The sequence below is a fragment of the Rhamphochromis longiceps genome, linkage group LG14 (genome assembly GCF_057381845.1).
Source record: "Rhamphochromis longiceps isolate RC_006_pf linkage group LG14, R_longiceps_female_GT1.1, whole genome shotgun sequence".
In the NCBI taxonomy this organism is placed as follows: Eukaryota; Metazoa; Chordata; class Actinopteri; order Cichliformes; family Cichlidae; genus Rhamphochromis; species Rhamphochromis longiceps.
In genome coordinates, this window is record NC_140570.1 from 27,414,108 (window position 1) to 27,486,196 (window position 72,089).

The 72,089-nt window shown below is 42.2% G+C and overlaps 3 protein-coding genes across 3 annotated transcripts in view; all 3 read right to left on the minus strand.

The window, feature by feature from the left end:
* Positions 1–20,539: 20,539 nt before the first annotated feature.
* On the minus strand, positions 20,540–41,040 carry LOC146654252 (extracellular calcium-sensing receptor-like). The gene is made up of 7 exons (XM_085380151.1): positions 31,925–41,040; positions 31,526–31,815; positions 31,108–31,406; positions 22,279–22,484; positions 21,912–22,133; positions 21,703–21,826; positions 20,540–21,611 (listed from the first exon to the last, which is right to left on the minus strand). Exons 1-7 carry the CDS (start codon positions 32,183–32,185, stop codon positions 20,707–20,709), a joined length of 2,307 nt encoding a protein of 768 aa, XP_085236277.1. The 5' UTR covers positions 32,186–41,040; the 3' UTR covers positions 20,540–20,706.
* A 4,886-nt stretch (positions 41,041–45,926) lies between these two features.
* Positions 45,927–57,615, minus strand: LOC146654253 (extracellular calcium-sensing receptor-like). Its single transcript, XM_085380552.1, has 9 exons — positions 57,435–57,615; positions 56,752–57,046; positions 56,364–56,653; positions 55,956–56,251; positions 50,637–50,842; positions 48,754–48,975; positions 48,545–48,668; positions 48,253–48,453; positions 45,927–46,630 (listed from the first exon to the last, which is right to left on the minus strand). Exons 1-9 carry the CDS (start codon positions 57,491–57,493, stop codon positions 45,927–45,929), a joined length of 2,397 nt encoding a protein of 798 aa, XP_085236678.1. The 5' UTR covers positions 57,494–57,615.
* A 14,166-nt stretch (positions 57,616–71,781) lies between these two features.
* LOC146654254 (extracellular calcium-sensing receptor-like) overlaps positions 71,782–72,089 on the minus strand; it is a 3,261-nt gene continuing 2,953 nt past the window's right edge. The window contains exon 7 of the mRNA XM_085380553.1: positions 71,782–72,089. This exon is cut by the window's right edge and continues 597 nt beyond it. Within this exon, the coding sequence (XP_085236679.1) occupies positions 71,782–72,089 (308 nt within the window).

A 72,089-nucleotide genomic window follows, 5' to 3' on the forward strand; every position in this document is an offset into this window, starting at 1 on the left:
GCTTCTCACTGATTCTCTACAAAAGACCGTAAACTTCTCGGGCCACCATTAGCTTAAGCTTTACCATTCCTAAGTTATTAAAGACACAAATCAAGTTATAAAAATGTTCAAACAATCCTTGTTTGATGTTGAAACCCAACTCCCCCCCCCCCCCCCCCCCCCTTTTTTGACACATTCCAATGTGTCAAATCAACAGAACTAGAACATTAAAAGAAAAGGTGAGGCAGGCACCACGTTACCCAGAATATTAAGTTGATCTGCGTGCAATGTTCTGACTCAAGTATTTTTAATATTTTAATGAATATCGTCTAATTAACTGCCACTACTTATACCTAGCAAAAGACATAATTGAATAAAAATCACAAAGAATAACATGATCTTAGTGTTATGTAAGCGCGTGCAGCCCTCCATGCTCGAAGTCACTCCACACCATAGATCAGTCAGACCTCGCGCTGACTGTAGCTTTTGACCCTTATTAACTTGAGTGCAACTCTATAATGAGCAACAAACTGCCATATGTATATAAATTATCATGATTACCCCTGCAAAGAAAAATTAAATCAATATCCTAACACCTGTAAATAAAAGACTAATCAGAGGTTATAACAATCACAGGGACACAAATGTTAGAATACGGTCAAAAGCTTCTATAAATGCTCGTTGCATAAGTCTCATACAACAATAAAATGCTGATATTAAAACAACAGTAAAACACCCCCTTTTGTCCCATTCAACCTGACACATAAACGTTTATAGATGGCTCTCTTAAATTTGACATTCTCCTGATTTTTCTTCACTGACCACAGCAGGGGAAACTCTGCCATGATACAGCCATAAATGCAGCTCACCTGATTCATCACTGAGCTCCATCGTCACTGGGGTCTGACAGGGTGGCGCTGCATACTCTTCTCATCTAATGTGTCTATTTTCAACCTGTTTAGTCAGAGTGCTCAAACATGAGGCAGACTACGTCCACAACAAGTCAACACAGCCGTAAATGTGGCCAATTATCAATCTATTACCAATCAATAACAACAGATAGCTTTTATTTTATGAATGTTTTCAATCAACCACTCACCCAGAGGATCTTCAATCCCAGGAACTTCCTTCTTCTCATTTAATGAGTCTGTCCTCTTTCCAAGACCTGGTAACTGGTCTATCCAGAGCCACCTGATCTCAAAATATACTTACAACAAGCCAAACCACCCGTTGGTCACACCAACCCTTTTCCGCCCTAAAGATGTTCAACGGCTAAAGATGTTCAATGCCATCGTAGACTGGAGTGCCGAAAGAGACTATAACGCCAACTGTTCCAACAATCCATTTTATATTGCTTCCTGGTCAGAGTTGCAAAACTCCACACCAGGGTTCAAATCGTTTTACTATTTTCATTAGTTCTTATTTTTTATTTTAGTTTCGACTCCAGATTTACAATAGTCATCAGTCCTGATGTTTGTACCAGGTGTAATCAATGTTTACCTTAGTTTAGTCTAATTTATATTGTCCGAAAATCCTCAGTTTCAGGTTAATGTTGATTAGTGCCAGTTATAATTTTAGTTGTATTTTGCCAAAACTAAGTGTCACAAAATTCCAGTTTCAACACATCAGCCATGCTCCCCTGCTTATCCCTGGGTATTAAGACTATTAACTCCTGCTGCACTGCGTGTTCATAATTTTGGTCAATCGACAAACCTTTTGAAGGTGCTCGCACAATTATTTAGATGTTCCAATCCTGTTGTCTCGGGCTGCACCACGCTGCCTTATCCGGTGTTAGCTGTTTTCCGGTGATGTGGGTTGAATGGGGGAGCTCTTCAAGGAGGGGGAGTATGCTCCCCCTGATGAGCTCTTCAAGGTCAGCTAAGCTAACCTTCGTGTGTGAGCTTTTCAAGTGCATTTCAAGATTTGTGGGATTTTTGCTTTATAAATGTCCCTCATAACCCCCTGACGGCCCTCTAATTTATTTTAACACACCATAGTGTACATTTAGTGTTCACTTGTAGCTCTCATACTCTACTTACCACTCTTCTAAGTCCTGATGTTTCTTAAAGAGGACAACCGTACCTTTAAATAATATCACATGTGTGGGGTGGTGGTCTTACCAATTGTTTTTTCCCACCCTTTTTACATTTTATGAAAGCCAGAGAGATAGACCTGATATTTTCATTTGAAACATTTTGTTAAACTCAGAGTTTTATTTTATTATTTTTATTTATTTATTTTAAGCTTATTTAATTTCACGGAGAACATGCCTAACCTATTAATTTATACTGTAGTGCACGTCGGGACTTTATACTTATATTCATTTCACTTTTTCCTAGTAGACAACTCTTTAACAAGGGCATAGAGAATTCTTGACCGAATAGCGAGATTCAAACATAATTTTTCAAAAGGTAAGAGTCATGTGAGCCAGATAGGGGAGAGTGACACCCCAGGAGGAACAACACAAAGATTATCGAGATGCAGTGGCAGGTGTAATGGAGGAAAACACAGGGCCACAATCTGTCGTCCTATCTGGTTCAAAACTGATATGCAGGAGAATGTGGAATTTTGATTTTTGTTAAAAACAAATATGGATAAAATGCAAAAATATTTTCCAATAAAGTAAAACTGAGAGTCGCACTTATAACTGACTCCATGTCACCTGATTGTTTCTACAAGATCACATTTTTGCTAAGAGTTATTAGTGATCTCAATGTGCGAAAAGACTTCACCATATTTGGAGTTCAAACTCCTCTTGACTGAGAGACCTGGAACAAACATGTGAACAAAACCTGACTAGTACTAGTAATGAAGAGCTCTCTCCAAACGTCAAGAATAAAAGCCCCAATCAGATGGGATTATAACAGAATATGGTTCGCTCCGTTTGCCTGAAATAATTAGGAGTCACAGGCATTTCAGTTGTGGAATGGTTGGGTGCAACAGTAAACATATGTGAGATGTGGGAAGTGCCAAATGTTCCTTTGTGTCTCCAAATTAAATCACAATACTTCCTCAGATATCATAAATGAGTTGACTTTTGTGTAATAGAAAGCCCAGTGCAATCACTTATTCCTAAACCAATGGTTTACAGCTAGTCAAGTGTCAGTGACTTCTAAGTTGGTCCCTGATCTACATTTTTGATATTGTTATATAAATAAGTTTTAATATCCTGCTTATAAAAATTTCAGTGGAACCTGTAAGTTTCTTACATAGCTCCTAAATCTTATTAGTTTCACAGTAGTGATCAATGAACTCCCCTTGTGCACTATGTAAAGTTTAAATGACTTGACTATCGTAGGGCATACACACAACAATGGTGCTACACACATTTTGCTATAAATCCAATTGATTTTAATTAGTTTTGTAAACACTTTTCTTATTTTGATTTTATTTCCGTTAGCACAAATGTTTTTCCACTTCTAGTTTTTGCTATTTCATTTGTATTCTTTAGTAATAATAATCCTGCTCTGCTCACTAGAATAAACATAATCAACGTGATCGACAGCTTACTGCGTATCGATTCACCATCTTATCAATTCATTTGCTTCATCCTTTTGTGGTTTATAACCTTATATTTTATTTCAACCTACTTTGTCTCTAAATATTTGAAGAATTTTTCAAGTTCGGGGTCAAATTTTAAGAATTTGACCATAAGTGAAAGTTATGGTGTTATCACCCCCTTTGGGGCTTACCTTTCCCAGTTTTGGTGATTTTCCTCCCCATTCTCTATTCTCTACAAGTACTCCTTTTCGGTGGCGAAAAACTGTTGGTGTGGTCAAGCGGGTGCTGTAAAAACAAAAGCTCAGGACAGAACAGTCACCAGTCATGTACTTCACTCAAAATTAGCATATATCAAACTTCATATTGATCCTCTGAGTGTAATGGTACATTTTAATTTAAACTTCTCAAAGCTAAACACAATATTTTACTTTATCTTACTCTCGTTCTTGTGCAGCACCACCCCTGTCGGTTCTATCTTACTTTTAAATTGCTGACTATTTCAAGATGTCACCCAAAAGGCGGGGACCAGTATTTATCATTACATTATCTCTATTTTGCGTGTGGCAAGTCTATCATTCCCTGTTATTTATAGGCCTCGGTAGAGGGTTTTTTCTTTTTTTTTCTTTCTTTCCTCTATAAAAGTTACTTGACTCTTTACAGTGACCCACTATGATTAATACTAATAACATGTTCAGTCATAAGTGAATTCAAACCTTTTCTTCATTTTAGCATTTAACATTCCCAACCATTTTATAATGGTACCCTAATCGAAACACAGCTACTAAAACACAATTTTTTATGTAAGCATCAGTAACTCCAACTTGGCAACCCAAGGGTTAAATCCGCAGTTCACACTCCTGTGAAGCTACAGCCTCCCCCCTCAGTCTCTGTCAACCTTCTGCTCTTGCAAAAACAAAACAAAGCAAGACAAAACATCCACCCTTCTTTTACAGGCTGGGTGAACTGTCTGTGGACATTTACTAATCCTAAAGTCGGTACCGTCTTTGTCTCAGTACCAAGTCAGTTAAAGCTTTTAGTCGTCAGTCCATAACAGTCCAGTCACATGCATACATCCACACACATTCATACCAGATATTGCTGATAATGGAGTCTCACGCGCAACCTATTCGAGGCTCCTTCACCAGCAAGATGACGTCATCATTTTAAAGGAAACAATTCCTTATTTATTGCTTTTTCTTGGACTGGATTGACTCGCTGCAATCCTTTTAGGATCAGGACTTTTCATTCGACCAGTGTCCCATACAAGTGAATTTCTCCTCAGCCCATTATAATCATGGAGAAAAATACTTCGCGACTGTTTTCAGTAAGAATATTTTATAGCACTTTAAAATTCACTCTCTCAGGCCTGGATTAAGGAGCCGATTTGTTAAATCAGGAGCTCACAAAATACCAAAATATCACCACCGGTGGATCACACCTCTCAGATGTTCTTATCTCAGTGCACTGTAACGAAAGCAAACACAGACGTAACCAATTAAACACTCATATAATAACAGATACTGGGGCCCATTACAAACATGCCCAAGCATAAAACCATCCTTTTCTCTCTCAGAGAAAGAAAACAATCCAAACCTCACTGATAGAATCAACCTAGTATCAAACAAAACCCAAAGATCAACCAAAACTCCTTTTTGCACCAACAAAACATGTTGGATTTACTTGACTCAATAGTGGACACTAGTTACACACCAACTCTTTACTTTGGCAAAAACGTAAACAACTAAGTTGAATCAACACAACCTTTTCATAATCTCTTCGAAATAAAACTCACACCATTCATTCATCATTTTCGCTCTGTACCACTGCTCCTTGTTAGACTGTGTGAAGCACAGTAAACAATTCAGTGGAGGCTTTGAGCCATAAACAGACATCACGCACAGACATTGTTTTCATTATCAAAGTGCTTCAGACCATGTCCTCTAAATCTACACAAATGCCCTCTGCGTGGCATGAAATACATTTAAGCAATAAATAATCAATCAGTTCTTGCTGTTGTAACCAACTCCGTATTTGGATGTTTGTGTGCAGCATTTGTTAGTAAAGCATTCTTCATTGCATCAGCGTGTGTGTGTGTGGATCACTTCTCAGTTCATTGAATCAACATTTTAATTTGTGTGTGTGTGTGTGTCATTTCTCCCTCAATCAACGAGTGCATATGTTCATATGTATGTTTCTTTTCACTCTGAGTCGGTGCATGTAGATGTGTGTGTTTGTGTGGGTGTTTGTGTTCATCACTTTCCTGTTGTAGTGTTCTGGGTAAACCACGGCCTGAAGCGTGCCCTGGGTCCTGCCCTCCTCCTTTTCAGTCTGTTTGCATCCATTGGTGCTGCTGCTCAGAGTTCTGTCCATACTGGTTCTGGCCCCAATTGAGGCAGTCCTTTTCTCCAGTGTCCAGCATCTTCTCCTTATTTCGCTCCTCCTTAACTTGACCCTTTTGCTTCGGTCTTCCTTCAGGGTTTTGATACGCAGCTCAATTGTCTGGATGTCCGTTTGTTGCTTGCAGAAGTGCGACTGCTGTCCGTTTGTTTGCAGGTGGAACGGCTGACATCCAGAAGGTGTATAGGAGAGTCTGCAGCTTCCACCTCCCCAGTGGAAGACCTCAATCTTTGTTCTGTTAGTTTAACACAGGCCTCAAGGCTCTCTGGGATCCCTGCTTGCACTTTCAAGCCCACGGCTCAGGTCGTAGTCGTGGTCCCATTCCAGGGGAATGGAGTCCATGGTTGTTTGGGTGTCTCGGCCCGAGCGTTCAGTCCGGAGCTGGGCAGCCCAGGACGCTGAGCGATCGGAGGACGGCAGAGGCGACAGGAAGCCATCCCCCTAACGTTTGCTCCATAGCAGACCGGACAAATCACACTGCTCATCTAGCTCCAGGATGCTCCGGCCTGATTTCAAGTCCGGTGTCTTGGACTCCAAGCCTGATGGGTTCGATTTTCAGCTAGCTCCTCCTGGGCCATGCTCAGTTTCTGCTCTGATGCCTCGAGGTCTTATTGAGGGCAGAAACCTCAGAGTCTTTTCCGTAGCAATCAGATTAAAGTCCATTGATGTTTCCCTTGGACCTTCTGTGGTTCTGCTGTTCGGCTCTTCCCAGAGGTCAGCTCCTGTCTGAGCCCCGACCCCTGTGCCTTCAGCTTATTTTCTCCTGGTGTTTTTCTCCATTCTGAGGTGCCTCCTGTCCTCAGTTTTCCTTTGTCTGTGGCACGCCCTGTTTTGCTGCCCGATCATCAGTGTTGGTCCGTCACTGTCCTGCACAGTTTTAATGCAGAGTTGTTAAGGTCAGCATTGTTTTGCTCGGCCTCACTTTTCCTCCGGGCTTAATGGGCGTGTCGTCACAGCTCTGTCCGCTGAAGCTGTCTTTTTCCATATGGCAAGAATGTGAAGAGTGTGTGAGAGGGGTGTGTCCGATCAGGCACTGCCTGCTGTGGATTGAGTGCAGGTCAAGGTGTTCGGAGCGGATGGTGCGCTCAGCTGCTCGCATAACCCTCTGTAGAGCTCGTCTGTCCGGCATGTTGCTGTTCCCGAACCAGACAGTGATACAGCTGCTCAGTATGCTCTCGATAGTTCCTCTATAGCAGGTGGTCAAAGTCATTGGTGGGAGCCGGACCTTTCTCAATCTTCTCATTTAAGAAGAGAGACTGACGGAAATCTCCCCGTGTAGTGAAACGGGCCTTGGATTTAACACTCTCCATCTCCGCAGCCTGATATCGTTTTCCTGCAGCACTGTTGACATTTTCAAGCTGTTGTTATAGGTCCAGCTGCTGTAGCATTTGGTCAGGGTCACTTCAAAGATGGTGGAGGAGTGAGCAACGATGGTGGAGGGGAGAGCAGGCGTCCAGGTCAGCCTCGGCTTCCCTACCTGTAATCAAACATAAAGAGAAAAAAAACAAAAAAAAACAAAACAAAAACAAAACAAAACAAAACTAATGATGTTGTATTGGCTATATCAGTCAGAGAGGGGAGAAACACCGGGGCCAGGCCCTGTGTCAGCCTTCACTCCCCCTTTTTTTTTTTTTTTTTCTCTCCATATAATCCTCTCATAACCCACCAAGCTGACAGGACGACACAGATACATTTTAAAATTCTTAAGATTGTATTTAAAGTTCAAAATGGAATTTTCTTTCATTCAGTAATCACCTATATTTATCAATCGGCAGAAAACTTGTCACAATTTGACTTTTCTAACCACTAAATTTGTCATATCTTCACTGGTTTGTCAGACCAGTGTTTTTTGTTTTTTTTTGAAGTTAAGATGTTGTCCTGCAACCCAGAGAGTTTATTCGTTAGTAGTGGATAAACTTTATTGTGTAACGGCGGGTGTATGTTAAGCTTCACTGCTTTAAACTTGCTGGAAAATCTTCACATGTTCATGGGTGTAAGCTGTTTCTTCATTGCGTGTATGTGCGTTTGTAGGTGGGTTAACTTAACTTTTTGTTTGCTCATGGGGCCGGGTGGTCCAGGCCCGTAGCCACCTGTATCAACACACTAAGAGATTTATTTAATATCATTTTCATCACAATCACACTCTGCCGACTGAAGTGCCGGTCTTACTCAAACACAATTTATCTCTTCTATATTAAAATCCAGCCGAACATCAAACATTCAGCGTAGTCATTCAAATCCTTATTTATAATATTATAATCAACAAAATCAGCGTTTTTATTACAAGCTTGTATCATTATTTGCAAATCCCACAAAACACACTAAACAGGAAGCAAAAGTCCTCTGTGTAGTTCACAGCTCATTTGCATGTTCACACACAGTCTAAAAATAGCCCTCAGCGCCGCAGCTGCACGTCACACACAGTCTCACACCAAGCTCAGGCAAAACTCTATTATTTTATATGACAAAAGACGTCTTGTATTTACAATCACTGACAGGCCTAACAGATTGAGCACCTAAGAAATTTCGACAAATTTAAAATAACGAGTAATCAATTAACCAGTATCTGTTTCCTCCAGAACAGCCTATGGCCTGATTTCTAAAGAACCTAAACAATTTCGACAAATTTAACCATAACGGGTCCAACCAAAGAAAGTTAACTTTTTTGTAATCAATTAAACAGTATCTGTTACTTCTGGAACAGTTTCTGACCTAATTTGTAAAACTATTAACCAGTCTCTGTTACTTCTGGAACAGTTTCTGTCCTAATTTCCCTACTAAACTACCTGAGCCTTCAGCTCACTATCCAGGGACTCAAACCCAACATTCTCTGTTACTTCTGGAACAGTTTCATATTTCTTCAACTTCATTAAATACTCTTAAGCAACTTTAACTGCATAACACACGGTGATTCTCATCAAAATCAAAACAGACACTCTACCAGTAATTTCAGTGAGTAGACTTTAATTTAGTCATATCCAATTTGGCACATTTTGGAAATAATTCAACAGGTAGTGCCTTACCTTTAGATAAGCCGGCTTTTGTCCACTCAAATCAGACCACTGGCTCGTGCCTGTCCGTTCGACAACCTCGGACCGTCCAAACTTTTAAATTCCACCCCAATACCACAGGACGAGCCCCCAAAATGTTAAGGTTCAAAATATTGGGGATGGAGACAAGAGAAAAACCACAATAACAACACTGGTCCGGTCGGGTTGAGTCAAACGATGATTTAATGATCACACACGTGGGAGATGGACACTGATGCAGACAGCCTCAAATCTCAAAGTGGTGGAGCATTGCTCAAACTCTTATAGCCTCTGGTTCTCCCATCTTATCATAAAAGCCTAAACATTCACATTCTTTCTCTCACACGGCGCCTAAGCTACGACCTTGGCTCCCTGTTTATCTGCTCGTGCTGAGATGGGGCAGAAAACTCCAGCATGTTCTATTCTCTTCTAATCAGACAAATAAGGCGATGACTTTCTGCGAACAGTATTCCTTATAACTCAACAGTATAATGCATCATAAACAATATCATTCATTCACAATAAATCAGCAGTCTAATGCAATGCAAATCAGTTTAAATACTGCAATAATTATCACCTTCTTCTAATTCAGGAGAATAATGCCAACTTAAACTACATAATAATTCACAATCTTTATTTCGGGGTCTAACATGGCATAAAATAATATCATAATTTTACAATATGCAGCCACTCCTGTTAGACTCTAAGGCACCTGATGAACTCCTGTTAGAGAGGTTAAATATGGCTTGTGCCAACGAGGCAGAAAGGAAAAACAAGAAGAGATGTTTAGCATCACAGACTGCTACAAGTGTGAGTGCAGTGCAGTCAGATGATGTGTCACCGGCTAAGAACCCTGTGAAAGAAGTTAAAGCTAAGATACCACCCGAGCTTTTAACTGAGTTAGCGGAGCTTAAGACAGGTGTAGCCTCCCTGAAAGGTCTCAGTGCAGAGATAGCTCAGATTAAAGAAACTCTACAGCAGCCGGTGGCTGGTCCTCAGTCATATGCCCCACCACCAGTTATGCAGTATGATAGGGACCAGCAGTATTATAGCTTCCAGGGCCCCCGTCAAAGGCCACCACCCCCTCAGTATCCTGTACAGCACTACACAGGTAGTCCAGCCCGCCGTTAGAGGAGGTGCCACATCTGCCAGCAGAATGGAGTCAACGAGCGCTGCACCCACTGCTACCTCTGTGGGAGTAGAGAACACTTTCAGGCTGGATGTAGAAGCAGAGGTATGAGACCATATAAAGAGAAACATTTAAACCAGCAATGGTTACCACCGAGGGACGAGTGTTAACCATGCCCATCATCCACAAGTCCCAACATTGCTCCAACTGTAAACAAGAAAAGTCAGGCATGAGACAGTGTTCAGCATGTAAAAACGCACTTTATTGTTCAAGAACATGCCAGAAACAACACTGGAGACAACATAAGAGACAATGCACTGGCTTAAAGACTAAGAAAGAAAATGAGACTGTCCAGGTACCACTGTCGCCAGCTCATGTAAATTCCCCTCACAAAGTCACATCTCTGGTGGGCAGGCAATGTCTGGTTGAGTGTTTCCTGGACGGCCACAGGCTTCAAGCTCTATGGGACTCAGGCTCACAGGTATCAATCATCGATGAGAAGTGGAAAAAGGACTATCTGCCACACACAGAGCTGAGAGATGTAGCAGATATTATGGACACATCTGAACTCACCCTGACCGCAGCAAATGGGACCAACATGCCATATCTTGGGTGGGTTGAGACAACCTTCCAACTTGTTTCCGGAACGGAACAAACTGAGAAATTGACCATCCCCATGTTGATAATGAAAGGTTTTCAGCTCACATGCCCAATTATAGGCTACAATGTAATTGAATACATTGTGAATAAGACTGACCAAGCTAAACTGTACAGCACAGTGAGAAAAGCATTTCCCAGCCTCAAAAGACACAAGGTGAAAGCTTTTATACAGGCTGTTAGTGCAGATGCAGTTGACGAGTACAAAGTGATGACAAAGAAAAACTGTATTACTGTACCTAAAAAAAGCCACATGCATGTTGAGGGTCGTATAGCAGCAGGGCCATTTAAACAAGACATGGTCATGATATTTGAGCCAGACTTAAACCCCCAGTGGCCAGACGATCTTGAGTTTTTTGACACTTTGGTTAAAGTTAAGAAGGGTACTTTACCCGTCATAACACTAGGTGTCTCTAACCCAACTGACCATGAAATTGTCATTCCAGGCCGTACATTAGTTGGCTCGGTTCAGACTATTACAGCTGTTTTACCTGCCCAGGTGTTTGAAAAAGCCACATCTGTAGCTACTGTTAACCAGACAAATACACAAGCCCAGTGTAGCGCTAGTGAAGAGTGGGACCCACCTGTAGATCTTAGCCACCTGGGTGAAGAGCAGAGAGTATTAGCGAAACAGATGCTCAGAGAGGAATGCCAGTCTTTCTCTAAAACAGACAATGATATAGGCTGTATTGAAAAACTGAAAATGACCATATCACTCAAAGACTACGAACCAGTCAAACGCACATACCTGTCTGTGCCACGGCCGCTCTACCAAGAGATGAAAAGTTACCTGCATGATTTAATAGCACAAGGCTGGGTCAGGAAGTCAGACTCGTCATACTCCTCACCAGTTGTTTGTGTTAGAAAAAAAGATGGTACTTTAAGACTGTGCATAGACTACAGAGACCTGAATCGGAAAACCCATCCTGATCGCCAGCCCATCCCACGCGTCCAGGACATTATGGACAGTTTGGGTGGAAACTCCTCGTTTTCGCTTTTAGATCAGGGGAAAGCGTACCACCAGGGGTTCATGTCAGAAGGAAGTCGTCCACTCACTGCTTTTGTGACCCCCTGGGGATTATATGAGTGGATTCGCATCCCCTTTGGACTTATGAATGCCCCTGCAGCATTTCAGCGCTGTATGGAAGAGTGTCTGGATGGACTGCGCGACAACATCTGCATCCCCTATCTGGATGACACATTAGTTTACAGCAAAACGTTCAAAGATCACTTGGAGGACGTGAGAAAAGTGCTCCAGAGATTGAGAGGCTTTGGTATAAAGCTTAAGCCAAGTAAGTGTGACATGTTTAAGTCTGAGGTGCGCTATTTGGGCAGAATAGTGTCTGCAGAAGGCAGTAAAGTGGATCCTGCAGATTTTGAAGCAGTCAAAGCACTCAAAGGTATAAAACCACAAAATGTTGGTCAGCTCAGAAAAATGTTAGGCCTTCTCTCCTACTACAGACAATATGTATGAACTGTTAAAAGCTGACAAAACCACAGAGAACTCAGACACCACAAAAGGGACAAGGGCAAGACCAAAGAGAGCCAGTCAAGTTGTGCCCTCCTCAAAACAAATCGTGTGGACTGACCAGCATCAACGTGCGCTTGAGGAACTAATAGACTGTTTGCTCCACCCACCAGTGCTGGGGTTCCCAGATTTCACACAGCCGTTCATCGTACACACAGACGCCTCACACAAAGGGCTAGGCGCAGTGTTGTACCAGAGACAAGATGGTAAGCTGCGAGTTATTGCTTATGGCTCCCGTACTCTAACAGCGGCTGAAAAAAACTACCACTTCCATGCAGGAAAACTAGAATTTTTAGCATTGAAGTGGGCTATCACTGACAAATTTAGAGACTATTTGTACTATGCCCCAACATTTACTGTCTATAGCGATAACAACCCGCTAACGTACATTCTGTCAACAGCCAAACTGAATGCCACCACATCAAGATGGGTCGCTGAGCTCGCTGATTTTCACTTCACCATTAAGTACAAACCAGGGAAGGAAAACAGTGATGCAGATGCTTTATCAAGAATGCCACTTGATGTCGAAACCTTGATGAGAGACTGCTCTGAGGAAGTGCCACCGGACACTATTGCAGCTGCTATCCAGGCCATTGAGGTACAGAAAGACACACCTGCCGCATGGACACTCTCAGCTGCAGCAATGTCAGTCACAGCAGAAGGTGAGCCAGCAGAAGCAACATTCACACCCATACCAAAAGAACAGCTTAATGAAGCGCAAAAGTCTGATCCTGTTATAAGCCCTGTATTACAGTGTAAACAGACAGATTCAAAACCACTGCCCAAAGAGCTAAGAACATTTGACCCTAAGACAAAATGCTTGTTCAGAGAGTGGGGCAAGTTAAGACTAGATAACAATGGCATCTTGTACAGACTCACTTCTGCCCGGAAACAGCTAGTCCTGCCAGATCAGTTCAAAAAGACTGTACTTGAAGAGCTGCACAATAATATGGGCCATCAAGGTGTTGATCGCACAGTGTCTTTGATACGTGAACGCTTCTTTTGGCCACACATGCAGTCAGACATCGAGCATTATGTGACCAACGTTTGCTCCTGTGTAAAGCAGAAAAAGCCCAGCCATGAAACAAGAGCTCCTTTAACAAACATCGTAACTACGCAGCCCTTTGAGCTGGTGTGTATAGACTTTCTCCTTCTTGAAAAATGCAAAGGCGGTTATGAATATATTCTAGTGATAACTGACCACTTCACACGTTTTGCCCAAGCCTATGCCACCACCTCAAAGTCAGGCAAAACTGCTGCAAACCTGATATTCAATGACTATGCCCTAAAGTTTGGCTTCCCCTGTCGCATTCACCATGACCAAGGAGGTGAATTTGAAAATCAGCTATTCAGTCAGCTCAAGAAACTGTGTGGCATGGCCGGTTCTAGGACAACACCCTATCACCCAATGGGGAACGGTCAAGTTGAACGTATGAACAGGACATTGTTGCAAATGCTTAGAACGCTAACTGAAACACAAAAGTCAAACTGGAAGGAATCTATCAACAAGTTAATGTATGCATATAATTGCACACGTTGTGAAGTCACTGGCTATTCCCCATTTTACCTACTGTTTGGACGGTCACCCAGGCTACCAGTAGATATGCTCTTTGGACTGTACTCAGAAACAGATTTTAGTGACCACAGAGACTATGTTGAAAAATGGAGAAAGGGCATGGAACAAGCCTACTCTATAGCAAATGAGAATGCAAAGAAAGCTGCTGACAAGGGCAAAAGACACTACGACACAAAAGTAAGGAGTTCTGTGTTACAACCTGGCGAGAGAGTTCTGGTCAAAAACCTGACACCTAGAGGAGGCCCAGGGAAACTGAGAGACTATTGGGAGGACACTGTTCACACAGTAGTCAGACAAATGGGGCCTGACCTCCCTATCTATGAGGTAAGACCGGAGAGAGGCAGAGGGCGCTCTAGAGTGCTTCACAGAAACTTGCTTATGTCATGTGACCACTTACCTTTTGAAAAAGTGCCTGAAAAAGATAATCGTACAAGACATGAACAGAAAAAGACTGATAAACCTGTCGCTGTTGTGCCAGACTCTGATGATGAGGGCAGTGTTGATGAATACCGCTGTCATTACGCACCACCTCAACCTGTGTCCCAGCCATCAGAACAAGAACTTCTCACAGCAACGTCTCAGCCCGCAGCTTCAGTCCCTGCTCTTGCACCAACACCAGAGCCTCTTGCTGGAGACCATCTGGAGGCGCCTGACCCAGTTGCCGTGGAGACAACTTGTGAGGAGGCAGAGCCCACTGCAGGTGACATACCTGCCCCTCCTCCACCTGTTGTACTCGAGAGACTTGAGGAGGAGACACCTCAGCGGCCACAGCGAGAGAGACACCCGCCAAGACGGATGACGTATGACCAACTGGGCACCCCATCTTGCTACAGTGTTCAGCCAGCACCGCAACTGCTTCCTGTGTACCCGGGCCTGGTTCCATGGTTTCCAGCTGTGCAGTCATACTGCACCCAGCCCATTGGTTTGTATGGACTCCAGCAAATGTAAGTTGACACTTTTCCACTGATGACTTGAGAACTGTACTTAAAGACTGTCATCAAGAAAAAGACATGAACTTTTCCCCATCTGTGGATTATAACCATAGACAATAGACTTTGTGAAGACTCACATATGGACTGGTTATAGACTTTGTCTTCAGTCACCAGTGATGGACTGTGGTGAAACAGGTGTTAAACCCACAGAATTAAGGACATTGGTTCACTCTACTGTTGATGTCCTGACTACAAGAGAATATAGACTGAAAAGCATCTTGTTGGTATAATGTCGGGACGACATTTTTTGAGTGGGGGAGAGTGTGACAGGTTGAATGACTATTGCATATAAAACTGTTCAGTTAATACTAATTCATATCAGTTGATATAAGGACGAAAATAATGTAAATATGGTAAGAAAATGGTTAAGAGTTTATTATTTTTCATGTTATATTAATGGCTTTCATGTTACTTAAGAGAACTGCAATCTATACATCAGTGATCGGCTAGTAAGCCTTTTCTGGGATCGATTAGTAGTGTCTCTATTCTCCACTAGGGGGCTTTCGCGCGTTCTCCTCACTGCAATAAACTACTGCATGAGAGACGCAAGTCATAATCACTCTCGTGATTCTTTTCCCCCTGTTTTCAGGTAAAAGTGTTTAAAAGTTGATATATTTCCAATGTGTACACTGTTAAGATATTTAAGAGGTAATCCTTCATTGTTTTGTAAGCGTTAAAAGCATTACATTGCAGTTTTGTGCACATATACGTGGCGGTTTTGAGCTGTGTTTTGTACTGTGTAATGGCCATTAAGATAACGGCAGGAGCTAAAAACACCGCGATTGTCAGCCTTTTCAGGAAAAGAAAAACAGCGGGGAAGAGGAACGGTGATAAAGGGCAAAAAACAAAAACCAACAAAACAAACAGACAGAAAATACATATATCAATCACCTGGATCACCTGTTGAGAAAGAAAAAACAGAAAACAAGCAAACAAAAAGAGCAATATAATAAACAACATCATTGCAATGATCTATGTGAATATAACAGTAAATACTAAATATTGAATATTATTGTGCAGCATGTAGGATTGACAGCGCACAGTGTGCTTTGAGGTAGGAGCCAAAAAGGGTGTAGTTTGTGTGTGTGAGCACCTGTGTGTACACCTGTGAGCATGAGCACGCTTGTATTTAAAAGGTTCCTTCATGTAATGATCTGCTAGAGGGTGTGGGGAGCCATAGCCCCGTCCTCCAGGGCATGGAGCAGGTATGAAGGAGATCCAGGCTCCAGACATCCAGAGGCCCTCAGAGATCAAGAGACCAAAGAAGACCAATGGAGGGGCAACCGTGCCACTCTCCCGGAAAGAGCTGAGAAGAGCCCCAGATGAGGGGTCACTCAGCAGCCGCGGAGCAGAAGCCCAGGGGGGTTGCAGTGATGTGCCCGTGAGCTCCGCTGACAGAGCCCCAGGCTCCAGGCCACGTCAGGCAGCCACCAGGAGTGAGCCGGTGCATACCTGGATGCCCATCCCTGGACACAAAGAACCACCAATGCACCGATGTCTGAGTGCGTCTGCCACTGGCAGGGGGAGTGGTGGGGGGAGATAGGCCTCCATACCTTGGAGGGCCTGAGATGTCCCTAGAGAGGTGGCGTCTGATACCCGACCTGACATATAGACACAGACATAGAGGCGCACACAGAGACAAACATCCATTCCCACCCTCATGCTCTCATATGCAATTACTCAGCACTCACCCAATTTGGAGGCAGACCTAAATAGACACTGTACACACAATCACACTCCCCAAGCGTACTCTATATTCCAGGTTTAGGTACCCTTGCCCCTGGAGGGGGAAAGTGCACCCAGACCCAGGTGGTGTTACCCTTTTCCCTGGGGTGGGGAGAAGCAGACCGCCCCGACTCCGCAGCAGCAGGGAGGCCCAACATTCCAGAGCCCAATCGGACGGCCAACTCCTCCTCCCAGCCCCCCCCCGTCCCAACAGGCAACAGAGACTCCAAACCTCCCTCCGCCTGCTCATATGTAGTGTTGATGAATGTGTTTTCTAAGGTGCATTTAAAACACAGGAGTGCATGGAGCTACCTGCCAGTGAGCAGCAGATAAACGCATAGCCCCTTCTGATAGCCCTCAATGTATACGTGTATGTAAAATTGAGAGGTGGGCAACGGCGCCAGGGGTCAGGCTATACACCCTGATGGTGTTCTGGATGCCGTGTAGCGTGCCCACCAAGGTCCTATATGTACAGTGGGGCAAAAAAGTATTTAGTCAGCCACCGATTGTGCAAGTTCCCCCACTTAAAATGATGACAGAGGTCAGTAATTTGCACCAGAGGTACACTTCAACTGTGAGAGACAGAATGTGAAAAAAAAATCCATGAATCCACATGGTAGGATTTGTAAAGAATTTATTCGTAAATTAGGGTGGAAAATAAGTATTTGGTCACCTCAAACAAGGAAAATCTCTGGCTCTCACAGACCTGTAACGTCTTCTGTAAGAAGCTTTTCTGTCCCCCACTCGTTACCTGTATGAATGGCACCTGTTTGAACTCATCATCTGTATAAAAGACACCTGTCCACAGCCTCAAACAGTCAGACTCCAAACTCCGCCATGGCCAAGACCAAAGAGCTTTCGAAGGACACCAGGAAAAGTATTGTAGACCTGCACCAGACTGGGAAGAGTGAATCTACAATAGGCAAGCAGCTTGGTGTGAAAAAATCAACTGTGGGAGCAATCATCAGAAAATGGAAGACATACAAGACCACTGATAATCTCCCTCGATCTGGGGCTCCACACAAGATCTCATCCCGTGGGGTCAAAATGATCATGAGAACGGTGAGCAAAGATCCCAGAACCACACGGGGGGACCTGGTGAATGACCAGCAGAGAGGTGGGACCAAAGTAACAAAGGTCACCATCAGTAACACACTACAACGGCAGGGAATCAAATCCCGCAGTGCCAGACGTGTTCCGCTGCTGAAGCCAGTGCATGTCCAGGCCCGTCTGAAGTTTGCCAGAGAGCACATGGATGATACAGCAGAGGATTGGGAGAATGTCATGTGGTCAGATGAAACCAAAGTAGAACTTTTTGGTATAAACTCAACTCGTCGTGTTTGGAGGAAGAAGAATACTGAGTTGCATCCCAAGAACACCATACACCATACCTTGCTGCCTACTTCCATCTACGTAACATTAACAGATTGCTTCCTTCTCTTTCCACCCAGTCTACGTCCATTCTTGTACACAGTCTTGTTACCTCCCGTATTGACTACTGCAATTCTCTTCTGCATGGTCTCCCCCAAAAATCCCTCCATAAGCTTCAACTGGTTCAGAACTCTGCTGCTCGCATTATCACCAGAACCCCCTCCTACCAGCACATCACCCCTGTTCTTCAGGAACTTCACTGGCTCCCTGTGAAATTCCGGATAATTTTCAAACTTCTTCTGCTCACCTTCAAGGCCATTCATAACCTCGCTCCTTCTTACCTTTCTGACCTGTTAACCACCACTTGTTCTGCCCGTTCACTTCATTCTTCTTCTTCTATCCAGCTTACTGTACCTTCCTTCCGCCTCACCACCATGGGAAGCAGAGCTTTCAGCTGTTCTGCTCCCAGGCTGTGGAGCTCTCTGTCCCCTGAAATAAGAAATACTGGTTCTCTCCCCCAGTTTAAATCCCAACTCAAAACTCATCTGTTCAAATCTGCATATTCACTGTGAGTCCACTGTTTGTTCATTTTATCTTGTGCTTGTATTTTATTGTTCTTATTCTCCCATTGTTTTACTAAGTGTTTTATTCTATTGTAAAGTGTCCTTGGGTGACTTGAAAGGCGCTCATGAATAAAATTTATTATTATTATTACCTACTGTGAAGCATGGGGGTGGAAACATCATGCTATGGGGCTGTTTTTCTGCCAAGGGGACAGGACGACTGATCCGTGTTAAGGACAGAATGAATGGGGCCATGTATCGTGAGATTTTGAGCCAAAACCTCCTTCCATCAGTGAGAACTTTGAAGATGAAACGAGGCTGGGTCTTCCAACATGACAATGATCCAAAACACACCGCCCGGGCAACAAAGGAGTGGCTCCGTAAGAAGCATTTGAAAGTCCTCGAGTGGCCTAGCCAGTCTCCAGACCTCAACCCCATAGAAAATCTGTGGCGGGAATTGAAAGTCTGTGTTGCTCGGCGACAGCCCCAAAACATCACTGCTCTCAAGAAGATCTGCATGGAGGAATGGGCCAAAATACCAGCTACTGTGTGTGCAAACCTGGTAAAGACTTATAGTAAACGTTTGACCTTTGTTATTGCTAACAAAGGTTATGTTACAAAGTATTGAGTTGTATTTTTGTTATTGACCAAATACTTATTTTCCACCCTGATTTACGAATAAATTCTTTACAAATCCTACCATGTGAATTCATGGATTTTTTTTTCACATTCTGTCTCTCACAGTTGAAGTGTACCTCTGGTGCAAATTACTGACCTCTGTCATCATTTTAGGTGGGGGAACTTGCACAATCGGTGGCTGACTAAATACTTTTTTGCCCCACTGTATGTGTTATGAGAGTGTGAGTAATGTGAATGTCTAAGTTGTGGGATAAAATTGAGGCACAGGCAGCCAGAAGGGGAGAGGGGGGGTGCCTCCCCTGCACCCTTGTGACACACCTTTACCCCAAGGCCCTGCATGTGTGGGTGATTGTTGTGGAGCGGGAAGAAGGAAGCAGCTGGAGATGGGGAGGGAAGGAAGGGAGGGGCAAGTGCCCCCTCAGCAGCGCCGCCTGGCCCCACAGAGCCCGGGAAAGCCCACCCAACCCCACCACAGAGAAAACTGCACCCACCCCGTCATCCACTCATCTTCCAGACTACACAAGACAATAGACACTAAGCTGAGTTCTTCCTCCACCTCTCCTATATCTCCCCCACCAGCAGAGTGAGTTCCTGGAGAGAGGAGACCTCCTGCAAGATGTGACAGCCTCCCCCACCAGTTGAAGAGCCCCTCAGGTGGCTCGATGCACTGGCGGCACCCTGCGCCAGGGCTGAGCCCCCATACACCCACCCACCCAAAACCCTGGCGACACACCAACCAGGACCCAAGGCCCAGCCAGGGCAGCCTGGTGACGTAGCACCCCCAGAAAGTAGTAGTATTTTGTATTGAATTAATTGAAGACTGGGATTTCTAATTAAATGAAAGCTTTGTATGCATATCTGAGACAAGAAGTTTTGGTCTAAGTTAACTAATAAATCCGCTTCCCATTTTGCAATAGGAAGTGATATTGATTCATCTGTTTTAGAAAGCATTCTGTACAGTTTGGAGAGTAATTTTGGGGTTTTAAGAGTAAGAAATTATGCCACACTTGATGGTGTTTGTAGTTCAACCTGACCGGGTTTAAATTTCTTTTTTACTATGGACTTAATTTGTTGATATTCTAAAAATCTTTTCTTGTTGATCCCATATTGTGTAACTAGTCTGTCAAATGGAATAAATTCTGTTCCTTCTAATATATGTTCTAAGCATGTGATTCCTTTACAACTCTGGAAAGTTTATCATATTATTGTTTTGTAACACATCAGGGTTGTTTCAGATAGGTGTACGTTTCCATGGGATTAATGAAGACTCCGTCAATTTTAGAAACTCCCACTATGCTGTCAGAGAAGAGCTAATGTTGACGCTTTTAACCCTTTAAGACATACCATAGAACCAAGTCCGCCAGAGCTTATATTATATTTTTACATGCTGTAGTGCCATTTTTGGGAGCATTTCAAGTTTATATACATCATTACAACCATTATAGCCCAAATTTTAATAATATGAATAAATAACAATAACATTAATTAATAACAGAAAAAAGTTGAAAATAAAGAGATTTTTGAAATTAAAAAAAATTTGAAAACTTTTCTTTTTGCATTGAATTTGTACAATTCCAGCTTAATGTTGCAATAATTGCAAGTACTAGAAGCTCTGATATACTATGATTGATTTTTGTTCATTAAATATTTTTTGGTGTTCTTCTCAGGCTTGAACAATATGATAAAACACTTGGGAGCAAATATACACATTATTAGACCAAAGCTGGAGGCCAGAATTGCAAAAATCTCCACAACTACAGTAAATTTCCCAGGGGAGCTGACATATGCTGGGATAAATGTGATCCAGACAGTACAGAATATCAACATACTGAAGGTGATAAACTTGCCTTCATTGAAATTATCAGGTAATTTGCGGGCTAAGACTGCTAAAACAAAGCAAAAGGCAGCAAGTATGCCTAAGTATCCAAGCACAGCCCAGAAGCCAGCAGCAGAGCCTAATGCACATTCCAATATAATTTTCTCCTTGTACGTGGTTAGATTTTTTATTGGAAAGGGAGGGCTCACTACTATCCAAACAGTACATATTAAAACTTGAAGAAAGGTGAAAGACACAACAGTCATTCTTTGCTGTGGAGGACCAAACCATTTCATCACATTACTACCTGGAATTGTCACTTTAAAAGCCATTAAGACCACTATAGTTTTCCCAAGTACACAGGAGATAGAGAGTACAAAGGTGATCCCAAATGCAGTGTGACGCAGCATGCAGGACCACTCAGATGGTGCTCCAATGAAAGTTAATGAACATAAGAAACACAGAGTCAGTGAGATGAGCAGCAGGAAGCTCAGCTCAGAGTTGTTGGCCCTGACAATTGGAGTTTTCCTGTGACAAAAGAATACAGCTGCAATTACGATGGTCAGACAGGCACCCACAACTGAGAATGTAGCCAGGATAATTCCTAGGAGGTCTTGAAAGGAAAGATACTCTACAGGCTTAGGGATGCAAGTGTCTCTCTTTGCGTTAGGCCAGAATTCTTTTTGACAAGGTAAACAATCAGTCGAATCTGGATAAAAAACACATAAATACAAAATTTTCTTGATTTTCATATATACACAATGAAACATTTTAAATGCATGGCAATCATTTCTCTTTACCTGTGCTATTACTGATCTCCCCCTCAGGACATGCTGTACAGTCATAGCAGCAGATGGGTTTTCCTTTCTGCAACACTTTACGAGTTCCTGGAGGACAACTGTCCGTGCACACTGACACTGGCACCTGTCAAAGACATAAATGTTGGAGAATACATGTAAATATTTAATATGCAGCTGTAATCATTGTTTACTAAAGTTTGACTGCTTACTTTCGTGCTACCCTCCATCCAGGTAATGTTTTTGTCGATCTGGAATTCCTGGCCCACGGGCCGTGATGCATCGTACAGCCCTACAGCCACTATCTCAGTCGCACCGTTTTCACTTTTCTGCCAGTTAGCCAGTTCATAAATAGCCACAGGATCCCCATTAGCATCAAATGACACTTCATAGCCATTTCGGGAAAAATTTACTTTCTTCAGCTCAATTAAAATCTGAAAAGACGAAATTAGGTATAATGGGAGGGGAAAGGAAAAAAAATAATTATGCAATATTTCAATAACAAATATTAATATTACATATCAACTCATATTGCAGTTGATGAAAGACACTGGCATCAACATATTTATTTCTTCTGACCTGTTTGGACTCTAACTTGGTTAACTTGTCACACTTTGCAGTGCCATTTATTTCCTGGCACACTGCATTATGGATGGCATGTGCTACTGCATACACGGCCTTGTACACCATGTTAGTAACTCTTAGCTGTGATTTGTCAGTGGACTGGTTTTGCAGATTCTGTATGTCTTCATTTCCATCACATACTTTCTTCTTTGCAGTGGCATCTAAAAATTACAAAAAGGGCAAACAATCACACGAGTGCTTCTGATTGGTTGAGGAAGAATAAAGTAGTTTATCATGGCCCTTTCTCAATTCTCAAGTACACGAGTCCGTACTCATGTTCTCTGCAAGTCCGGACTTGCCAAGAACACGAGAATGCAAGCACGGACTCGCGATTTGTACAGTTGGAACACCACACTTGATGATATCACGGGTCCGGAGTTTTTACTGCCGTCCCCTCTTAATTTAACTGTGATTAACCCTCTGGGGTCGATGAACGCGCCGGTGCGTCAAAATCACATGACCAATTTAAGACGACACAGCAACAAGATGCAGCGACCCAGAGTCTCCATTTCAATGTGGGTCTAAAGTGCGGACTTCAAACTATATACCAGTTTTTAAATGGCCACGTAAAACCAGAGTTGTGATAACAAATACACACTATTGTTTTTCCTAAACAAAACAGTGGTGTTTACAGCGGGAAGAAACAGTAAAAACTGTTTTCTACAGACAGCGCCTGCAATCACTCCCCGCTTGCAAGTGAAAAAAGAAACAACACCCATTTCCTATTGGTGTTAAATTGTGCCATATCAACCAATCAAAAGATGATATGGCAACATGTGGTATTTTGTTGTGTATGAAGAGGGGGAAGTTTTAGGAGTGACACTGGTGACAGAAAGCGGGCGAGCAAAGAGAGAGCGTGTTTTCATATGTGAGACATTAGTGACGTTGAGTGTGTTTGGAGGCTATATTTAGTGTGTAGTGTAGTCACTGTTTTGTGTGTTAGTTATACTAGTCAATGTCACATTTGCTCCAGAAAAAGCCACCAAAGGCAGATTCCAGTGTAAACGCTATCCCCACATGGAAAACAGGACTGGTAGAACTACTGTTGTCAGAACTGCAGGGTTTAGGCCTGTGGTGTTCTCCTATAATAATAATAATAATAATGGATTGGATTTATATAGCGCTTTTCAAGGCACCCAAAGCGCTTTACAATGCCACTATTCATTCACTCTCGCATTCACACAGTGGTGGAGGCAAGCTACGGTTGTAGCCACAGCTGCCCTGGGGCAGACTGACAGAAGCGAGGCTGCCATATTGCGCCATCGCGCCATAGCCACTTTACCCTACCGCCTACTGGTGTTGGCCAGAGGGCCAACACCAGTAGGCGGTTGAAATTTTTTTCTGAGTTTAGATCAATTGTGCTAATATAGTATGCCAAAATGAAAAATTAACTCCATTTTCAGATATTTGAGGTTGTGCTGAAAATAATGAAAGCAAACAAGGCAAGATAAACAGTTTTTAAAGGTAAGATATAGATGTAAAATCAAAAGTAGACAAAAACGGCCAATTACACCCTGGACCCCAGAGGGTTAATATGTTATGAAGCTTAACACTAATCTCAGCTAAACCGATTTACTCAGGAACAAATAAAACACTGAAATAAACCAAACATTAACATTTCGAAGTTATCTAAGAGATTTATATATCATATTTAACCTGAGTAGCGAAACACCGCGGGGGGGTCAAAACGATGTGCCAGGAGTCCATTGTTCTTGCCAACTCTAGTGATCCTCGACCTCCCGGTCTGCTATGGAGCTGGTGGGTAACAGGCATCTCTGAAAACGTCGGAGCACGTTTGGAAATATTTGATATCTTGATAAGTCGAGCAGATATTCGAAGCTTACACAGCTACATTCTCTCTTGAAAATAAATTAAAAGTTTGTTTTGTGACCCAGAAAGAGTAATATTTAAATGTTTTTAGCCACGCTCTGCCATTGCTGCGTTTGGGTTTTCAGTGAAATGCATTCTGGGATATTTAGCTATACCAAGTACACACAAGTCACCACCAATGCATGCTCAATAAAAAAGGCGGAGCGAGAACACATCCGCAATCACAATCTTGGCTTGATGCGTACGTTGAATTGGAACAGTATTTGGTCTCCCACTGGTAACGTATCATGACTACACGAGAACGCCTCATGACTACTTTATTCAAAAAGCTCTATATCATCATGGAGGTATCTGGTGATGAATCAAACTACACATGACCAATGTAAGATGACACAGCAACAAGCTGCTATGTCAACCCTGAGCCTCCAATTTTTGTTTTAAAAGTGTGAACTTCAAAGTATGTACCAGTTTTTAAATTGTGTTGATAGGCCACGTAAAACCAGAGTTACGATAACAAATACACACAATGTTTTTTTTTTCCTGAATATTGTTGTTATGTTTACTGCAGAAAAAAAAACGGTGTTTTCTAAGGAAAGCGCTTGGAAGCAGACTCTTCTTGCGATCAAAAAAAGAAAAAAGAAAAGAAAAAAAACACCTCTTTCCTGTTGGTGGAAAAATGTGCCATGTTGACCACTCAGAAGATGATATGGCAAAATGGCTTTGGTTGTTTAGGAAGAGGGGGAAAACGGCAGCGAGAAAGCGAGAGGCAGCAAGTTTTGAGATGCAAGACATTAGCATGTTAGGAGTGTGTAGTAAGTGTGTCGTGCAGTCAAACATTTTGTTTTGTGTGTCAGAACAATGAGGCAACTGCTAAATGTTGCAGTTGCTGCCAAAATGCCACCAAAGGCAGCTTGCAATGTAAACGCTGGTCGAAGACACGAGGGGTGATACACCTCCTGCTTTCAGGCCTGCAGATATCAGGCTTGTGATGTTCTCCTTTATGTTAGAGTGGACAGAAAAATTTTTTAGGAGTAGCAAAAATAATTTGCACGTTATCTTATTTAATGCAGAACACCTGATTGTTCTGTAAGTACTTTGAATTGGTTATTTAAAAACTAGGAGTCGGAATTTGCCTCTATGTCCTTGTCTTGCCTCTATGTCCTTGTCTTGTCTTGTGTGCATTACTTTCCCTGGAATAGCCTCCCACTGTCGTTCTCTAAAACCTAAAAGAGAATTATGGATTTGATCAGCTGGTCTCTGAATGCTATTGACACCCTTTTCTCAACGAGAAATCTGGGCTCGGGAGAGCCTGAGTGCCCTGGAGCGACTTTCCCTGCCGGATACACGATGGACGGGTGGCAGAACTGGAGGATCATGTGCCTGGCGGGACTGTCGATCGAGGACGCTGAAGATATCTATCTATTCGGAACCATGATAACAGGGTTCATGCTGATCGGAGTTGGCTTAGCCCTGGTTTATCGGAGAAATAAGAGAGCGGAACCGGCTGTTCAAACCCCCCCCAAGGCTGCCCGCTGGAATCGAAATGGAACGAGGCGCAACCTCTCACAACGAACGTAATATGGTCAACACCTTGGAGACGCTTGCAGCTGCTGTGAAGGCTCAAAACAACACCATTGAGCGTATGAGGGGAAACATCAGAGAGAGGCCTGCTCAAAATGAGACCCTTGAGCGACAGTTGGAAAACATCGCGGAACGGATCACTGCAGTTGTGAGGTCTCAGAATCAAAAGAACGATAACACCATGGAACAGAAGTTTGATACCATCATGGGGAGGCTCGTGACTCTCCAACGGGAGATCGAGAGGCCAGTGTCGGAGTGTTAAAGAGCAGCCTGAAAAATTCTCCTGGGCTGCTTGCATGGAAATTAACAAAACCAACATAAACATTGCGGATCCCCATCACGGCACCAGCTGCAGGCCCAAGGCTGGAGCCAAACAATCACTCCCTGATAACGACTGTGTTACGGCTATTCTTCCCATCCCATGCAAGGACACCTGGATTGGCTGGAGGACTGTTTACTTAGCCTGATAGGCCGAAGGACACTGTCTCAGCTAAACTATGGACACGCACACACACACACTTACACTGATAAGCACTCACTCATTCCCCCTCCCTTTCCAACGCCTTCGATGCTTGTGCCCTACCGGGGAAGATAGCAGTCAACTGGACCAGCACAGATGCTGCAGGACCGGATGCGCTGTCTACACCGGCTCTCTCTTACCCTTTACCCGCCCCTGTTGCTTGTCTTGTGTTTCTATGGTGTATTGATAGTCATGTGCTTTTGTGCTGAGGTGTTTTTTCTGTTATCAAACTGTTCTCCCACTAGGAGCTCAGTCTGAGTGGAGGTTTTTTTTCTCCTCCTCTTACCTCATGTAGTGTATTTTCGTTGTTTTTTCCTATCAGCCTACCTTTCTGACATGTCTGCCAAATGTGATGTTTGTGTAAAGTTGGTCAGAAGGTTCCTTTGTAAGTGCTGTTAAGGTTCAAAATTGAGGAAGGAGAGTACAAACCACCCTTGGTCCAGAAGGTCTTGGTCAAACAATGATTTTAATGACTACACACGTGTGGGAAGAACACTCTGTACGCCGACAGCAAGTGATCTCCGACTTAATCAAAGCATAAACAGATATTTTATAGCATCAGGGTTTGATTTACTGACGCCCCTTCATGCGTCACAGATACATTTTATACATAGATCAGATCAACACCACAATGACTTTTAACCCAGAAGATCATCTTCTATTTTCATGGCTGGTACTTTCCGTTCTTGTCTTAAAGTGAATTGTTCCTCTTTCTTGCCGAGACACGACTAATCTCTCCTCTAAATAAATCTAACTCATGTGTGTGTGTGTGTTGACCCCACATGCTCTTTCTCAATTCACCTGTTGCACTTCTGACCTTTCACCAGGACAGAGGCTCACTGAGACTATGTGTATGTCTTCTACTAAATAAATGTTTTAACCAAGAACCTCTACTAAAACCTTAATATGAAATGACCTGATATATAAGTGTTTTGTAAGCATGTACTGCAATTCCTTCTATGGCTCCAAGTCACTTGCACAATAGATTGTCCGGACATCGCGCCGAACAAAGCTTCCAACCCCCAATTAATTGACCGAGCTCCAACTCTTTAATAAGCACAGATATGCATTGTGTATAAAATAGTCATAACTGCACCTGAAATACAAGGTCAACATAATAACTGTATGCATAACATCTTAAGGCCTTCTTAAAGCTATCTGTTACATTGTTAAAGCCTCGTCTTAGCCTGCTGCTCAAAATAACTTTCACTTCTGCAAAACTCTCCAAGCCTGTTTCCTGTCCTGTTACTTTTAGCCTTTCTGAAAGACACACTGTTCAACCCCTGAATGCAATATAAACTCCAGATTATATTATTAATGCAATGGTAATGATGACAATTATTTAACAATAGCAGTAAAATAATTTCCCTGCTCCACAGTGCGCATGCGCCATTAGCGTGCTGCCTGCTGTAACCCTAATTTCCCTTGGGATGAATAAAGTATTCTGATTCTGATTCTGATTAACGTGTTAATTGCGATTAATTAATTTGAAAAAAACAACAACGTACTAAAAAAATTACACATTTAATTGCAGTTTGCATTCCAGGCAAAAGCTAACTTTTGTCAATGCACAATTTCCTGGTATATCGATTACACTGATGCACACATCAGAGCTACAAAGAATCAGAAGAAAGTGCATTGCTAGGAATGATCCTAGCAATGGATGGATGAAAGGCAAATTTAATTTCAAAAGACTACCCAACTGAAGGCTTGATGACAGTGTGGTTTTGTGCAAACTGTGAAAAAGGAGTTTGAATAGATTCCTTAATATACATCAGAGTTAAAGGGAATATAGTTTCGGATTTCTTGTAATATTACATTATGGCGGTTAATGGGTATACAAAATAGGAAATAGGCCTGGAATGGGAACAAAGAATTGAGGTGCAGGGCAGGAGGACAATCAACACCCACCCCCAGGGCAGGAAGCAAAAGCTACTGAGGGTGAGGGGCAGACAAAGGGCAAATGGACACTACCTTAAAAGGAGATGGGGGTCAGGGCGTCAACACCTCTGGCAACTGTACCACTTTTTTTTCTATTGTGGGCGTGTTTACTGTAGGGGGAAGGAGACCAGAGGTTATAACTGTAACTGCTGTGTTACTCTTTAGATCACCCTTCAGAATAGGACTGCATAGGATGCAGTGTGCTGATCTCCAGATGCATCTGTAAGAATAATGGGTAATAAAAGGATTGTGTAAAACATGGAAACGTGATCACTACCAGGACCAAAAGAATCGCAGAGACTGGCGTTGTCTCAACACATAACACCGAAGCACTTCATGTTACCATCTAAATGCAAAACATGTTGCTAGCAGTCTGAGTACCAACAAAAGGTGATGGCAGCCCATACTTGATGAAATGACTAACTTAAGGACCAAAATTAGTAAGTCAACATTGGACAAACTTACAAATTCTCTCGCAAAATTGATTGCTCTGGACTGTAAACCACTATCAGTGGTAAAAGATAGGGGGTTAGAAAATGTACTACACTTAGCGTCAGGTGATCCAACTTCCAACTGCTCTGCCAAAAGACTATTTCAAGTAAAATTCAACAGCTTTATGACACTGAAAAGAAAGAAAAATTAGACACCTTAAGGACAGCCCTGCTAATATGGAGGAACTACACCAGGAGCAAACAAGACTTTGGTTACAGCCAAACAAAAGCACAAGCTAGTCGTTTTAACTCCAAAAGCTGGCGACTGTCCTTGAGCCATGCAAGTAAATCAAACTATTTTTTAACTTTTTGTTACTGTTTCTTCAAAAAGCTCTATCCGTTCTTTAAGTCTGACGTTATTAGCCTTGTCTGGGCCCAAACTCCGCTGCATGTCCATAAGCCAAATGATCACTGCAGCATCACCGAGAGCTAAAAACTGTCTAAATTCTTTCATCTGTAATAAAAAGATCAGTGTGGCTGCTCTACCAGGTGTAGCAATTAAGTTAAACATCCAGGCATCCATGAAAACGGAATTTATTAAACTTAATGGAGTTAGAAGTTAGCAAGGAGTTAGCTCGCTAGCTTCCATCTAAATATAATATAGCCTGTCCTGACTGAGAGATTTCTGAAACAAATTAAGATGTACAGCTCTGCTATCACTTCTGACATAAATGAAGACAGAAAAGTAAACTGCAGTGGCATTTGTAGGGTTACTTTAGTTTGGCTAGCTGATATATAACTGATATATAATAATGAGCTAAGTGATCGCTAGCGACACAGCTATGTTAGCATAATATAAACAGTGAAGGTGGAGGATGAATGCTAACTTCTTTCCACTCGATAAAGGTTGCCGTGAGGATTCTCAATGGTTAGAGACAAATGCAGTCGCATGGCAGGATGCTGTAAACGGACCAAACTTAAGTCAAGAGAACAACTGAGATAATTCATCCACAATCCGAGGTTAGTCATTAATATACTGCTGCATGGGCTGGGCTGTAGTTGCATTGTAAAGTTTTAAAAACTGAGCTTTAGCGTTAATAAAAACCGAGAGAGGGCGACAGTGATCACTGACTGTTTTTAGGGGCTTTTTGAGAATAAATAGAACTAGATACAAAGCATTAAAATGTTAAAAACACAAAAGCAGGGTAGTTTGGGCCTGGAAGCAGGATTCATCACGTCATCACTTAAAGACCGGATATTTGACAGTTATTGTGTAGATTAATATTTACTTTCTTGAACTGTCTACTACAGGTGTGTGACTGAGCTTCTTGGAGGTGAGACATATGTCTCATGTTCAGGGGTTTATCTGTTTTCTGCCACCTGCATCACACCATGGAGGTCTTCGATGATGACTCAAACTACATGGTGAAATTTAAAACCACCTTCACAACGTGTAGCTACCCTCAACCATCTGTGGCCCAAGATAGCTACTGTGCTTGGCCACACTTTAAGGATTTAAAGTGTCTTGCAAGGAGGAGAGCGAGAAGAGTTTTGGACCAGCCTTGAGGCCCTGCTGCAGGAACAGTGTAAAGATAAAAGCCTCAGCACAACCTCAGATGCAAAATGTACTCTCGTCAGAAAAGAGGTCTTGGGACCACTGAGCAACAGACCAGTTCTTTTTTTTCTTTAGCCCAGGTAAGACGCTTCTGACATCTGTTGTTCAGGAGCAGCTTGACAAGAGGAATACGACATTTGAAGCCCATGTCCAGGCTCTTGATGCACTAACTCTTACTAACTAACTAACACTTTTGAATGGCCTTTTTCCTAACTATCCTCTCCAGGCTGTGGTCATCCATGCTGTTTGTGCACCATTTTCTTCCATGCTTTTCCCTTACACATAACTTTCTATTAATGTGTTTTGATACAGCTCTTTGGGAACATTCAAGTTCTTTTGTAATGACTTTTTGAGGCTTTCCCCTCCTTATGAAGGGTGTGGATGATGATTTTCTGCACAACTGTAGGTCAGCAGTCTTCCCCATAAATGGGATTCCTACTGAACCAGACTGAGAGATAAAGGCTCAGGAACCATTTGCAGCTGTTTTGAATTAATTAGCTGATTAGACATTAACACTTTGAGCCTACAATATTGAACCTTTTTCACCATATCCTAATTTTCTGAGCTTTTGAATTTTGGGTTTTCATAAGGTGTAAGTCATAATAATCAAACTTAAAACAAATAAAGGTGTGAAATTTTTCACTTTGCATGCAGTAAGTCTAATCTTATATTACGTTCACCTTTTAAGTTGAATTACTGAAATAGATGAACTTTTTCATGATATTCAAATTTTTCAAGTTACACCTGTATTTTCTCCTCACACTTGGTCATGATTAATAACTTTTCAATTAAAATAGGTCAACCAATGAAGCTACATCCGACATCAGCAGTTGATCAGATAATTTAAACCAAGAAAAATGTCTTACTTTTGGTCAGTGTGCAGTTAAATGCATCCTCCCAGAACTCAGTAAGTATTTGAGAAGAAGCCACTTGTGAGGGGGACAGCTTCAGCAGGAAGTCTCTGAGGCCTGGGATTATAGACTTCGGAATCCCAAATCCAATGGCCCCAGCACAGAAACTAAACCTCGTTAATTCTGGGTTGGTTACCCATGATTCACTGCCTATCCACTGGCGGGGTGGGGAAGGCTCATGTGATGTGAGCTCCTTCAACAGGATCTTCATGTCTCCAAAAGATGCAAATGCCACAACAACTACAGCTTTAGACCTGGAGAGACAATGTAATGCATTAGAAAAATGTTTTTTAAATGTCTTCACATGATCAAACATTTATTTTACAAATAATTAAACAAGTCAATGCACAATAATTATCTCTGATGAGGAAACCTGCGGATAACATCTGCCACTCTCTGAATTCTGCTCTGTGGGTCTGTCCGATAGAAAGACACAGAGTATTCCACACAGATCCCCTCTTTATGTGCTGCTTTTAGAAATGAAGCCATGCCATTATTTCCATAATCCGAATCTGACCGAACAGCACCTATCCAAGTCCAGCCAAAGTGTTTCACTAGCTTGGCTAGTGCTTCAGCTTGAATCTGATCACCGGGGACTGTTCTGAAAAAACTTGGGTACTGCTGCTTGTCAGACAAGCATGCACATGTCGAAAAGTGGCTCACCTAAACCAAAAGAAATAAAACAGTGTAGCTCAGAAAATACCGCAAACACAAATATCACATAGCATATTTTAAATACAAAAATTGACAGAAATTGGAAATTGGCATTTACCTGGGGAATGTTAAAAGAACTGATGACTTGGGACAAACTGATGGATGTCGTAGACCCCGAGCCACCAACAACAGCCATCACCATACCAGAATGTGAGCAATTGTTATCCGTGGAAAACACAGGGTCGAAGCTATTTAGAAACTGAAATGCCATATGCACTGCTACAGGCACTGATGCACATGAGTCATAGATCTGATACCCGAGCCTGATTCCGGGCAGCAGCTCTGTGCTGTTGTTAATCTCTTCTATGGCAAAAACCATTGTACGCGATGATTGCAGTTCACTGGTGATAATACTGCAAATAGTTGTGTCACTGTTAGAATATACACTGTAGATTTAGTTTAAGTTAAATGTTAAAAAATAAAATAAAGAAAAAATCAACAACAGGATAATTTAAACAAATTAAAGTCTTTTCATTTCCTTTTAAATATAATTCCTTTCCTGTGTTTCCTTTATAAAACTGTTATTTAACATATTGTATAATTTGTTTTTTAAAATACAACATTTTTTTTATAAAGAATAAAAGACCATTGTTTACATTTTTTAACACTATACTGAATCAATGTAGTTCCGTAGATCATAACACACATGAAAACATTTCTCTCCTCATACAGTCCAACATGTTTTTACTTCTTCTTCTTCTCATTACTGAACTTCTTACTTACTAACCTTCCTTTGCATTTTACAGGCTCAGGCATGCTGGTGTAGTCACTGTAAACTGTGTTCATGTAGACGTGAAGGGAAAAATCACCACCAATAACAAAGTCCCCATCCTTTGAAAATGCTGGTAGACGAGTGCTTCCCTGCAGCTTGCAGTTCAGAGAGGATGCCGTCGTACCATCTTGAGCTCCTATATGCCTAGTCATTTGTCTCATACCATCTAGACACACTGCAAAGGCAACAGCTGAGTTGAGGTGAAACAAACAAACAGGCAATACCAAACCAATTACAAGAGCTGCAATCTCCATTTCCATCTAAAATTGTCTGTATATGGGCACACATTGTTTCCATTGGTTTATATAGGTCTTCAAACAAAGGGGTTTTGTCATCTTCTCACCTTCTTGAGAATATGTGGTCATGGATTAACCCTTACATGGTGTTGAATTTCTAAGTCTTCACAGTATGGTTTTGATTGGGCCCAAGATTTCCCTCACAATAATTGGCAACAGCAAATGATACAATACAGCTTTATTTAATTTAGATTGGAACATCAACAGATTTTTAATCCTTAAGTAATGTTTCATAGAGTAGAAAGAGTGTATATTTTTGTTTTTGCACCAATTTTGGGGGGAGAAAAACAATATTATCACACACAATCTTATGCTGGTATACCTAAGACAGAAAAATATCATAGTATTAATAATTTAAATCTATTTTTTGGAAAGTGTAAATGGCAAGAAAATTCTGGAATTGTCGGGATTTATTATGTGACTGTACTACATAACCATTACTACTACTAACATTGTCTTTACTCTGTAACTACTATCTGTAGTAATACAAAGGAATTAAAAAAGGGTAAATGGCCTTTATTTGTATAGCGCTTTACTAGTCCCTAAGGACCCCAAAGCGCTTGACACTTCCAGTCATCCACCAATTCACACACTGGTGATGGCAAGCTACATTGTAGCCACCCTGGGGCGCACTGACAGAGGCGAAGCTGCCGGACACTGGCGCCACCGGGCCCTCTGACCACCACCAGTAGGCAACGGGTGTGTCTTGCCCAAGGACACAACAAGCAAGACTGTCCAAGCCGGTGCTCGAACTGGCAACCTTCCGTTTACAAGGCGAACTCCCAACTCTTGAGCCACGATCGCCCCTAAACAAGTTAAAATTTTGAGCACAAAAGTCATTCATTAGTCTGCATTCAAAGCATTGGGAGGAAATGTTGCATATTTGGGATTTTTATGTGTTTCTTAACCTCACTAAAATAGTAGCTCAGGTGCTTCTCTGTTCTCACGACATTCCACTCCATCTTTGATAGCTGTTTTAATCTTAGTTAGCTCATAATAAACGGATTTCACTTTAGTTAATGTTGCATTTTTTTTTCTTTTTTCTTTTGCCTGTCCCGTTTGGCTCTTTTGCCATCAGAATTGTTGTCTAAAGGCAAAGAAAGATGCCCAACGGATTTACTTTACCAAATTGACCATCCCAGCCTTGCCGTAATGGTCCATTTGATTCACCTTTTATTGTTCATTTTATTTTCATTTACTGAATGCGGGACAGACTTGACTGGGGGAAAGAAGGGGAGAAAGAAAGAGGGAAAGAGAAACAGCTGAGAAGAGGGACGGGGGAGAAGGGCAAAAGACAAAAACCAACAGAATGAGCAGAAAAAAAAAAGAAGAAAAAAAAATGCATATATCGATCACCTGGGTCACCTGCTGAGAAAGAAAAAAGAAAACAAGCAGAAGAGAACAAGAGTAATAGAATAAACAACATCACAATGATATATGGGAATATGACAGTAAATACTAAATATTAAACATTATTGTGCAGCACATAAGATCAACAGAACACAGTGTGCTTTGAGGTAGGAGCCAAAAAGGGTGTCGTTTGTGGGTGTGATCACCCGTGTGTACACCTGTGAGCATGGACGTGCTTGTTGTTTTTTTTTTTTTAAAGGTTCCTTCATGTAATGATCTGCTAGAGGGTGTGGGGGGGCCACAGCCCCGTCCTCCAGGGCATGAAGCAGGTATGGAGGAGATCAAAACTCCAGACATCCAGAGGCCCCCAGAACACAAGAGACCAAGGAAGACCAACAGAGGGGCAGCCGCGCCACTGTCCCAGAAAGAGCTGAGGAGAGTCCCAGATGAGGGCTCACTCAGCAGCCGCGGAGCAGAAGCCAGGGGGAGTTGCAGTGACGCGCCCGTGAGCTCCGCCGGCAGCCAGCCGTGCCTGAGTGACCGAGCCCCAGGCCGAGAGGCCGGGGGCACCCCACCTCCGAAGTGGCCCGGGCGAGCCCCAGGCTCCAGGCCCCGATAAGCGGCCGCCAAGGAGTGAGCCGGTGTGTACCTGGACGCCCATCCCCGGACACAAAGAACCACCAACGCACCGATGTCTGAGGGAGTCCGCCACTGGCAGGGAAGTGGTGGTAGGGGGAGATAGGCCTCCAAACCTTGGAGGGCCTAAGATGTCCCCAGAGAGGTGGCGCCTGACACCCAACCTGACATATAGACACAGAAATACAGGCACACACATAAACAAACATCCATTCCCACCCTCATGCTCTCATATGCACTTACTCCACACTCAACCAACGTGGAGACAGACATAAAGAGACGCTGTACACACGATTACACTCCCCAAGCGTACTCTACACACCGGGTCTAGGTACCCTTGCCCCTGGAGGGGGAAACTGCACCCAGACCCAGGTGGTGTTACCCTTTTCCCTGCGGTGGGGGGAGGCAGACCACCCCGACTCCGCAGCAGCAGGAAGGCCCCACACTCCAGACCGCAGTCGGACGGCCAACTCCTCCTCCTAGCCCCCCCACTCCAGCAGGTCGCAGAGAACGGGGGTGAGAGAAGATTCCAAACCTCCCTCCACCCGCTCATTGTAGTGTTGATGCATATGTGTTCTAAGGTGCATTTAAAACCCAGGAGGGCATGGAGCTACCTGCCAGAGAGCAGCAGGTAAGCGCATGGTCCCTCCTGCTAGCCCTCAATGTCTACGTGTATTTAACACCCTGATGGTACTTTGGATTCCGTGTATTGTGCCCACCCCCAAGATCCTATATGTATGTGTAATGAGAGTGTGAGTAATGTGAATGTCTAAGTTGTGGGATAAAATTGAGGCAGAGGCAGCCAGAAGGGGACAGGGGGGGTGGCCTCCTCTGCACCCTGGTGACATACCCCTACTCCAAGGTCCTGCATGTGTGGGTGGTTGTGGTGGAGCGGGAAGAGGGAGGCAGCTGGAGATGGGGAGGGAAGGAAGGGAGGGGCAAGTGACCCCTCCCTGGGGCCAGCACCCCCGCTGACCCCAGTAGGCACCCCCATACTCCGCGACCCGCCAGGGAAAGGGGGCCCAGGCCCATCCAGACCGGGGCCCAGCGCAGCAGCGCCTCCCGGCCCCACAGAGCCCGGGACAGTCCACCCAACCCCACCACAGAGAAAACTGCACCCACCCCACCATCCACTCATCTTCCAGACTACATAAGACAATAAACACCCAGGCTGAGATCTTCTTCCACCTCTCCTGTATCTCCCCCTCCTGCAGAGAGAGCCCCTGAGGAGAGGAAAGCTCCTGCAAGATGTGACAATCTTCCCCACCAGTTGAAGAGCCTCCCAGGTGGCTCGATGCACCGGCGGCACCCCGCTCCAGGGCTGGGCCCCCATGCACCCACCCGCCCACAACCCCGGCAACACACCAACCAGGACCCAAGCCCCCGAGGCCCGGCCCGGGCCCCAGCCCAGAGACGGAGCGCCCCCAGAACCTCACGCCCATCCCGGACCCACCCAGGGGCAGCCAGGCTACCAGGTCAGTAACCCACGTCCGTCAGCACAGACCCTCCCCTAGCCCCGCTGCACGCAGCCGCGAGGAAACAGTCATCTGAGAGCCAACAGAGCCCCTAACCGGACGTGACCGCTACCCCGGGTTGAGCCCCCCAAGGAAGATGCCTCCGGGGAACCCCCCGACGCCCTAAGCCTGTCCCTACCCCCACACCAATCACAACAGTGAAGGCGGGACCAAACTATGACCCCCCCACCCCCACTAGGTGATGGAGCTGATCAAAGGAGCCCAGAGCAATTGATCTGATGTGGTGGCAGAGGCTGTATCAAGACTAATGTAATCTAATAGATAATTTCTATATTGGTTAGAATTAAGATTGGTTTTATTTTTCCAGTTCATGAGGACTGTTTTCTTGGCTATGCATAGGGCAGTGAAAACCATATGGGCGATATTCTTTTCTGAAGTGACATTATCTAAGCTGCCTAACAAACACACTAAGGGGGAAGTTGGAATGTTACATTTCAGACACTTCGATAAGTCTTCACATATCTCGCGCCAAAACTTCTGAACTGGTGGACAGAACCAAAGAGCGTGGATATAATTGTCCGGTGAATTGGTTTGGCAGTGTGAGCAGTTGTTGGTAGACGTAAAGCCCATCTTGAACATCCGATGACCTGTATAGTGCACTCTATGTAATATTTTGTATTGAATTAATTGAAGACTGGGATTTCTAATTAGATGAAAGGTTTTTAAGCAAATCTGAGACCAGAAGTTTAGGTCTAAGTTAACTGATAAATCCGCTTCCCATTTTGCAATAGGAAGTGATATTGATTCATCTGTTTTAGAAAGCATTCTGTATATTTTGGATAGTAATTTGGGGGTTTTAAGAGTAAGAAATTGAACCACACTTGGTGGTGTTTGTAGTTCAACTTGACCCAGTTTAAATTTCTTTTTTACTATGGATTTAATTTGTTGATATTCTAAAAATCTTTTCTTGTTGATCCCATATTTTGTAACTAGTCCGTCAAATGAAATAAATTCTGTTCCTTCTAGTATATGTTCTAAATATTTGATTCCTTTACCACTCCAATCTGAAAAGTTTATCATATTATTGTTTTGTAATATGTCAGGGTTGTTCCAGATAGGTGTACGTTTGCATGGGATTAATGAAGACGCCGTCAATTTTAGAAACTCCCACCATGCTGTCAGAGAAGAGCTGATGTTGATGCTTTTAAAGCATTCATGTCGTTGGATGTTTGAGCTGATAAATGGTAGGTCTGAGATCTCTAGATTATTGCAAAGTGCTTGTTCTACATCTAGCCAAGGTTCATCTAAGAGGGTATGTTTTAGCCATCCTGAGATAAACTGAAGCCTGTTGGCTAAGAAGTAGTGCTGAAAGTTAGGCAGTTCTAGTCCTCCTTTATCCTTGGTCTTTTGTAGTGTTTTTAAGCTTATACGTGGGGGTTTATTTTTCCAAAGGAATTTGGACATACATGAATCTAGAGATCTGAACCAATCTTGTGGCGGTTTAGTTGGGATCATTGAGAATAAATAATTTATTTTTGGTAAGACCATCATTTTTATAGCGGCAACCCTTCCCATGAGTGATATGGGTAGACATTTCCATCTAGCCAGATGCATTATTTTCTTACATTGTGGATGCTAGTCCTTGCACAAGTACCAACAGACAGACACGTAAGGTAATAGCATTTCCATAGCACATTTGTAGTCGTGATTACTAGTTGACCAAGTTATATTTTAAACATATGTTCATCCAGCACTTGGAGGACTTTGAGGAAACCCACTCAAGGTATTCTAGAGCAGTGGTCCCTAACCTTTTTTGTGCCACGCACCGGTTTATGTCCAACAATATTTTTAAGGTGTCGCCGATGAATAGCAAAATAAAACCAGCACTGGTGCCAAAATAAAGAAGATTTATTCATAACGCATATGAAAAGACCCAGGGAGACAGAGTTAACAATACAAAAAATACAAAAATAATTATCAAAACCCTGAAAGCCATAAATGTCACAACCGAGCCTCAAATCTTGCGCCCCGGTAACCAAATGACTCATGGACTGGCCCGGTGGCTGAGCACCGCTGCTCTAGAGTAATGTTTTAAAACACAACTAAACAGTGGGGAAGACTGAGATAAAGTGAGCTATATTTAAATGTGTGGTCCTCACGATAATTGAAAATGAGGCAGCATTACAATCAAAATGTGCAAACTAGGTTACTTACTTTTCTAGGTTATTTAGTTTAAATAATGCTTTCAGATCAATTGTATGCTCCATCAAATGCCATCTTATCATGGTGGATGGGGTTGAACACCTAAGAGTGTGCATCTGATGGCTGACCTTGCGTGAATGTGTGACGTAGGTTTTGATGCACTGTGGACTGGATGTTTATGGGGCATGGAATACCCAGGGGATAAGACTGACATTAGGTATGTAGCCCTGGCTATATAAATAGTTCATTTATTTTGATGGTTAAATACAAATGTTCACTGTGTTCAAGAATGTATATAAAGGCCTGTAAGGTATGTGATGTGTGTTAGTGGTGGGTAGATCGATCCAAAAATCGATTGTATCAATACCAAGTCAGCATCGGTATCGGATCGATACTAGCTTGATGAGATTGATTCTTTGCTTTAAGTTCTGCTCTTGTTTGCAATGCTGTGGTTTCGGCAAAGACGAAACAGCCAGGTCACCAGACTCGCCGCTCCTGTGTAAGGAGAGCAGGCACACTTTGCTACCCCTCCCACCTCTTGTGTTTAGATGTTGCACTGTCACATGACGTGACCTAGATGCTTTGGGGGTTGTTAAGTTGTTTACGTATTATTTATATTTTCACCAGTTGTTGTTTTTGTTTGAGAGGTGAAACTTAAAAGATGAATATCAGTTTGTACATGCTCCAGATAGCTTTTCTTCAAATTCTTTAATTCTCACTCACTTTTGCGCATGCGCAGGACTGAGACGTAAGCGTTTTCATCCATTTCAATGTGGAAGCACACCTCTGTGAAATAGACTGAAGCCGCTAGCTTAACCAAGGATGTTTGGTAAAAATGGTAAATGGCCTGTATTTGTATAGCGCTTTACTTAGTCCCTAAGGACCCCAAAGCACTTTACACTACATTCAGTCATCCACCAATTCACACACACACACACTGGTGATGGCAAGCTACATTGTAGCCACAGCTGCCCTGGGGCGCACTGACAGAGGCGAGGCTGCCGGACACTGGCACCACCAGGCCCTCTGACCACCACCAGTAGGAAACAGGTGAAGTGTCTTGCCCATGGACCAAGACTGTTGGAGCTCGAACCGGCAATCTTCTGATTACAAGACAAACTGTCCTGCTCTCTTCTTATGTATTAAGCTAATGCTAATATTGCTAAGACTGAATGTAATAGCATGTGAACTGGCATTTAGCTGAGTTATCTGATTCGGTAGGAGGACACGGACATCTTGCTGGCGTGCCAGAGAGGTCTCTTCTGCTTATGTGTTAACGTGGGAACACGTAGATACAGCACCTGTGAGTGCTGCTGCTGCCGTGCCCTGCTGGTGGCCTTGACCCAGTTTCCCCAACTATCCCCTTGAACTCCCTGGAGGTGGGAGTACTGTTGTGTATACATGCTTTTTATTTTACTGCTTGGCAACAAGTGAAGCGGCCATGTTGTTTTAGATCCCAATACACCCGAGCCACGACTCAGGTCAGCAACAAAGTGTTTGTTAACAGAGAAACACTGTTGCACTTAAGGTGTGTGTGTGTTGGTGAGAGTGTATGTAGGTCCACAATATTGTTTAATTACTTGGTTTCAGTTGATGTTAAATACTTTATTATTGCTCAACAAACTTTGTTATTTTTACTTATTTTTCTTTTGTGTTTTGGAACTAATCAGCAGTGTTGGGGAGTAACGGAATACATGTACCGCCGTTATGTATTTAAAATACAAAATATGAGTAACTGTATTCTGTTACAGTTACCGTTTAAAAAGGTGATATTCAAAATACAGTTACTTTGCTGAAATAAAGGGATTACACTGCGGTATTTTCCTATTTCATGTGTTCGGCTATGCCCTCACCATTTTTGGTTTCCACGCCCCAAACAAAACACGCGTTAAGAGTCTCTAATACCTGTGTCTCAATCTCGCAGCCCATGTCACCCCTACTTGCGGCCGCATATAGACATGAAGAAACATTTTTAAAAATTATTCACAAAAATGATTTAATATGAAGGCAATAGGCAGAGTGTTACAGGCATAGCCCTAAAGAATGTAGCTTCATAGGCAGTGTAGTCCGTTTTGTGAGCACGAGGGAGGGAGAAAAAGGAGAGTCGAAAAGTACGAGTTGTCACCGACCAGAAACGGGAGCTGGAAGAATGCAAATATAATAATAACCACTGCAGCCAAAAAGAGTGCCTGACGAGCCCAGTTGTAAGTAAGCTATTAAGACTCGGCTGTAAGTTCTGTTGAAACAACCTTTCAACGCCTCACTCTGTCTCTCGCTAGCAAAGTTGACCCAGACAACAAAGTAAAGCTAGTTTTTGGCTACGAGCCCCACACGGAACCCGACTTATTAGCCAGAGGTCTCTTTACTACGGTTCAGAGCCGCGGACCTGTTTTATATACGTGTGAAATAGTTTTCTATACAAGATCGCTGCAAAAAGTGCAGCCTTACCTAATGTCCACACTACTGTTACTAATTTTATATTAAGATTTAAACATCTAGTTGGTATTGGTATGGCGAGTAACCTTCAGTAAAAGTAATAATTCACACAGCAATAGTACATTCATGTAGTTGTAAAAAGCATGATAATATAATAGGTAATCCAAAGTATTGAGAATACGTTACTTTCATTGAGTAACGTAACGGAATACGTTATAAAATTGATTTTGGGGCATGTATTCTGTAATCTGTAGTGGAATACATTTTAAAAGTAACCTTCCCAACATTGCTAATGAGTCACTAAAGTGGACTGCTTGCGTGTGGTTTATTGTAATTAGGGATGGGTATCGTTTAGGTTTTATCCGATACCGGTGCCAAATCGGTACTTTTGAAACGGTGCCGGTGCTTAAACGGTGCTCAAACCGGTGCTTAAAGAATGGAGAACACAAAATTGGTCCAAAAACCTCTCATGTTCAGCTGTTTTTTTGTAAAAAGATAACAATGTTAGCCTTTTCTGCAGCTATGGGTCATATATGGCATCACTCTTGGCTGGAAGCAGTGCTTAAACAATGGAAAAAACACAAACTTTGTCCAAAAACCTCTCATGTTTAGCTGTTTTCCACTTTTTCTTTGGTCATTTTAGCCTTTTTGGCCAGGGTGAAGGGAGCATCTGCCATCAAACAAGAAGACAGCCGCATGTAGCTATGATGATGTTTGCTAGTTCACCTTACATGCATTAATGTAATAACGTGGTTAGCCTACTCAACGTAAATTACACACGAACAACAACATTAAGCTACTCACGCAGAGAAGAACGGCTGCTGCTGCCGTCATCATTTCTGCTACACTGGCAGGGCTAGGGGCCAGGACTCTCCTCTTCGGGTTTTTGGGGGATATTGCTCCGGGTCCGATAACAGGCAACCCACCTGCAGTAGATGTGCACGGTGTGAGGTCTCGCAGCAAGCTATCAAATACGGCGCATTTCTCGGCTTTTAAAAAAAACCAAAAAAAACCCACTATGAGTCGCCAGGTGTTTCATCGGATTTGAGGAGTTACCTCCTTTGACAGTATCACAGTATCAGCTTAAACCATTGTTGCAGGCTGCTGAGTTTGCATATTTTGCTGTGAAGTACAGCCAGACTTTTGACCACTTTGCCTTGGACATTTTTAATCTGTAGCTCTGCTCTAAAAGAACGTACGTACCTGTACCCGCCTACTATCCTCGGAAACGTAAAATGATTGGCTAGAATCTAAAGTGTATCACAGCTCAGGAAAAAAAAAGCACCGAAATAAAGCACCGAAATGTGCGCTGCTTTTCGGTCTGGTTACTACCGTTTATGTCAGAACCGGTGCCATCATGGCACCGGACACCGGTACCCATCCCTAATTGTAATATAGTCTATTTTAATGCACATTTCATATTACAAGCAAAAAACGGAGTATCAGTAGTAAGTGACAACAGGAACTCAGGGCCCCTCTCAATAGAATGTGGGACGGGTTTTACACTATTATGAAGGCACTGCTAGGATACTCCCATGCTAAACCTTTCTAGTTTGTTCTTTGCTGTTTCTATTTATCCTTATTATACAGAACTTACCACAGGTGTTTCCAGGTTATAGTCACACATTTTTTTAAGCTTTAATAGGTTAACAATATGCTATTAATTAGAAACAGATAGTTTTGCATTTACAATTAGGCCATCCGGAGCGCAGAATGGACAAACTTTGTACAAACTGCGCAAAATGTGTTGACAATCACAATTCAGGGATTTGAGTCATTCTGTGCTCCAGATGAAAATATTAATCACGTTAATCGTGGTGATGACAGATTAATGCGCATTACTGCGTTAATGTTGACAGCCCCACTATTTTCTCAATACAAATATTCTAATCATAAATCAACCATAAATAGCTCATAAGTAGCTATACAGTCTGAATGATGATCTAACTCACAGTTTTCAAATGACATATTCATGAGCAAAAAAGAAGATTCTGTGTCACAATAAACACACTCTGAATGCAAAATGAGATGTATTAATGCAAACAATTTTTTTTAAATCAAGGATTAAAATACAAACAAACATCCTTCTAAAATCTATTTAACTTTACAATATTACAATTTTAGAATTGTTTAATGGTTTGATGATTTTTAGAAAGTCTACTCAACTTAAAAATAAAAAAAAGGAGGACAGATCTTCAGAAGGTCCATCACTCATTGAGATCTAAATGGGGTTTGAGGCGCCTGAAAAGAAATCTCAAAACTGCACTGTAGGTACCAACAATGCAGTTCACATCTGGTTTTGAACTGAAGAAGCTTCTTGGATGAGAGTTGAAACACCTTCAAAAAACTCAAAGAAGTCTAGTTGCTTTCTTTCCAAGCGCCTTATATTACCGCATATAGACAATTATTATACCTCATGACATTAATCAATCTGTTATTACTACAAAATAAAAAAGAAATGTGTAGTTTTCTTTATTATGCCTTCCTGATTTATGGTTTTTACATAGAAACTAAAAATTGTTTCTGGGAAATAAGCCACAGCATCATTGAAAAAGACATTTAATAATCACAGCATTACATTCAAACAAAGGACCAGGATTATTATCAGGATAATAGTATGAAAAGTATCCTAAAATGTGAACTTATATTACCTTATGATCATGAGTTTAGTACCACATAAAGATCTTAATGTTAAATATGTTTTGTTTGAAATGCCCCATAGAAACTTACATTTTATTACTTACCATACTATATGTTATTGCTTCTTGGGAAAAATTTTCTTCCACAGTATTATTCCTAGTTCTTGTTCTTTTGTCTACGCTGTTTAGGGGTCTCCGCAGTAGATCATCAGCTTCCAACTTACCCTATCCCTAACATTCTCCTGTGTCACACGCTGATCACTTGTCAGAACAGGAAGTGGTGAACATTGTTGTAATACAGCTGAAAGAAGCATTAAATTCCCCTTCACGAACCACTACCTTATCGCGGAGGGGTTTGTGTGTCCCAGGGATCTCAGGGCTACAGTATGTTGTTCAAGTGCTTTTGTCCTGTGGTAGGGTCTCCCATGGGAAATTGGTCCTGGGTGAGGGACCAGACAAAGAGTGATTCAGAAGACCCTTGAGAGAATAAGGGGATATGGGCCCATCTTCCTGCAGGCCCACCACCGATAGGAGATGCCATAGGAGTTGTTTGCACTGTGTGCCAAGCGGTCGCCAGGCGCAGAGGCCCTGGCGGACCGATCCCCGCCTACCAAGACTGGCAATTGGGACATGGAATGTCACCTCTCTGGTGGGGAAGGAGCCTGAGGTCGTGCTTGAGGTTGAGAGGTACCAGCTTAACGCAGGGCTTGGGCTCTGGAAACAGTCTCTGCTAGGCTGGGAATGCCTAGCAAAGGCCCCAGTCCGCGAGATATTAAACGCACACCGGCAGACCTTCAACAGCATTCCGAGGGAAACTGGGGACATTGAGGCCGAATGAACCATGTTCAGCATCTCCATTGCCGAAGCTGCTGCAATGAGCTGCGGCCGCAAAGTGGTTGGTGCCTGTCGTGGTGGTAACCCCCGAACCAAATGGTGGACACCAGAGGAGAAGGGAGCCCCCAGTCTTATCGACCTTGGTTAGCCTGTGGGACTTTGGAGGCAGCTGATAGGTACCAACCAGCCAAGCGGAATGCGGCTCGGGCAGTGGCTGAAGCAAAAACTCGGGTGTGGGAGGAGTTCGGAGAGCCCATGAAAAAATAAATTTTTTCTGGTGACTTCATCGGGTGATGGACTCCAGCTCACACTGAAACAGTTCGCAGCCGAATGTGAAGCAGCGGGAATGAGGATCAGCACCTCCAAATCTGAGACCATGGTTTTCAGCCGGAAAAGGGTGGAGTGCCCACTCTGGGTTGGAGACAAGTTCCTGCTCCAAGTGGAGGATTTTAAGTATCTTGGGGTCTTGTTCACGGGTCATGGGAGAAGGGAGCCAGAGATCGACAGACAGATTGGTGGTGTGGCTGTAGTGATGCTGACACTGCACCAGTCCATCATGGTGAAGAGAGAGCTGAGCGTAAAAGCGGTTTACCGGTCGATCTACATCCCTACCCTCACCTATGGTCACAAGCTGTGGGTAGTGACCGAAAGAACGAGATTGTGGATACAAGCGGCGGAAATGAGCTTCCTCCGAAGGGTGGCTGGCCTCTCCCTTAGAGATAGGGTGAGAAGTTCAGCCATTGAGGAGGGGCTTAGAGAAGAGCCCTTGCTCCTTCACATCGAAAGGAGCCAGTTGAGGTGGTTCAGGCGCCTGACAAGGATGACTCCTGGGTGAGGTGTTCCGGGCATGTCCCACCGGGAGGAGGCCCCGGGGCAGACCCAGGATATGCTGGATATATCTCTCGGCTGGCCTGGGAACGCCTTGGTGTTCCCCTGGACAAGCTCAAGGAGGTGGCTAGGGAGAGGGAAATCTGGGCTTCTCTACTTCGGCTGCTGCCCCCACGGCCCCAGATACAGCGGAAGAAAATGGATTGATGGTGGATGTTTTTTTTATTACTGAGTATAATGGAATGCTGAAATTTTGAAGGCCGGTTCTTTTTGTTGAGTTCCAATTCTCTGGTGGGGGCTTGGGGGAATTGAAAACTATTGAAAAATAACTCGGAATCATGTAGTGTTATTGTGAAAGGTGATTTTCTGTTTATTTACTTTACTCCAAATTAAATATTATTGGATTAAAATAAACCAAAAAATAAATAAAAAATAATAACTTTAAAAAGTTTATCTTTAAAAGTAAAATTTGAAGCTATTTAACAGAAAAAAGTTATAAATAAAGAGATTTTTGAAATAAAAAAAAAATTGAAAAGTTTTGTTTTTGCATTGAATTTGTGCAATAATTGCAAGTACTAGAAGCTCTGATATACTATGATTGATTTTTGTTCATTAAATATTTCTTAGTGTTCTTCTCAGGCTTGAACAATATGATAAAACACTTGGGAGCAAATATACACATTATTAGCCCAAAGCTGGAGGCCAGAATTGCAAAAATCTCCACAACTACAGTGAATTTCCCAGGGGAGCTGACATATGCTGGGATAAATGTGATCCAGACAGTACAAAATATCAACATGCTGAAGGTGATAAGCTTGGCTTCATTGAAATTATCAGGTAATTTGCGGGCTAAGACTGCTAAAACAAAGCAAAAGGCAGCAAGTATGCCTAAGTATCCAAGCACAGCCCAGAAGCCAGCAGCAGAGCCTAATGCACATTCCAATATGATTTTCTCCTTGTACGTGGTTAGATTTTTTATTGGAAAGGGAGGGCTCACTACCAACCAAACAGTACATATTAAAACTTGAAGAAAGGTGAAAGACACAACAGTCATTCTTTTTTGTGGAGGGCCAAACCATTTCATCACATTACTACCTGGAAGTGTCGATTTAAAAGCCATTAAAACCACTATAGTCTTCCCAAGTACACAGGAGATACAGAGCACAAAGGTGATCCCAAATGCAGTGTGACGCAGCATGCAGGACCACTCAGATGGTGCTCCAATGAAAGTTAATGAACATAAGAAACACAGAGCCAGTGAGATGAGCAGCAGGAAGCTCAGCTCAGAGTTGTTGGTAGTGATGTGCGGATCGATCCTGAAATATCGATTCCTCCGATACCAATCATTTATGTTCTAGAATCGATTCTCACATTAAAATATCGATATTTTAGTAATTTAGAGTAAATTTGTAGTTTATCATTAACAGGAACACAGTGGAAAGAAACTATAACATTCGGATTGTCTACATTCAAAGGAACTACTTCCTCTTCCGCCTTTCATAGTCATGTGCGAAATACGGCTGTATAAATGTCTCGCAGCCCCTTGGCGTGCGCACTCACAACAATGGCTGAGCGTAATTGAAGTCATGTGCGGACGTATTTTACCTCCACACACAGCTGAGACGTGGTTTGCAATACATGTGGCAAAAAAAGTGCTCCTAGAGTGAGGTGTTGTGGCCATACTAGGGAGACATTCAAAAGGGCGTTTGGGGGGGGGAAAATACATTTTACAGGGTTTATTTATCGGATAAAATACGTTAAATGTCACCGTTATTATTGGCCGGCCCGGAAACAGCAGGGGTGTCCAAATTCAGAGGCTGCTTCCACCTGAGGACCCGGCCTTCGCGGTCTAAAGAAAGCCGGGTAGTACGTCACGAGCTCCCTCGGTGGAGTGAAACTGCTGTCTGCTCCTTGCTCTCTAAAATATAACCGGGCACTGACGTAAACTCTCGACCGTCTCACACTTCTGTTTAACCATTTTCTGTTTGACGTTTATTCAGCTGTGTGAAAACCCCGGAGGAACCCTTCCGAAGGATTAATAAAGTCAAATTTAATTTAATCAAATCTAATAACTTTAATCTCAGCCAAACCGATTTACTCACGAACAAATAAAACACTGAAAAAGCCAAACAATAACATTTTTAAGTTATCAAAGTGACTTATATATCATGTTTAACCCGAGTAGCGAAAGACCGGGGGGGTTTGAAGACGATGTGTCGGTCGGCTCAGATATTTGAAGTTTACACAGCTACATTCTCACCTGAAAATATGTTAAAAGTTTTTTTGCGACCCAAAAAGAGAAATAAGAGCAATATTAAAACTAAGTTGCTGCTGCCATTGTTGGAAACTGGAATTGGCTGGGCCACGCTATGAATTCTGCAATATGATTTTTCAATTTTGTTGTCTTAGAAAATCGGGCGAAATTCGGGAGAATGGTGGCTCCGGGAGATTTTCGGGAGGGCACTGAAATTCGGTATTCTCTCGGAAAAATCGGGAGGGTTGGCATGTATGGTTGTGGCAACATCACTAACCTTGTCAAACACCTCAGAGTAAATCATATCACAGAATATGACGAGCGTATGTTGAGGTGAACTGAAGAGGAGGAGAGAGACAGGTGCTGCTAGGGCGAGACAGACGTCTCTCACGGAGTCCTTTAGTGCTGCAGGCAGGCAAGCTGTTCAAATAGCACAACTTCATTTTTTTTATTTCTATATGATGAACCCTGCATTATTAAGTGATAAGAACAAATAATCTGATGTCCTGTAATCATTATGATGCTATAATTTGAGATACAATAAATAAAATAAGTTTTTGTACAAAGTATCGGTATCGGATCAGTATCGCCGATACCACCCTGAATATTACTTGGTATCGGATTGGAAAGAAAATCAGTGGTATCGCACATCACTAGTTGTTGGCCCTGACAATTGGAGTTTTCCTGTGACAAAAGAATACAGCTGCAATTACGATGGTCAGACAGGCACCCACAACTGAGAATGTAGCCAGGATAATTCCTAGGAGGTCTTGAAAGGAAAGATACTCTACAGGCTTAGGGATGCAAGTGTCTCTCTTTGCGTTAGGCCAGAATTCTTTTTGACAAGGTAAACAATCAGTCGAATCTGGATAAAAAACACATAAATACAAAATTTTCTTGATTTTCATATATACACAATGAAACATTTTAAATGCATGGCAATCATTTCTCTTTACCTGTGCTATTACTGATCTCCCCCTCAGGACATGCTGTACAGTCATAGCAGCAGATGGGTTTTCCTTTCTGCAACACTTTACGAGTTCCTGGAGGACAACTGTCCGTGCACACTGACACTGGCACCTGTCAAAGACATAAATGTTGGAGAATACATGTAAATATTTACTATGCAGCTGTAATCATTGTTTAGTAAAGTTTGAATGCTTACTTTCATGCTACCCTCCATCCAGGTAATGTTTTTGTCGATCTGGAATTCCTGGCCCACGGGCCGTGATGCATCATACAGCCCTACAGTCACCATGTCAGTTGCGCCCTTTTCATTTTTCTGCCAGTTAACCAGTTCATAAATAGCCACAGGATCCCCATTAGCGTCAAATGACACATCATAGCCATTTCGGGAAAAATTTACTTTCTTCAGCTCAATTAAAATCTGAAAAGATGAAATTAGGTATAATGGGAGGGGAAAGGAAAAAAAATGCACTATTTCAATAACAAATATTAATATTACATACAATGTTCCCTCTAATCTTTCATGTGTCTGAGCGAACACGCAAACTCCCTGAGCGGTCCCTTGGACCACTGTGAGCAACAGTAGACGTGAGCACTGTGGCCACGCCATCATCGAATCCATCCAAGTTACATGGTTTATTAAAATAATCCAATAACAGCATTTATATTTATGTTAGACTACTTTTAATTAAGTGCTTTAGCCCACTTACATTGAAATTTTAAAAAATCTTGTTCATGACCTGTGTAGTATGTTAACACTATTGGAAGTAAAAATAACTTGAACTCCAATTTATAAACACAACTTTCTTTCTTTTTTTTTAAATAGAGCTCTGACTTTTATTATGAGTCTGTGGTCTGGGAGAGATTCCTGTAACTCTCTGTCTGCAATATACAGTATATAAAGACCAATGTTGGGCAATTAATTATATAGTTACTTCTTCAAAAAAGTTACTGAGTTTTGCAAACAACAAAGTTTTTTGCAGCTGTTTACCTAAACATGCAGCCAAGGCATTTTTTTAGACAAACATTTCAAAATATTTACAGAACAATCAGGTGCTCTGCAACAAATTTGATGCCACACAAATTATTTGTGCCACTCCAAAAAATTATTTCTGTCCACTATGAGATAAAGGAGAACAACAGCCTGATACCTGCAGACCTGACAACAGGAGATGTATCACTGCTGTAACACCTGTAACATTCAGCAGTCGCCTCATTGTTCTGACACACACAACAAAACTATTGACTACACTACACACTAACTACACAAGATTTGCGTCCCAACGTTGCAAATCTCTCACTTCTCAAAACACCGCCGTCACTCCTAAAACTTCCTCCCGTTTCTTAACACTACATGCCATGATTTGATTGGTCGACATGGTACATTTTTCCACCAATAGGAAAGGGTGGGGGGTGTTTTGGTTTCATCTTTGCTCACAGGTGGAGAGTGCTTTCGATCGTTTTCCTTATAAAACGCTGTTTGTACCGTTTCTTCCTGCAGTAAATATAAACAACGATAATATTCAGGAAGAAAACCAAACATTGCATATATTTTTATCATAACTGGCCTATCAACACAATTTAAAACTGGTATATACTGGTATATAAGTCCACACTTTTTCTGTCAATTGTTCCGTCTGTCCCGCTCACATCTCCAATGGTTGTACACGTTGTCATTAACGTGGATTCACTCCACACTGTCAGCCACACCGTTTTGCTAGCTAAAACACCGGCACATAAGGACGCTGTCATAGCCTGTCAACGACTTTGATTAGCTGCGTATATACGAATGTGAGTCGCGTGATTAGCTGCGCTATGGGATAAGGTGGCATCGTTCTAATCCCATACAGGAGCAGCCAGTCACTTACTGACTAACACTGCAAAACAGAATTGTTAAAGTATTTACTTTAATTTCAATTCAGGTTAGAATTGTTTACGCAATGCAGATTTTTTTCTGCGCAGAGACCGTGCCAGCAGTGCACAATTGCGCACGCGCGCAGCTTAGAGGGAACACTGATTACATATCAACTCATATTGCAGTTGATGAAAGACACTGGCATCAACATATTTATTTCTTCTGACCTGTTTGGACTCTAACTTGGTTAACTTGTCACACTTTGCAGTGCCATTTATTTCCTTGCACACTGCATTATGGATGGCATGTGCTACTGCATACATGGCCTTGTACACCATGTTAGTAACTCTGAGCTGTGATGTGTCAGTGTACTGGTTTTGAAGATTCTGTATGTCTTCATTTCCATCACATACTTTCTTCTTTGCAGTGGCATCTAAAAATCACAAAAAGACAGAGCAGATGTCAACGTTGAACTAGATCTCAACTGTGTTCTCTTTATAAATGTTGCAAATTATGTTGGTAACATGAAACATATTTCTAAAAGGTTAAAATAAATAAAATAAAAAATGGAAAATAATCCTAGTTTACCATGGCCCTTTCTCAATTCTCAAGTACGCAAGTCCATACTCGCTTGCCGAGAATGTGAGCACGGACTGAGGAACAAATAAAACACTGAAATAAACCAAAGATTAACATTTCAAAGTTATCTAAGAGTCTTACATATATATATATATATCCCACAGTTGTTCATGTTTTTAAACCCATTTTGCACAGAGAGGCATATTTTGAAAAATGTATTGATAGCAATGTTGAATATTATTACACAGAAAAAAAAAACAACTACATGTAACATAATTACACCGTGACGCCTCTGCCTTTCTAAATAGAGGGACAGTAACTGCATGTGTAAATGTAAGTGTGTAAAGCCTGAAGATAGAGACAAAATACTGTTAATCTGACTATCTGCCGTTCTGCAATTTATCTCCTGTAAACAATAACGTGGCGCACAGCGTGACGTGGAAAAAGGCACATACCTTTAACGTTGTGTGACGAACTCTGTATTCCTCGTCCACACATAAACCCAAAAAAGGAGTTTTTAAAAATCTCCGTTTTCGGTGATTCCAAACGCCGTTTACGTGTGGACGAAACAGCTGCGTTTTCAAAATCACCCGTGTACGTGCGGACGCAGCGTAAAAGAGTTAGTAGTTTATTTTCTTACTACCTGCAGATTACTTGTATTTGCTTAATTGTTTACTAAATGTTTGAGGTGTGAAATAAACCGCAATGGAGCAAAATATGGGTGTGTGTGGTTGGAGGATGTGATTGTGCGTGGGCGCGCGGGAGTGGGGCGAATATTTTTTTTGTAAAACAAAGGGGGGCCCAGCAAAAAAAGTTTGGGAACCACTGCTCTATATCATCATGAAGGTATCCGATGATGAATCAAACTACACATGACCAATTTAAGATGACACAGCAACAAGATGCTATGTCAACCCTGAGCCTCCAATTTTTGTTTTAAAAGTGTGAACTTCAAAGTATGTACCAGTTTTTAAATTGTGTTAATAGGCCACATAAAACCAGAGTTACAATAACAAATACACACAATGTCTTTTTCCTGAATATTGTTGTCATGTTTACTGCAGAAAGAAACGGTAAAAACAGTGTTTTCTAAGGAAAGCGCTCAAAAGCAGTCTCTTCTTGCGATCAAAAAAAGAAAGAAAAGAAAAAACACCTTTTTCATATAGATGGAAAAATGTGCCATATCGACCACTCAGAAGATGATATGGCAAAATGGCTTTGGTTGTTTAGGAAGAGGGGGAAAACAGCTGAAAGAAAGAGAGAGAGAGAGAGAGCGAGTTTTGAGATGTAAGAGATTGGCATGTTAGGAATGTGTAGTAAGTGTGTTGTGCAGTGTGTTGAACAATGAGGCAACTGCTAAATATTGCAGTTACTGCCAAAACGCCACCAAAGGCCGCTTGCAATGTAAACGTTGCCTCCAGGTCGAAGAGGCAACATATTTGCACATATTCAACTCTGTATATTTTATATATTTTATTATTATTATTATTATTATTATTATTATTTTATTTTATTTTTTTTACTATTTAATTTGTAAAAATGTGTACACACACACACACACACACACACACACGTAGGAAAATATTTAGTATACACATCCAGAAATGCATACACTATTATATATTGTACATATATTTATTAGTTTCAGGTTGGCCATTCTTGTATTTTGCTCGTTTGTGTTGTTGTGTTTGCACATCTCTGTTGCTTGTGGGGCTCGCACACAAGAATTTCACTCGCATGTGCTGTGCCAGTGTGCCTGCACATGTGATGTGACAATAAAAGTGATTTGATTTGATTTGATTTGATTTGAAGACATGAGGGGTGATACACCTCCTGCTTTCAGGCCTGCAGGTATCAGGCTTGTGATGTTCTCCTTTATGTTAGAGTGGACAGAAATATTTTTTTGGAGTAGCAAAAATAATTTGCGTGTTATCTTATTACCTGATTGTTCTATAAGTACTTTGAATTGGTTATATAAAAACTAGGAGCATTAATTGCAATTAATTAATTTGAAAAAAACAATGTACTAAAAAAATTATGTATTTAATTGCAGTTTGCATTCCAGGCAAAGGCTAACTTTTGTCAATGCACAATTTTCTGGTATATCGATTACACTGATGCACACATCAGAATCAGAAGAAAGTGCATTGCTAGGAATGATTGGAGGCAAGTTTAATTTCAAAAGACTACCCAATGGAAGGCTTGATGAAAGTGTGGCTTTGTGCAAACTGTGAAAAATGGAGTTTGCATACCACAGAAGCACTTCAACTTTCCATTACCATCTAAATGCAAAACATGTTGCTAGCAGTCTGAGTACCAACAAAAGGTAATGGCAGCCCAAACTTGATGAAATGACTAACTTAAGGACTAAAATTAGTAAGTCAACATTGGACAAATTTACAAATTCTCTTGCAAAATTGATTGCTCTGGACTGTAACCCACTATCAGTGGTAGAAGATAGGGGGTTAGAAAATGTACTACACTTAGCGTCAGGTGATCCAACTTCCAACTGCTCTGCCAAAAGACTATTTCAAGTAAAATTCAACAGCTTTATGACACTGAAAAGCAAGAAAAATTAGACGCCTTATAGACAGCCCTGCTAATATGGAGGAACTACACCAAGAGCAAACAAGACTGGGGCAACAGCCAAACAAAAGCACAAGCTAGTCATTATAACTCCATCAGAGCTGGTAAAACTCCAAAAGCTAGCGACTGTCCTTGAGCCATGCAAGTAAATTAAACTATTTTTTAACTTTTTGTTACTGTTTCTTCAAAAAGCTCTATTCGTTCTTTAAGTCTGACCTCATTAGCCGTGTCTGGTCCCAAACTCTGCTGCATGTCCATAAGCCAAATGATCACTGCGGCATCACTGAGAGTTAAAAAGTGTCTAAATTATTTCATCTGTAATAAAAAAATCAGTGTGGCTGCTCTACCAGGTGTAGCAATTAAGTTAAACATCCAGGCATCCATGAAAACGGAATTTATTAAACTTAACGGAGTTAGAAGTTAGCAAGGAGTTAGCTCGCTAGCTTCCATCTAAATATAATATAGCCTGTCCTGACTGAGAGATTTCTGAAACAAATTAAGATGTACAGCTCTGCTATCACTTCTGACATAAATGAAGACAGAAAAGTAAACAGCAGTGGCGTTTGTAGGGTTACTTTAGTTTGGCTAGCTGATATATAACTGATATATAACAATGAGCTAAGTGATAGCTAGCGACACAGCTATGTTAGCATAATATAAACAGTGAAGGTGGAGGATGAACGCTAACTTCTTTCCACTCGATAAAAGTTGCCGTGAGGATTCTCGATTGTTCATTAATTCATTAGTCATTAATATACTGCTGCATGGGCTGGGCTGTAGTTGCATCATAAGTGTTATAACCTCAGGATAAAAATGCTCAAAAACTCAGGTGCCACTTTTAGGACGTTTACTGACCACTTTTAGAAACAACCACAGGTAGTCACAACACTCACAACACATATAGGAAACTGTTTCTCACATAACATTCCGATAGGGAAAACCCTGAAAAACCTCTGAAGGTTCCGGCGTGCAACGCCCCCAAACATACATTAACAATAACACTGTCTACAACAGTAAGGTTTTAAAAACTGAGCTTTAAAATGAATAGCGCTAATAAAAACCGAGTGAAGGCGACTGGCTGTCGCCCTCGCTGATTTTAGGGGCTTTTTGAGAATGAATAGAACCAGACACAAAGCATTAAAACATGTTAAAAACACAAAAGCCTTATTAAACGCAGGGTAGTTTGGGCCCGGAAGGAGGATTCATCACATCATCACTTAAAGACCGGATATTTGACAGTTATTGTGTAGATTAATAATTACTTTCTTGAACTGTCTACTACAGGTTTGTGACTGAGCTTCTTAGAGCAGAGACATATGTCTCATGTTCAGGGGTTTATCTGTTTTCTGCCACCTGCATCACACCATGGAGGTCTCCGATGATGACTCAAACTACATGGTGAAATTCAAGGCTACCTGCACAATGTGTAGCTACCCTCAACCACCTGTGGCTCAAGATAGCTACTGTGCTTGGCCACACTTTAAGGATTTAAAGTGTCTTGCAAGGAGGAGAGCGAGAAGAGGTTTGGACCACATTTGAGGCCCTGCTGCAGGAACAGTGTAAAAATAAAAGCCTCAGCACAGCCTCAGATGAAAAGATTTCCTCTCATCAGAAAAGAGGAACCACTGAGCAACAGACCAGTTCTTTTTTTCTTTAGCCCAGGTAAGACGCTTCTGACATCTGTTGTTCAGGAGCAGCTTGACAAGAGGAATACGACATTTGAAGCCCATGTCCAGGCTCTTGATGCACTAACTCTTACTAACTAACACTTTTGAATGGCCTTTTTCCTGACAATCCTCTCCAGGCTGTGGTCATCCCTGTTGTTTGTGCACCATTTTCTTCCATGCTTTTCCCTTACACATAACTTTCTATTAATGTGTTTTGATACAGCTCTTTGGGAACATTCAAGTAGGTCAGCAGTCTTCCCCATAAATGGGATTCCTACTGAACCAGACTGAGAGATAAAGGCTCAGGAACCCTTTGCAGCTGTTTTGAATTAATTAGCTGATTAGACATTAACACTTTGAGCCTACAATATTGAACCTTTTTCACCATATCCTAATTTTCTGAGCTTTTGAATTTTGGGTTTTCATAAGGTGTAAGTCATAATAATCAAACTTAAAACAAATAAAGGTGTGAAATTTTTCACTTTGCATGCAGTAAGTCTAAATCTTATATTACGTTCACCTTTTAAGTTGAATTACTGATATAAATAAACTTTTGCATAATATTCTTATTTTTCGAGTTACACCTGTATTTTCTCCTCACACTTGGTCATGATTAATAACTTTTCAATGAAAGTAGGTCAGCCCATGAAGCAACATCAGACTTTGTAACATCAGCAGTTGATCAGATAATTTAAACCAAGAAAAATGTCTTACTTTTGGTCAGTGTGCAGTTAAATGCATCCTCCCAGAACTCAGTAAGTATTTGAGAAGAAGCCACTTGTGAGGGGGACAGATTCAGCAGGAAGTCTCTGAGACCTAGGATTCTAGACTTCGGAATCCCAAATCCAATGGCCCCAGCACAGAAACTAAACCTCGTTAATTCTGGGTTGGTTACCCATGATTCACTGCCTATCCACTGGCGGGGTGGGGAATGCTGATGTGATAGCTCCTCCAAAAGTGCCCTCATGTCCCCCAAAGAGAGAAGTGCCACAACAACCATGGCTGTAGACCTTGACAGACAATATTGTGCATTAGAAGCATTTTAAAATGTAAATGTATGAAAAATTTTAATTTAGACAGTAAAACTAATATTTGCAGAATAAATATCTGTGATGAGGACACCTGCGGATAACATCTGCTACTTTCTGAATTCTGCTATGTGGGTATGTTCGATGGAAAGAAAGAGAGTATTCCACACAGATCCCCTCTTTCTGTGCTGCTTTTAGAAATGAAGCCATGCCATTATTTCCATAATCCGAATCTGATCGAACAGCACCTATCCAAGTCCAGCCAAAGTGTTTTACCAGCTTGGCCATTGCTTCAGCTTGGAACTGGTCACTGGGAATTGTTCTGAAGAAACTTGGGTACTGCTGCTTGTCAGACAAGCATGCGCATGTTGAAAAGTGGCTAACCTAAACCAAATTAAATAAAACACCACACACCGCAAAATCAAATATCATGCACATACATATTTTAAATACAAAAATTGACAGAAATTGAAAACATTTACCTGGGGAATGTTAAAGGACCTGATGACTTTTGACAAACTGATGGATTCTGTAGACCCCGAGCCACCAACAACAGCCATCACCATACCAGAATGTGAGCAATTGTTATCCATGGAAAACACAGGGTCGAAGCTATTTAGAAACTGAAATGCCATGTGCACTGCTACAGGCACTGATCCACATGAGTCATATATCTGATACCCGAGCCTGATTCCGGGCAGCAGCTCTGTACTGTTGTTAATCTCTTCTATGGCAAAAACCATTGCACGCGATGATTGCAGTTCACTGGTGAAAAGGCTGCAAATAGTTGTGTCACTGTTAGCATATACACTGTAGATTTAGTTTAAGTTAAATGTTACAAAAATAAAATAAAGAAAAAATCAACAACAGGATAATTTAAACAAATTAAAGTCTTTTTATTTCCTTTTAAATATAATTCCTTTCCTATATTTCCTGTATAAAACTGTTATTTAACATATTGTATAATTTCTGTTTTGAAAATACAACAATTTTTTTATAAAGAATAAATGACCTTTTTTTTTTTTTTTTTTACATTTTTTAACACTACACAGAATCAATGTAGTTCCATAGAACATAACACACATGAAAAAATTTCTCTCCTCATACAGTCCAACATGTTTTTAGCACCTTCTTCTTCCCATTACTGAACTTCTTACTTACTAACCTTCCTTTGCATTTTGCAGGCTCAGGCATGCTGGTGTAGTCACTGTAAACTGTGTTCATGTAGACGTGAAGGGAAAAATCACCACCAATAACAAAGTCCCCATCCTTTGAAAATGCAGGTAGACGAGTGCTTCCCTGCAGCTTGCAGTTCAGAGAGGATGTCGACGTACCAGCTTGAGCTCCTATATGCCTAGTCATTTGTCTCATACCATCTAGACACACTGCAAAGGCAACAGCTGAGTTGAGGTGAAACAAACACACAGCCAATGCCAGACCAATTTTAACAGCTGCTATCTCCATTTCGATCTAAAATTGTCTGTATATGGGCACACATTGTTTCCATTGGCTATATAAGTCTTCAGACAAAGGGGTTTGGTCATCTTTTTAAGGACATGTGGTCGTGGATTAACCCTTACATAGTGTTGACATTCTAAGTCTTCACAGTATGGTTCATGTACATTTTGATTGGGACCAAGATTTCCCTCATAATTATCGGCTATGATAAATTATGAACTTCAGATTAATTTAGAATGGATAATCAACAGAATTTTAATCCTTAACTAATGTTTCATAGAGCAGAAAGAGTGTAAATTTTTTGTGTACATTTTTGGTTTTACACCAGTTGTTTTTGGAGAAAAACATATTATCACACAAGATCTTATGTCAGTATGCCTAAGACAGAAACATATCATAAAAAAAACCATATCAATAATTTAAACATAATTTTAGAAAGTGTAAATGGCAAGAAAATTCTGGAATTGTTGGGATTTATTATATAACTGTACTTCGTAACCATTACTACTACTAACATTGTCTTTACTATGTAACTAATATCTGTAGTGATACAAAGGAATTAAAATTTAGAGCACAAAAGTCATTCATTAGTCTGCATTCAAATTATTGGGAGGAAATGTTGGATATTTGGGATTTTTATGTGTTTCTTAACCTCACTAAAATGGCAGCTCAGGTGCTTCTCTGTTCTCACGACATTCCACTCCATCTTTGATAGCTGTTTTAATCTTAGTTAGCTCATAATAAACAGATTCCACTTTTTTGAAAAAAAAGTACCTTTTTTCCACTATACTTTTTTACTTGTACTTGAGTACATTTATGAAGAAGAAACTGTACTTTTACTCTGCTACATTTGGCAATATTTGACCCGTTACTTTTTTTAAAAAAAATAATTAATTTCACACATTAGATAATGCTACTAATAATAGATCATGGTGCCAGTGGAGTTTCCTGTAACTCTTTCACCAATCAGATGTAGCCATGCGGTCACACAACCAGTTATGAACTGTGGCGGGCAGAGCGGCCCAAGCCTTTCTGAATTTCTTTTTAGCTCTGTTTAGGTGCATGCCAGTCTTCATGTTACAGAAGCTGTGTCGAACTCCTTTCCCTCGAGGTGTCTGTGTACTGGAACTTTTTGATATGTCCATAGTCCAATTAATTAAATGGCTAAATTGCCACCTCTGCATGCAGTACTATAGAGTCTTGCTAATGACCTAATGATTTTATACTGGTGTGTTGCGGTGAGGACATGTTTAATAGTTTTAGGACACTGGGCCTCGAGGATTGGAGCGATTTTCCTCCTGCCCTCAGTTTGACTAAACTAGAATCACATATTTTCGGTGCTACGTTGTGGTGAGATAAGTTCGTGGGTGTTGTCTGCAGCTTCTATTGTCCTTTTAATGTCTCGCTGGTTAGCTAGCGTGAGCTATAAGCTAACAGCTAGCCTGGTTAATAACGCCAGAGTTCCACGCACATGTAAACACAGTATTTCTGTGGTGTTGATGCTGTGCTGAGCGGGCAGCACCCGAAGCAATTGAAGTGTCGGAATGTGGAAATTTCAGCATCGCTTGAAAAAACTGCCAGCTAGCAAAGTCCCTCTCACCGGTAGGTAGGGTTGCCAACCGTCCCTTAAAAAACGGAATCATCCTGTATTTCGAAACAAAAGTACACGTCCCGTATTGAGCTAATAAAGGACGCACTTTGTCCCGTAATACAGTGAGAATCAAAAGTAGTCTATAAATGTTAATGGAATTAACGCTTTGTTGGAAAACATAATTCCCAGCCCCTCCCCTGCTTTGTGACCAATGAACTGACAGCACACTTATGACAATTCGAGTATGACAATTCAGATTACCGCTCATCTCATTGGTCGAGGAAAGGTCGCTTACGGAGAAAATACCGGAAGACAACAGATGACCACAACAAGAAGCATGGCCAACAGGGAAACAAACGCCGACACTGCGGTGCAAGTCTCGGACGTCAGTACACCTAAAGCTGGACATACACTGGGCGATTTTCAAACTGCACGATTGACTCGCAGGGGTTAGAAGTTGGTAGGTCACGATGCAGGTCTCACACTATACCGCCCGATGCTCTGATGCGACCTGAGTGCTCACACTGTGCCTCCATAAAATGAAGGTTATAACAGAAAAGCTGTCGCTCGCTCTCTCTGTCTTTCACTCACACAGACACACCACCACCATCAACTTTGCTAAATTGCTAATGAAAAACATTGATCAGGCAGCTGTGATTGAGCAGCAATGTAAATCCAACTATTTTCACGGTTGTTGTGGTCGTGATAATTTTGTGATGCCACATGGAAAAGGCTCGGATGAGCTTTTCAAAGTTCTACAAGTTGTGCCTCCATCGCTTGTGTCCAGATCACAGGCTGCACAGCCGTGCTGCTCCGTCTTTTTCACCGACGTTTACGTGTTTGCGCGTGAGCAGCTGCGGTGACACCCTCACGAGCGATTGATGATCGGGAGCTGCTCGAGGTGTTAATCGCTTCTCGTTACCCCACGTATACTGCACGATGAAGGCCAAAATTGGGCCGATCACCAAATCGGTCGCATGACTCAAAAATCGGCTCAAAATGGGCCAAAAATCGCACAGTATAAGCCCAGCATTACAGCAGCAATGTTTGTTCCCCTCAGAGAAAGAAAAATATGCTGCAAAAGTACAGGGAGGAATGGGAAAAGGAAAACACCTGGCTGGAAAAGTGCACGATAACATCTATAAAGCGCACTGCACTGTATGCCGGCGCACTTTTTCCATAGGCATGCTTCTAATGGTGGGCACATGAAGAACATGAGGGGCGTGAAAGCTCGGGGAACCCTTAACCAATTTTTTGTCCACCAGGCCACGGCAGAAGTAGATATGGTATGTAAGCGTTGGTTTGTTTTTTTTTAAACCCTCTGGTTAAGGTTAATATGGGCATGTGCGGTGAATATCAGCGCTATGTGGCCAGAAGTGTGATAATATAATTTATTTTGTGTAATAAACAACTGCAAGGATAGATGATTACAACAAATAGATGACTAATACATAAAAGTAATACATAGATGAATAATGATGATGAGTTAAGATGCGTAATCATGGGAACAAGTGGGTTTACAAACAGGAGCAGCTGATTAGCATTAGAAAAGCTGATACGTCAACTGAAGCCAATTGTACTAAATGCACTATATGTGCACAGTTACAAGAATGATTTTGTTCTATTGTTTTCTATTAATTTATATAATTTTAAGTTAAGCAGGACAGAGTTCTTTTAAAGAAAGATTTACTTATATTCTCAAAAGTTAAGCATGACAGGCTTCTGTTTAAGAAAGAGACCTGTTTTACTGTGTTACTGTTGTCATTTTGAGCTAAAAATAAATGGCTAAATGATCATTTGTTTCCCATATGGTCATATCACAAAGAATATGCATCTGCTTAAATCAAATTCAAGTCAAATGATTAAAAAATAATTTCACACACAAAAAAAAGAGCTACCACACTGGGAAGGGTGAAGACAACTGGGTTGCCCGGCCCTGGCCACGAGGTGTCCCTTATTTATTTTTCAGGGAGTTGGCAACCCTACCGGTAGGCGAAGTGATTTTCAACCAATTACAAGATGAATCTGGTAGTTTTGTTGTTGTTAGCTAAGATACTGTCATTAAGAAGCGGCACAACTAATGTGTCTATGCGAGCTAATTTGCGATGTGCACTGCGGGTCGTGCCATCAGTTAACCCTTCGCATGCCAGCTGTGGCACGAGTGCCCAGGGTTGCCGACCCCTGATCTATTGGATAGTTTTCCTCAATCAAGAAGCTGTCAATCAAAATCACTACATCTCTTCCTGCATCTGGAGCTTGTGAAAGACTGTGCGAGATTCCTGTTCACTGCTGAACAGTTACAGCTTCACAGCAAAAATCTTTAGAGCAGGGGTCTCAAACTCGCAGGCCATATGCGGCCCATGTCACCTCAACTTGCGGCTGCATATTGATGTGAAGAAATATTTTTAAAAAACTATTACACGAAAAATTATTTAAGATGACGGCAGAGTGTTACAGGCATGGCCCTTTAAGACTGTAGCCTCATGGGCGGTGTAGTCCTTGCTGCAGGGAAAACATGTGGGACCGCCCCTCCCGCTGTATGTGTGTGAGCGTGAGGGAGGGAGAAAAAGGAACGTTGAAAATTACGAGGTGCTACCGAGCAGAAACGGGAGATGGAAGCATGTAAATATAAAAATAACTACTGCAGCCAAAAAGAGTGCCTGACGAGCCCAGTTGTACGTAAGCTATTTAGACTCGACTGTACACTGTGTTCGGGTTTTCCTCCGAAACAATAAAGTTCTGCTCGAGCAGCCTTTCAACGCCTCTTTCTGTCTCTCGCTAGCAAAGATGACCCAGATAGTAAAGCTACTTCCCGGCTACGAGCCCGACACGGAACCCAAAGTATTAGCCAGAGGTCTCCTTACCATGGTTCGGAGCCGCGGACCTGGCCGAGGTAAGAAGAGAGTTCAAATATGTTGAGAGAGTGGCTGTGTTAGTTCAGTGACAGATTTATTTGGAAAGAAAACAGTTTTCACTTGCAGTCGAAAACTAATGTGTACGCTTATGCCTGCATTTTTATACATAAATGTAGCAAAAGTGCTGCCACGTGTCTGGCCAGAAAGAGCTGTTTATTTGGTAGTTCAATGAAACTACTGTACTCTACTGTACTATACTGCTGAGTGACTGTCTTCTGCTCGTCAAATAAATTTCATTGCAGTGTTGACCCTGTGCTAACTTGCATATGACAAATGAAACTGAAAGGCTTCAGATAGTTAAGAGTGAGAAAAAAAATTGCATTCATGTTTGCAATTTTGTCTTGTTACACAATATTTGGAATTAAATTAATTAATTAAATAAAAACACTACATTTCAGGAAATATTAGTGGGTGTTTTCGTGTTTGTTTTCTTTGTACTACTTGGACACTAAAGTGGCCCTCCAATGAGATGACAGTGCCAGAAGTGGTCCGCGGCTCATTTGAGTTTGAGACCCCTTGTCATGGTCCTGAGTCTGAGGACTCAGTGTTTTGTGTTTCCTTATGTTTTTGTTCATTCCGAGTGTGTATTCTGTTGTGATTTTGCCATTTGTTAGGTTTCTGTTCTTTGCCTGCCTGCTCCCACTTCTCTGTGTTCCCTCTGTCTGTCTATGGTGTCACCCTGTCTGTTTGTGAAGCTGTCCGTTTAGTTCTGTGTCTTGTTTGGTTCCCCGTGTCTGAGTTTCCTGTTTTATTGTGAAGGTCTCTGTCTGATGTGAGTGTGTTCAGTTTACATTTCCCCTGTCCCGTCAGCTCTGATTCCTCCCAGCTGTGTTGCCCTCCTGTCTCTCATCCCCTGATTACTGGTGTGTGTATTTAAGCCCTGTTTGTTCTCCTGCCTGTTGCTGGTTTGTCTGTGTCAGTCTGTGTCAGTCGGTGTTACTCGGTCTCCTGCTCCTGCTCCTGCTCCTGCTCCTGCTCCTGCTCCTGCTCCTGCTCCTGCTCCTGCTCCTGCTCCTGCTCCTGCTCCTGCTCCTGCTCCTGCTCGTCTGCCTCTCATCCCTTTGTCGTATGCTCCCAGGTCTGTTATTTTAGTTCTCCCAGTTTAGGTGTTTTCAGCTATTTGTCATGCCCCACTGCTTGTTTGCCACTACACCTTGTAAATAAACTTCACTAGCATTTTCATCCACTGCTTGCATCTTGGGTCCTCCTTCCTCCACACCACACGGCTCGCCTTCCCAGCCGTGACACCCCTGCTTTAGAGCATACTGCTGCTGAAGCTCAATCATCACTTACTGAGTGAAGAAATGGCGCTTTTTTGCTAAATATGCAGAGATTGATGCACACCCATACAATTTATGGTAAAGTGAGCTGCCTTGTATGTACTTATGTTGAAGATGCCTCCTTCTAATGTTTTCTCTGAGGCTGCTGTGCCATTTAGAGTAGAAGTGAATATAAAGTATACAGCATATCTTGTCACTGAAAATAGTTTGCACTGTTTATATATTTATATTGTTCACTGTAGTTATTGGTTAAAAAAGCTTTATGTTGTGAAAAACTGAAATCAGGAAATTAGAATTGTTGTCCCTAACTTGTTAATGTATTTACATATATTCTATTTAAGTGTGTGTGTGTGTGTGTGTGTGTGTGTGTGTGTGTGCATTTAAAAATGCTCGAACATTACGAGCAGTTACTCACTACATGACCAGTCTTTTCACCAACTACTTTTTTTGGATGACTACTTTATACTTTTACTTGAGTAATAATATTGTAAAGTAATTAATTTTTGGATACTCGACCCACCTCTGGCTGCCAACTTGAAGGTCTGTGGTACATAGTCGATTATTACAGTTAGATTGATCATATTTAAGATTCAAGCATTGATTAATGGTAGGACTTTAAGCAGTTTTTCAGGAATGGGTATAAAAGACACATTGATGGTTCAAAGGAAGTAATTACTGAAGTTGACTCAGAAAGCTCAATTGGAGAAAGACTAAATGAATATCAATGGTACTGAAAGTAGCTGTAGATAATGTTACATCTGTGAGATGATTATGAGTAATTTTTTCTCTAATGGTTAAAATTTTATTTGTTAAGAAGTTCATGAAGTCATTACTAGTTAACATTAAAGGAATGGTTTGCGCAACAGCCTCTGACTTTTTGTCTGCCTGGCTACAGTGCTGAAGAGAAACCTAGGGTTGCTCTTCTTTTCTTTAATCAATGACGGGAATAAAACAATATCCACCACTGCTCAGTGCATCTTATGCCGGGCTCACACTGTGCGATTTTTGGCCCATTTTGAGCCGATTTTTGAGTCGTGCGACCGTTTTGGCGATCGGCCCGATTTTGGCCTTCATCGTGCGTTGTGCATCGTGTAGTATACGTGGGGTAACGAGAAGCGATTAACACCTCACGACCAGCTCCCGATCATCAATCGCTTGGTCGCGAGGGTGTCACCGCAGTTTCTCACACTGCGCACGCGCAAACACAAATGTCAGCGAAAAAGACGGCGCAGCACGGCAGTGCAGCGTGTGATCTGGACACAAGCGATGGACGCACTTGTAGAACTTTGGAAAGCTCATCCGAGCCTTTTCGGTGTAACCTCACAAAATTATCACGACCACAACAACCGTGAAAATAGTTGGATGGACATTGCTGCTCAATCACAGCTGCCTGATCAGTGTTTTTCATTAGCAATTTAGCAAAGTTGATGGTGGTGGTGTGTCTGTGTGAGTGAAAGACAGAGAGGGAGAGCAAGCGACAGAATTTCTGTTATAACCTTCATTTTATGGACGCACAGTGTGAGCACTCAGATCGCATCAGAGCATCGGGTCATATAGTGTGAGACCCTGCATCGTGACCTACAAACTTCTAACCCCTGCGAGTCAATCGTACAGTTTGAGCAGGAGCTGAATTGCGCGACTGACAAAATCGCACAGTGTGAGCCCGGCATTACTGAGAGTACAGAGTCCAGCACCTCTTCGGGAGACTGGCTCCAGAATCGAGCCAGTTTATTATAACTAGCTGGTTACTTTTCAACCTCATGCACAAGCTCAGGCTGCTTATCCATCAAAATGTAATGTTCCCTGATCCTAAAGCCAAATTGTTCAGTCAGGCATCAGACTGCCAGACTCTGCTCCTGTCCCCTACCCAATAATCAAATCACAGAGCTCTGATAACAAACCACACTGTCGAGGGAAAAATGCCTTTCGTAGGGTGTTTCAAGTAGAGATAGCACGATGCCACTTTTTTATGTCCGATACCGATATCATAAATTTGGATATCTGCCGATACCGATGTGAATCCGATATAGTGTGTTTTTTAATTAATAAAACTGTTTTTTTTAATATCTTGCTGCATTTTGTATAAGTTCATAATCAAGTTTAAATAAACAACAACACTAAAGCTATTCTGTTATACCTGTATGTGTTAAAAAAAAAAAAAAAAAAAAAAAATACACTGCACCCAAAATATTTCATAGTTCAGCAATACTGATCAATCTAATAAACCTAAACCTACTCCATCCTTCCTATTCTGGTATTTTGTGCGCATGCGCCAACCAGCGTGCAGCCTGTTACAGTCGCTCCTGCTTTTCTCTTAGTTTAGCTCTTTTTTTCTTACGTATTCTTTTTTTTTTTCTGACTTGTATTTTCATCCGTTTTCTATCTCTTACTCAATCATGTGGATTGAGAGAGTTTTTGTTCTTCTGGTGGCCGTGGAACTGTTACTTTTATCAAGGAACGGGACCGCGGCACATCTCCTACACTCACGGACTGTTTACTCCAGAGATCAGCTGATCGCCCTGATGCCGGCCGGCTCGCTGGCCAGGCCCGCAGAAGTACCAGCTGAAATTTGGAGGAAAACACATCGGGGATGCAGAGGTCAAGGACAGAAAAGAAGAAAAAAGGTGACGGTGAGACAGCGGAGGCTCGAAGCAAGGAGGAGGTTTAAACCATGTCTGCCGTCTATCGTGATGGGAAATGTGCGATCGTTGGCAATTAAAATCGAGGAGCTCTCAGCACTGGTACGGAGTCAGAGGGAATACCGAGAGTGTAGCCTGATGTGTTTCACCGAATCATGGCTGCACCAGGACATTCCCGATGAGAATGCTTCCGTGGAAGGCTTCCAGACTGTTCGGGCGGACAGGGACAGCATTGCTAGCGGTAAGCGGAAAGGAGGTGGGCTTGCTGTTTTAGTTAACAACCGGTGGTGTAACCCTGCCAACATAACAATCAAAGAAAGGATTTGTTGCCCGGACACTGAACTGTGTGCTGTTGGACTCAGGCCGTATTATTTACCCAGGGAATTCTCTCACGTCATCTTGGTGGCTGTTTATGTTCCTCCCTCTGCTAACCCCACAGCTGCATGTGACACTATCCACTCTGCCATAGCTCGGTTACAGACTCAGCACCCGGGTGCCTTTATTGTGATCTCGGGTGACTTCAACCATGTATCACTGGACAATACACTACCAACATTCAAACAATATGTGGACTGTCCCACCAGGGGAGAGAAAATTTTAGACTTACTGTATGCTAACGTCAAGGATGCATACAGCTCCTCCTCCCTCCCCCCACTTGGTAGGTCAGATCATAACCTGATTCACCTCATCCCCCGCTATGTGCCAATTGTGAGGAGGGAACCTGTGACCACCAGGACTGTTAGGAGGTGGTCAGAGGAGGCAATAGCAGAACTACAGGGCTGTTTCGAGGTGACCGACTGGGAAACACTCTGTGAGCCTCACGCCGAGGACATCAATGGGCTTACTGAGTGTATCACAGACTACATAACTTTCTGCACCGACTCCATTGTTCCAGCTCGGACTGTTCATTGTTACCCAAATAACAAGCCGTGGGTGACTAAGGACAGCAAAGCCCTCCTCAACAACAAGAAGAGGGCTTTCAGAGGGGGCAACAAAGAGGAGGTGAGGAAGATCCAGGTGTTACTAAAGGACAAGATCAGAGAGGCTAAGGACAATTACAGGAGGAAGCTGGAGTGGAAACTCCAGCAGAACAGCATGAGAGAGGTGTGGAGGGGCATGAAGACCATCACTGGATTCAGGCCAACCAACAGCAGGGGAGCTGAGGGAGGTGAGAATAGAGCCAACAAGTTGAATCTGTTTTTCAATAGATTCGACACCACAGTGTCTGCTCCCACCCCCACAACCTCACCTGTAGTCAGCCTGGAATCCAGAGCCACACCACTGTGCCAGCCTCTCTCTTCACATGGCGCTGTTGCCTCCTGTGAGATTCCTGACACCCCTCCCCCACCCATCACCTTCACTCAATACCAGGTTGAATGAGGAGACTTCACTCAGGCAAGTCTGCTGGACCAGACGGAGTGAGTCCCCTTGTCCTCAAGACCTGTGCCCCCCAGCTGTGTGGAGTCTTTCATAAACTGTTTATGCTGAGTCTGAGTCTGCAGAGGGTCCCGGTGATGTGGAAGACATCATGCCTCGTCCCTGTACCAAAGACGCCTCGTCCCAGTGGCCCCCAGGATTACAGGCCCGTGGCACTGACCTCTCACATCATGAAGACCCTGGAAAGGCTCATCCTGGACCAGCTGCGACCCATAGTAAGACCACATCTGGATCCCCTTCAGTTCGCTTATCAGCCTCGTCTCGGAACTGAGGACGCCATCATCTACCTGCTCAATCGTGTCTACACCCATCTGGACCAGCCGGCGAGCACTGTGAGGGTCATGTTTTTTGACTTTTCCAGTGCTTTCAATACCATCAGGCCGACCCTCCTGGGTGATAAGTTAGCAGCGATGCAGGTGGATGCTTCTCTGGTGTCCTGGATTGTTGATTACCTGACAGGAAGACCACAATATGTACGTCTCCCACAGTGTGTGTCTGACAAGGTGATCAGCAACACAGGGGCACCACAGGGGACTGTCCTCTCCCCCTTCCTCTTCACCCTCTACACCACAGACTTCAGCCACTGCACAGAGACCTGCCATCTTCAGAAGTTTTCTGATGACTCTGCGGTGGTTGGATGCATCAGCAGGGATGATGAGACAGAGTACCGGGCTGTGGTCGACTCCTTTGTCACGTGGTGTGAGCAGAATCATCTGCAGCTCAACGTGGCAAAGACCAAGGAACTGATCGTGGACTTCAGGAAGACCAGGAAACACTCGACCCCTGTTTCAATCCAGGGGGTCAGTGTTGACATTGTGGAGGACTATAAATACCTTGGAGTACACATTGACAATAAACTGGACTGGGCTAAAAACACCACAGCACTTTACAGGAAGGGCCAGAGTCGTCTCTATTTTTTTGAGGCGACTGAGGTCCTTCAACATATGCCGGAAAATGCTGAGGATTTTCTATGAGTCTGTTGTGGCCAGTGCGATCCTCTATGCTGTTGCATGCTGGGGGAGCAGGCTGAGGGTCGCAGATGCCAACAGACTCAATAAACTAATCCGTAAGGCCAGCAATGTTGTGGGGATGGAGCTGGACTCCCTCAAGGTGGTGTCGGAGAGGCGGATGCTGTCCAAGATAAAGACAATGTTGGATAACACCTCCCACCCACTCCATGACATGCTGGTCAGTCACAGGAGCACGTTCAGTGAGAGACTGAGATTACCGAAAAGCACCACTGAACGACACAGGAAATCTTTCCTGCCTGTGGCCATCTCCCTGTACAACGCATCCACTTAACACACTGTTTGCTGCTATAATTACACATGTTTCTTTTTCAGCTATTTATTTATGAGTGACTTATGTATGTATGTATGTATGTATGTATGTGTATATATATGTATATATTGTACTATTCTTAGTTAGTGTATTGTCTGCCTTGTCTTAATGTTGGTTTATAATGGAGCACTGTAACAAAACATAATTTCCCCCAGGGATCAATAAAGTATTCTGATTCTGATTTTAAAGAGTACTTAGCAGAAATATTATGCAACCTAACTAATAGGGTTGCAAGCTCCCAGCAAAAAAAAATAGGGAACCACCCTCCACCTCATGATGCTTAATAGACGTAATCGACTTTAATTTGATGCAGTGTGAAAAGAAATGCACAGAAATAAATTATTTTTCGTGAATAATTAAATAAATTCAACATCTTTCTTCAACAGAATTGCAGACTGCACAGATGGTATCTTTCCAAAGGAAAAAGTAGTATAGCTTACTAGGGTATATTAGACTTAACTGTTACTATATACAGTAATGGACTTCTATACATTTTACATCAGATTAAAACTTTGGGTGTAAGATTCAGATAATCATTTATTAAAAGCTAGACATTTTAAATGAGAATAAGAAAGAAAAGCATGTCTTTGTGCCCTCCTTTTCCCTGTTAATGCCCTATCGGCCCCCCTGGCTAAACTTTGCTAGATCCGCCACTGCACAGTTACCAGCCGTCAGCTACGTAGAAAAAGATCCTGGTGTAGAAAGTAATATTAAATAAATTCTAACAACAGCTTATCAAGCTTAAACGTGCTGCTGTTGTTCAGCCGCTGGTTTCCTCTTTCTGGCACGAAGTGGGCCAAAAACAAAGAAGAGAGACAGACTCGCAACAGAAAAGCCGATCAGCTGATCATTAATCAGTTTCATGATTGAAGTACCAGCAGGAGAGGGAGAGAAGAGGCACTAGCTCTATATATCGGTTGTTAAGCTTAACATGGGAATGCTTTACAAACATTCAGAGATGAACTTACACACTTGCTTTACTTCTCTTGGGGATCACTTCCTCGGAGATGAAATGCCACCGGTTTGGTAGCAAGGCTACAAATACACACAGCCGCTCTATCACATGATGCATACTGCTCCGAGTGCTACGGTTATGAGCCGAGTTATGCCATGTCGCAAGTTTTGTGAGGTGCTTTTTTGATATTTAATGGATCGGATTACATTTTTTATTTATATCCGATCCAGTAATTTACATCAGTATCGGACCGATACCGATACGTAATATCGGATCGGTCCATCTCTAGTTTCAAGGCAAATTCAGGAAACCCCTAGGAGTAACTCCCTCTTAATGCCTGTCCACTGAGAGGGTTACTAGAGCCTCACCCCATATAAATCAACTCATATAAATGTAAAGGTATTATTATAATAATTAATTCCATTTTATTTAATTCAATTTACTTTTATGTATAAAATTAGTGGCCTGAATAAATAGAGGAGCTGAGCTTCTAACTGATCAACATGTGGTGGTATATTGCCTATATGGAGTTGGTGTGGTGCTTGGTGCCTTTCATGGCAGTCAACCCTGAACCAGATGCATCAACCCTGACACCACAACTGACGGGCACTATAGCAAGAGAATTTGAGTGCAGCTTTAGTATTACTCAAAAGTCAAGGAGGCCATAGAGCACGACTTTTTGTTACATTGTCAAATGACACTGCCTTACAATGAGTGAACAATTATTGAACCTGCAAAATAGGAATGGTTTTATAGGTGATTGCCACTGAGATTTCCTCAGTTGTCTTTTCTGAATGCTTTTCTTTCTCACTTTTTTTTTTTTTTTTTTTTTTTGCCTTTGCTAGGGTCACTGTCACTACTGGTAGCATGAAGTGATACCTGAACCCTACAGAGGTTTCACAGGTAATCCTGCCCTTTCAGAATGGCACATCAATACCTACATTCGCAGAAACATTGTTGTATCTCTGAAGACAGTCTAAAGAACAGGTGATTCCAGGAGACAAACAGTTATTCTAAGAGAGCTTATTGCACACAGGAGGAGAATTTGGTCCCTAACCCATCATCAAGACCGTTATTTGTTTTTGTGTGCAGGAAAGAACCGGATGAGCATTGGCATCACCCTACAAAATTACCTCCAGCAGACCACTGCTATGAATGTTTCTGACCAAATATTCAGAAGCAGACTTAATAATGGTGGCCTAAGGGCCTGATATAATGTACTGGGCCCAGTACTGATGGCTCAGCATCATGGAGCCCACTTGGCATTTGCCATAGACTGCTAGAATTGGCTGTTCTACCATTGGCTCCCTGTACATTTCAAACATGAGGGCATGCAATGATTATTATATGAGTACATGTAATAAATGTCAAAGGGTTGGAAGAAACCATGGAGAATGTTGTATGCCTGTAACACTGTTCACCATGACTGGTTTGATGATGGGTCACCACTAATCTGGGTAAGCATATTAATTTTACAGTTTACTTTATAAAGGCGAAACAATTACAGTACCCAACCAAAATAGTCCTTTGTTTCTGTAAATTTAAGAAACTCCCAACAAAAGTGTTTATTTCTTTGAGCAGTTTGATTATACTATGACTGAGTATGATTTAGTGTTTGATACAAAATGAAATGGTAAAAGAAATCAAACTGCTAGAAGAAATTGTATCAGGCCACTGAGAAATAACTCAGAACCACACACTGAGTGTTAAATATGACTTTACATTTATTTATGTGATTGACTCTCAATGAAATATCCATACACTAAATAATTACATGTACAAAAAAATAAATAATGACATATGAATTTGAACTTAGCAACAACAACAAAAATACTTTGAAGGGGCACAATTTAAGTTTGCGATTAGAATATTCACCATTTTCCGATTGTTAATAGACTATGATTGATTTTTGTTCATTAAATATTTCTTGGTGTTCTTCTCAGGCTTAAACAATATGATAAAACACTTTGGAGCAAATATACACATTATTAGCCCAAAGCTGGAGGCCAGAATGGCAAAAATCTCCACAACCACTGTAAATTTCCCAGGAGAGCTGACATATGCTGGGATAAAGGTGATCCACACTGCACAGAATATCAGCATGCTGAAAGTGATAAGCTTGGCTTCATTGAAATTATCAGGTAATTTGCGGGCTAAGACAGCTAAAACAAAACAAAAGGCAGCAAGTAGGCCTATGTAACCGA

Excerpts from the sequence above, each read along its gene's own strand:
- LOC146654252 (XM_085380151.1), bottom strand. The coding sequence starts at position 32,185 with ATGGTTTTTGCCATAGAAGAGATTAACAACAGCACAGAGCTGCTGCCC. Across the intron at positions 22,134-22,278 it reads CCAAGTTAGAGTCCAAACAG|ATTTTAATTGAGCTGAAGAA; the intron begins GTCAGAAGAAAT and ends TCGTCTTTTCAG. Across the intron at positions 21,612-21,702 it reads GGAGATCAGTAATAGCACAG|ATTCGACTGATTGTTTACCT; the intron begins GTAAAGAGAAAT and ends TTTTTTATCCAG.
- LOC146654253 (XM_085380552.1), bottom strand. The coding sequence starts at position 57,493 with ATGAACACAGTTTACAGTGACTACACCAGCATGCCTGAGCCTGCAAAA. Across the intron at positions 57,047-57,434 it reads CCTGCAAAATGCAAAGGAAG|CCTTTTCACCAGTGAACTGC; the intron begins GTTAGTAAGTAA and ends AACTATTTGCAG. Across the intron at positions 46,631-48,252 it reads GAAAACTCCAATTGTCAGGG|CCAACAACTCTGAGCTGAGC; the intron begins CCAACAACTAGT and ends CGCACATCACTA.